The 72089-nt window shown below is 37.7% G+C and overlaps 2 protein-coding genes across 2 annotated transcripts; one reads left to right on the top strand and one right to left on the bottom strand.

The window, feature by feature from the left end:
* Positions 1-11718: 11718 nt before the first annotated feature.
* Positions 11719-30110, bottom strand: plppr4a (phospholipid phosphatase related 4a). The gene is made up of 7 exons (XM_057334819.1): positions 29660-30110; positions 23044-23229; positions 19974-20103; positions 19309-19504; positions 17580-17637; positions 17271-17444; positions 11719-16771 (listed from the first exon to the last, which is right to left on the bottom strand). Exons 1-7 carry the CDS (start codon positions 29735-29737, stop codon positions 15254-15256), a joined length of 2340 nt encoding a protein of 779 aa, XP_057190802.1. The 5' UTR covers positions 29738-30110; the 3' UTR covers positions 11719-15253.
* Positions 30111-32044: 1934 nt separating this feature from the next.
* On the top strand, positions 32045-50344 carry plppr5a (phospholipid phosphatase related 5a). The gene is made up of 6 exons (XM_057333899.1): positions 32045-32414; positions 36344-36476; positions 38001-38251; positions 42913-43089; positions 44809-44943; positions 48316-50344. Exons 1-6 carry the CDS (start codon positions 32211-32213, stop codon positions 48343-48345), a joined length of 930 nt encoding a protein of 309 aa, XP_057189882.1. The 5' UTR covers positions 32045-32210; the 3' UTR covers positions 48346-50344.
* Positions 50345-72089: the final 21745 nt, after the last annotated feature.

Raw genomic sequence — 72089 nt, forward strand, 5'->3', positions numbered from 1 at the left:
CATACATTGCAAAATGTTTAAAAAATATATGATGATGACATAATATATAGGCTAAAGAAGTATACTTATAATACTTGTTAATGTCGTTTACAGTAACACATTACACGCTTACATAATAACGTGAGTCGCGAGGTGCTTGTTACACAAATAAAGTTTAACAAATGGACAAATTATTCTTGTAGTATAATCGTTGACAAAGACTGCCCGTTTAGTCTTTGAAAAAATGAAGATGGAAATATTTTAGAATTGCATTTAAGAATATTTTTAAGAACTTTCTTTAATTTATCTGAAGAAAGTTCTTATATTTTCTCTTAAGAACAGTTTTGTGAATCCAGCGTGTTTGTGTTGAATTATGGAAGAATCTGATAGAACTGAATTAAAAGGTTGAGGTGTGGTAGTGTGTGCTCGAATATGCCAGTGAGTTACAGTATGCAGGGAAAGGTCTTAATATTGTTTTTGCTGGTCCAGGAAGGCCTTGTTGCAATCATGTGGTGTAAATCCTGTATGATGGAGGATGTGTACAGGTGTTGATATTGTCCTTCAGGTTGTGATCATAGTTTGTAATTTGTCAATGTAATCCTGTAATCCTGAAACATAGAGGTGTTTCATACACATAGTACCCTAGGCTAATTTAAAACTTTATTGTGCGCATGTGTGTGTATGGGGGGGTCCATAAGACACTTGTGCCCAGGGGCCTCTGAGTTATTAATCCGGGCCTGCCGCTGAGTTTCGGGTTGAGTTTCCCTCCCCGCATTGCTCTGTTACCTCAGTGGATTATCCCCTCTCCTCGGAGTGTCGGGTTGAGTTTCCCTCCCCATGGACTGCTTCCCTGGACTTCGTATTGTGCTACCTTGTGTGTGTGCGTGTATTTAATAAAGCCTTGTTTTCTGCATTTGAGCCTCCGTCCCTCCGTCCGCCCTGAGAGAGTATAATTCAGAGCACATTCATATAATTATTATATGAGTTGATAATTCATATTTATTAATTAAAATTAAACATAGTATTTAAATTAATATAACTATATTCATATAAAAACAAACTTAAATATATAAAGCATTTTAAAGTAATGAAGTATACATATTATCCTTTGATCTTATTGTAAACCTTTATAAATAATTTAAATTCCGTTTATTCTGCACTGGTATAGTCAGTAGCTGCCTTCTCAAACTTTCACTGCAGCAGATTTTATTCCTGCCTTGTAAATGTTTCAATTCAAGACATTTTTTCATAATGATCTCTTCATCTTAAACAGAAAAGTAAATTACGCTGATACTCGCGAGAAGTCAATCAAACTGATGATGCTTTGTTCCTTGTGATTGGCTTTTTGCCTCACGTGTCACACTTTCAGGTGCACGCGCCTCATGAACACTTAATCAAACTGGAGTTGACAGAGAAGGTTTATACCAAGCCTTGTGCTACAGTTGAACCTGATCTAAACCAGGTTGGGTTTGTCTGGTTTTGTGAACTCAAAACTTCCTCTGCAACACAGTGTTTGTTCAACTTGCTTCGTGAGATAGGCCACAGAGCTTAGAAAAAGCAACCAATGAGCAAAACATTTTTCCTTTGGTTGATTTTAACAGTACTTGAGTATTTTACTTGTACTGAATGTAGGTTCAAAGCAGCACTAGTCCTCAACACTTTATAAGAAACAAAAAAGAAACAGTTGATTCGACAGGAGAGCAATCGCAAGAAACAGTTGATTTGTGAGGAGAGCAATCGCATCAAACTGAACACCTCAAAACTGCAACAAATCAAGGTCGACACCATAGCCTACGTCTATTACAAACACTTAAGCTCAAGTGCTCATGAGGAAACCAATATATTCCAAAAGGTCTCTTCAGTAAAATAGATAAATAAAATAATAATGTTAAGTAGAAAATTACAAAAGTCAAAGCCTTTTGCACTGGACACTTTTGTTTTGACTTTTGCTTTTGAAAGCCTTATTACCGGCTGCAGTCATGTCCTCTTCCCACATAAAACACTAGCGATGTCAACTACCAGATAATGCACCCGCATTCGCATAAAGAAGCCATTGACAAGTTACAGTAAGTAAGGGGGAAATGCACAAGATATAGTACCTAAATGGTGATATTGCTTCTTCTGTCGCACAAATAAACTGCTGCAGATAAAGTTAGGTGCCATGCAAAATGTAATGTGTAATTGCATTAGTCATTACAAATGTAGTGGAGTAAAAAGTACATATTCAAAAATGTAGTAGTAAAAGTTGCTAATATCTTTAATACTCAGTACAACTACAAAGCAGCCAAAAAGATACTTTCTGTAAGTACAGTAACTAATTACATTTACGCATTTGGTAGACGCTTTTATCCAAAGCGACTTGCATTGCGTTATACTACACATTTGTTTCTAAGTATGTGAAATCCCTGGGATCGTACCCATGACCTTGGCGTTGCTATGCCATGCTCTAACCCAGCACCGGCGCTATGGTGGGGCATTCGAGGGCCGTGCCCCACCTGAGCGGTCATTGATGCACCTCCTTCCACAGGCCATGGGGTGGCCCAAAAAATATCTCTTTTTTACAGTGGCATCTTGCCACTATCACAGTCATTCTTAAGTCTATTAATGACATAAAATCGATTCTGACCGATGCTGACACTGTGCTGAACTATGGCGTAGAGACGAGAATGGAAGCTACAGGCCTGTTGCGCGAGGTATCTGAACCAAGTTTCATGTTCCTTGCCAACTTAACCCACAGAGTCCTTTCTCTATTGGACCCACCGAACAAGCTTCTCCACAGAGAGGACACTGACTTGTTGACAGGTTTAAGTGTTGTGGCGAGTGCAACAGCATGTGTTAAAAAACTCTGTTGTGATGAAGAGTTTAAGCTGATGCTGGATACTGCCACGCCCACCAGCGAGTCACTGAGACCCGGGCCCAAACGGAGATGCATAGAGAGCACACGGATGGATGGTTACATCGTTACAGGGCCTACAGGAGGACACAGAGGTGATGATGACTTGGAAACTGAACTTCAGAGATTGTACAACACTATTGATTCGGTGGTTGGGGAACTGAAGCGTAGATTCAGCGAGCGCAGCTCACAACTGGCAAGTGCACTTGCAGCACTAAATCCAGAGGCCGATAACTTCCTTGATGTGAAAGCTGTGAAGCATATTCTTGACCTGTCACAATCGATTATGATTGACGTTGAGTTTGAAGTTGCTAAAGAGTTTTTAATGTCACAAAAGCAAGCAATGGAGGGAGACTGGACCATACAGCACATCATCTCAACGTACCACAACCATCTGCTTGCCATGCCCAGTGTGCTGACTGCTTTCAAACATGCATTAACATTTGGCGCATCCACAGCAAATGTGTGAGAATTCATTCTCCACTCTGAAAAATGTTCTTTTTGTAACACAGACGCACAATGCTACACGAGAGAAAGGCCAGGTTGGTGCAGCTTGCATTCGAGAAAGACTTGACACGCAAATGCACAAGCGAATGGAAGGACAAAGTACTTAGATGCTTCAGCAGCAACACTCGTCGCCTGCAACTATTCTGAGGGTAAGTCGTTTGTTCATTTCACTTATTTGAAGCCAGCCCTGGCTTTCATGATAAGGCCTACTAAGCAGGTGAATTGTTGATGAATGTTTGCTGGGTCTATCTGCATTTGTGTTTTATACTTGGCTGCATGTAAGATATATGGGCTTATGTCATTTCTGCCTGGTGCGTGGCTTGTCCAATAGGCTACTTGCTGCCCGAATGCGTGCCTCAGTTATGTCAGCAGTCCTGTCTTGTTACTTATATGTTGTCCAGGGGTGTTTTTGATGATGGTGGAAGCTGGTGTTGTCTAATGTTTATTACCAGTGGTAGGCCTACTTAATGGTTTTCTGGAAGTGCATAAACTGTTGAGAGGTGGATAAACTATTTCTGACATGTGTTGCGGGAATATGGGCATTGTCCCTTTAAGAAGCATGGGGTTTGTAGTCCTGGCCGTACTGAATGATGGGAAAAGTAGTGTGGGTGCGGGGTATTCACGTATGTGAGAGAAAAGTAGCAGACGGAGAAAAGGAGAGTAAGCTGCTTTAGAGGTTTTGTTGTTTTCTTTATAAGTTCGTGAAACCACCCGGGAGTTCAAGTGATTGTCAAATGGTATAGTGATGGANCTCTCCAGTGTCTTGTCATTGGCCCCATTCCTCTCGTTTCCTTGTCATCTTCCCCTGAGTGTTTAATTACCCACACCTGCCCCGTGTCATTATCCCTTGTTTGTCTTACCTATATATACCCTCATGTTTCTTTGTCCTGTGTTCGGTCATTGTATCTGTATGCGTGTGCTATGTGCTGTCTAAGTTGTCTTGTTCTCGTCCTGCGTTAGCTGTTATTGCCTGTTCCTGTTGTTGCTGTGTCATCGTCTTAGTAAGTGTTTAGTTTAGTTTAGTTTGTCAAGTGTTTATTCAGTCTTGTGTTTAGTCAGTCTTCGTTCTGTGCTTGTTTATTATTTTCTTGTTGCTGTTTTACCCCATCGCGGGTCCTTGTTTTGTGTTTTGTTTATTATTTATAATTAAAGTCTCGTGTTAACCCCTTCACCGCCTGCCTGCATCTGGGTTCTTCCACACCACAATCCTGACAAAAGTAGTGTGGGTGCGGGGTATTCACGTATGTGAGAGAAAAGTAGCAGACGGAGAAAAGGAGAGTAAGCTGCTTTAGAGGTTTTGTTGTTTTCTTTATAAGTTCGTGAAACCACCCGGGAGTTCAAGTGATTGTCAAATGGTATAGTGATGGATGGAGCTTTCGCTGACGAGATTAAACAACGTGCTTCGTAATAACTTTGTCATCATTGTGAGAAATGGACCAGAGCAAACTGTTACAGCTAACATTATCCGCGATCGGAGAGGCAGATTAACAAAAAGGTAACATGTCAGAGATGGGTAAACTGCATTTATTTGCGTTTAGCCTCCACAACAGCCTGACTGTGCTGGAGTAGAGAGAGGGCATAACTTTACCCCACCCCTTTCTGCCTTTTATTATCGTCTTCGTGTGTGTGACTGAGTAAACTGTGTGCATAGGGCTACCACATAGCCTCGACTAAGTGACATGATATGGAAATTAACAACAACAAGAATAAACGAAATTAGCAAATAATAATTAATTAAAAAAAAACGTGTTTCGTTTTTTATAGCATTTCTGCTGTGTTGGACTTGACTATAATGTCGCCACTGCGTCAAAATATTTCTCAAACGGCAGTGCCCCCCGCCGATGACCCAATGCCCCTCCAGTAGATTTGCTCTGGCGCCGACTCTGCTCTAACCACTGAGCTACACTAATAGCACTAATTACATTTACTCCAATACTTTATGAATGTAACTAGGCTATGCAACTTATGAATGTAACTGCACGTTGGACAGGAATTTTAATTACAAAACTTCCATAAATTCTTGGTCCATAAAATCCTATGGTTTTACAACTAAAACCGAAAAAACATTTTCATAACCAATGGACGTCTTTTCTGACTTATAAACTGTGATTTATTAAACAAACCAGTAGATGGCACTGTTCCTCTCAGATGCCGGTCATGATAGGCGGTTACACTCTGCGTTACTGTAGCCTGCAGTAGCTTGAAAAAAAAATACTGTATGACAACTCAATTGTGCAAAAACATAATAAATAGAAATAAATAATGTCCTTCATAATAAAAACCCTTGAAAAACTTGATGGGAGAGCTTGTTCTGCAGCTGCTTCACTCCAATAATGCTTTCAGATTGTTTAAAACATGACTAAAAAATAACTTTAAAATCACAGATAATAATAATGGATTTGCTAAGGAGACTTCTTTAATATGATAATGTCTTTAATGAAGCCACAATCACACATTTCAGTTCACATTGACATAGAGTTTGGTCCAGCGCCAAACAACAAGTGGTTTTTGAAAGAGATTGCAACTACATACCTATCCCTGTCTGCCTACCTTCACATATGCAAAGACACGCACACTCACAATAACATCTGCTGACATCAGCACAATTACATGCAGAAACAGACATGCCAATTGTATTTGTATTAATAATTCTGAGGGTAACACGGTACATATTGAACGATTAATCTGTGTGTCAAGCGGAGTCGTCTATTGCAGTGAATGACGCTCCAGTTGCTTCAGAGGCATGGTTGCTATGGTGAATTTTCACATGGGCAACGGTGGATTGCATGTTCTCTAGTGCCCTCCACGGTGTGTCAGCTAACTAGGAAAATGCTTTGAAAAACAAAGGATGGAAAAAATTGTATTCCTCAGTCTGTAAACATAATTTTAGAGCTCTCCCTCTCCTGAATCGCATTCATCACATACAACATAGGTTATATGGACATTATTCATAATCAAAAGAGATTAGAGAAATGTAATCGCCAACGGGAGTATAATTGATTTATTTCCATGAAATAATGGATGTAACGGATGGCATATGCAATATGTCACATTTATTTCCATGAAATAATGGATGTAACGGATGGCATATGCAATATGTCACATTTATTTCCATGAAATAATGGATGTAACGGATGGCATATGCAGTATGTTACATTTATTTCCATGAAATAATGGATATAACGGATGGCATATGCAGTATGTCACACTCATATGCACACTACTCCTTGCACTAAATATTGATTGAACAGGTAGGCAGCCACCCATAAAATGTCACATCTGGAAAATCATAACACATGAGACTTCAGATCATTTTGATGTGAATCATAGATCATCACAGATGTGTCTGTTCATATTTCCTTAATCATCAGCTGTCATTCTTAATCAAGTCCAGAGGCAATAGAGATCCATTTGAGACGGATGAGATGAAACGCAAACACAGCTACTGTACTATACAAACACTTCAATATTATCTTCAATACGTCAAACACACATGATGGCATGCAGATGTGCAGACTTCCATTTAGATTCACATGCTAAGTTCTCAAAAGCTTTGGTTACTGTCATGGCTATGCCTAATAAGTGTCATTCATGGATGAGCTGTAGACGATTGAGTGTGTCTGCAGGCTGTATTCTGTCTCATCGGTCCCCCACAGTCTCAGAGGATCAGTGCCACCTCATTCACTTCCTGTCCATCATACCATTGCAGTAACTAGATTGCATAAGTAACTAGTAACTCACATTGCATAAGAAGTGAGAATTGTATGTCCCAAGTGTATTCATAATAGTGGTGGTACATGTAACAATTCGTATATCATGTATTGATTGTAGCCTATTAGATAAAATTGAGATATGAAACTAAATTGATTAAATAAAAATTAGACAATTATATAAAATGAGACTGTTCATTTAGGTAATTCCTTCAACAATTAGTTGAAGAAAAAGTGTTAATTATTCCAAAGATATTGCAGCTCCTGTGGGTTTTTGTGGGCATCTGTAGAAAAAAGTTATTTAACCACTAAATGCAAGCTTTGCCAAGACCAAGGTGTAACTTCCTACATTCCAGCTGGGCTTTTGCCAGTGTTGCTTTTGAACGGTTACGTGCATTCCCATTAGGGGGTAGGCTGTGTTTTTCAGCTGCTGCAAGGTCTTTGCAAGCAACAAAACCAGATCACTTCAACCCACCAGCATCCATGATATATATTTTTCTTCAACATAGAAAGCCAGTGCAGAAACAAACATGAAGATATATGAAGTGTCACAAATTTCCTCCTTTTTTTGTGTCAGTCGGCACGACTTTCAATATACATACCACGTGTGTATACGTGTGTATAAACATATATGAAGAGTTTGGCTCCAAAACGCGATAAACGCCAAATAAATAAAAATGAGTTTGCGCCTAAATCAGTATTGTATCAGGTCGGTATTGAAAAGTTACTTTTTAATTTTACGCAAAATGCGATATCCGCCGTGTTATTCTGTAATGTTTTTTCCTTTTCTTTCCAAACCGCAAAATACGCTCACTTCTCTGCAGAATGCGATATATCCGCTCAACCAATCACAGCACACCATTCCATGCATTCAGTAATGGCGGCGCTCTGAATACGGTCGGCATCCTACTTTTCCTGATCTACTTTGTACTTTGTGTTCAACAAAAACAAACAAAAAAATGAATAATTTTGCGGCATTGATGAACCTGTGCTGGTTTCTGCGGTGGGGAAGAAACGTAAGCCATCGAAATCTAATCATTTACGTGAGGAGATTAAGAAGATGAGGCACTAATTTATAGCATTAAAAAGATGACCCTTTGAATTAATTTTAGGAGCGATGACTGATTGAATGTATTTTTAGTCCAGTGCCTGTATATAAGATTAGTATTGTATTGAGTTCAGAGGCTGTCATATGTGGATCAACTCACTTTGTTGTGTATTTTCAACAGTTTCAATATGAAAAATAACTTTTATTTTGATTCAATGGATTTATTGCATTTTGAAAAAAACATTGTCATTGTCAAAAACATTGGGGAAAAAACTATCCGTTTTTATAATAAATTTTATAAATAAAATCTGGATTTGAATTTTTTATGTTACTAGAACCTAAAGATGCTATGTGAAATTTTGAAACAGAAAATAGTGGTTTACTTTTCATCTTGCCATTTTCTTTGTAAAGAAAACACATTTTTACTCAAATTAATCTAAATGGATTTATAGTGTTTTGGAACCAAACTCTTCATATGTACTTATAACTTGATATCAAGGAAAGTCAAATACATTTTACAAGGCGGCTAAGCTAACCCCTACCCCACACCAAATGCTAATATCACAGGCGCAAAGGCACAATTGAGCTAAAACGCACACATTTTCTGAGGTGGCAAAGCAATGATAAAGGCCCTAATGTCACAGGAGCACAAATCATAATAAAACGTACGAACTAGAGCGTACAAATTCACGTGAATGAGCTACCTTATAAAAAAGGTATGGATTCCCATTGGATTATTTTGTATACGTATAAAAGATGCTTCATATTCAAATACATTAGATTGAAAGTCGTGTCGAGTGACATGAAAAAGGGGAAATTTGTGTCCATAAACACGAATAAATAGATTACATTTCGTGACTTCAGTATGTCGTGAATGCTTTGTTGGTTTGTCGGTCTGTCTCGCATCTTTCTGAGGTGAACTTGCCACCACACTACACTTGAGGAAGGTTTTAGTATTTTCAATGGTAAACCTGTGTCATTAAACACTAAAATGTTAGGAGGAGGAAAATAGGAAAAGGCATGCAAGCATTCATTTCTGAATTTTTTAGTGTACCCGACTAGCCAAGGTCCCATCATCATACTGTCACGGTTCATGGGTCTGTGGGTTCATTTCTGTGTCTCTGCCTAGTGTGTGTGTGTGTGTGTGTGTGTGTGTGTGTGTGTGTGTGTTCATTGCTCGGCAACCTGCCGCCAGCTCATTAGCCTTGTACTGCAGCACGAATTAGCACTGCCCTTTATATAGCGGGCGTTTATGTTGTGTGGTTGTCGAGTTGTTACCTTGTTTCTCTCTGTCAGCTCTTGCTGTTTCAGGTTCTCTTGGATCAGGCTGTTCTTCTGCATGCTTGTTGGATTACCCACATTTACTGGATTACTGGATTCGGTCAAGTGAGCAGTTGCCGAGTGAGCTGAGTGTACCCGCTGGAGAATTCTCTTGTTATTTCCTATTGTCTCGTTTGTGACTACTTAATAAACTTTTTGCACTCGCACTTGAATCCAGAGACTCATTGTGACACATACAGTATTCTGCACACAAGAAATACAATCATCATTAGCAAAACAGCTCATTCGCTCATGCTGTGAGGGATCATAAAGATGAAAAATAAATATGAACGATAAATTAGTGCAGCATTCCAGGGAGAGAAATCTAAACTAAGTGCTAAATTTTGCTACATTTTACATTATAGTGTGCAGTCTCTGTCCTAGCTTCACATGGTAGTCAATGATACTAAAAGACTTAATTTACATTCTAAGTTGTGTTCTTCTTCGCACAAATACAGCTTTACATCTTTGATATTCCCAAGTAGCTCTTTGTGTCTCCCATTAAATTAAGGACATCTCTGCGGGAAAAAGAAATACAATTTCCTCATTGAGTTACAGAGGGGGTTATATTTTGTGGTTAAACCCCAGGCTCACATAACGGTCTGGCCATTAAAAGATCAGGTTAATGCGCCTGCCTCTGTTTTTGCATCGCACCATAATCTGGTGTTTGGAACAAAACTACAGACACACACATTTTCAGCTCCAATGTGCGAAAGGATGAGGATGAACGTAGGTGTTCTGTCCTTCTGCTAACCTCAAGATGTCTGAATGAGGTTCAAACACGAACGCAGGAATGGTGTCTAAACCCCATGTTATTTTTTATATTCAGAGGCAGCACCGCCAAGGCCACTGGCTACACAATGTGCTCACACTCATCTTAGGGGGAAAAAAGCATTGATTGGAAACACTTTTCGTCCTGAGTCTGCTGCGGAGTTGCCATGGCAACCTCTCAGAGATGGCAAACTTGCTGTTCTTTCCTCACATATTCAGCGTCTGTGCTGGTTAAATAGGACAGAGTGCGTGCATTGTTTTCTGGTATAACGTTCACAATCATTTCCTGTGTTTTGCAGCATGTGTAGGATGGACTTAGGTAATGGTACGTGTGTTAAAGTATTAAAGCTACATTGTGATTATGGCTGTGGCCGAAACCTGAAAAATGCTGCCATCTCAGGGAACATATGCAGATATGAAGGCATTAAGACACCTGAATCCAATGTTTACGTTACCTCCTGTTCATTAATATCAAGCTGTTTTTTTTTTTCAAAGCAACATAGATGTCATTCGCTGCCTATATGTGATTTTATATAGTCCTGTGCTTTTGGTCCAATGGTTTGTGTGAAAGAACAGTTTCTAAAGTGGTTGAAAGATAAATCTGTGAAGCTTACCTGAATTCATTTTGGATCATTAGCCACGAAGTGATAGTTCATTGAAGTCTGGAACCAGTTTCCTTCATGCTGGAACGCTGCCTGGTGAATCATTGACCGACTTGGCAATGATGACAGCTGCCTTGCCTTATGTCAAGGACAGCCTATTCTGTACTGTATGGCATGCTGGGAAACAGGTGATCTGTGCGAATGTCAAAGACTTTGCACATATAGAATATAGACTATAGAGTATTTACATGAAATGCAACATGACATATTGGCAAGAAAATGCAAAGTGTATTAGTACAGCTCGGGAGTTATTCTTAGTTAGAGAAGAGCAGCTAATGTTTTTCACCTTGACATCACCTTGACAGGTCATGCCTGACAGCCATGAAATGAACTTGGACGGTCTCTCCCCCCCGCAGCTGATTTGTGTATGCGTAATCTTTGCCAGATGACCCCTCCATCTGTCTTCAGTTGGTCCTTAAATGAACCAGCACTGAGGAGACCTTATGACTTTTCCATAGAAACATTGCTTGGAGCATTCATTTTAAGTAGGATTTGGGTTACAACATTAACAAAAAGAGGAACTGAAAAAGCCATATGTTTACTGCAAGATCTTTGATGTAATGTGCAAATTAGGAATCAAGCTTAAAAACAAAGGCATGATGTTTACCCATAAAAAACAAGCAGTTCAAGAGCTTTAATTCATGTAGGTTTATATTTCTAGACAATTACTGTAATTGACTGATAGATTGAATGCTACTTCAGACCTTTTTTGTAAAATGATCATGTCTTCAATTCTGTTAACTACTGACAACATTTCTCCCAAATTTGAAATACAAATGCTTTTTTTTTGCATTTATTTCTAAAAACTGAAAGGGTCAAAATAACAAAAAAGACGAAACGTTTGTAGATATGAATAATGCAAAGAAAACAAGTTCATATTCATGTTTAAACAACACAATACTAATGTTTTACATGTAGGCTATTTTAGGATCAGTTCAAAAATAAGTATATAATGAAGAAAAGCCTGATTTTTTTCACAACTTTCTTTGCATTCTCTCAGTCTTTCACATTGCTGTTGGATGACTTTGTCACTCCAGGTTTGTTTCTGTTGAAATTCAACAGACACTGGACTTGAAGGTAATACCATATCCAAATGTCTTATCATTTCTACTACCAAAAAAAGCCCATCCATAGTCTTTGAAATGCAAGACAGTCAAAAAGATAACAGGAAATAGTGGGCCATATCAAAATCCTATAAACATTTACTGGAGCAATAAAAAGCTGTCTGAGAACTATAGACTGTCTGTTGTAAATGTGACAAAACTAGGTTCCTCACCCACTTTGTCAAATAATGTGTGTGGATGCATGCTTTGTATGATATGTTATTCTCTGCCAACTTACTTGCTGATCACACAAGCATAATAAACACAATGTGTGGTTCACTTTGTCAGATAAGTTTGAAGTGACAGATTCATGGAAGAAAGGACATCAAGAAATGACATGACTTACTTTGTTGAACAAATGCTCTGTATTTTTTTGTATTAGCCAGATAAGATATTTAAATGCTAATGTTACAGTTCCTACTGAGAAATGGCTCTTGCCTTTATGGTGGAGTCAATAACATAATGTACACAAGACCATGCTTGAAAGCAATTGATGCCTCCATATAGAGGTGTCTAGTTGCAGCACTGTCAATCAGTATTTTATCTGCTTTGGTTTCTTCGTTACTATTGTCTCTGTACATTACAAGCCTATTCATTCACTACTGGCCTCTTAGTCTCCACTTTCAACACACTGCCTTTGCTCTTCAGGGGAGGCTGTGAGATGAAGGAACATAAGAATCTCTTCCTCGATTTAGGTCAGCTTTCTGACCTACTTAAATCCCACTGATTGGATTCAGCAATGTTAACCAGACCCATTTTCCCTGCTTTTGACTTGATTTCCTGGAGGTTTGTATTTTATCCAAAACGTTATGTACCCAGTGTAAAACTGTGCCAAGGGGCATAACGCAAGGTAATAGTAAATGCAAGGTATCACAGTGGATCGCAGTTTTTAACATTGTGTGGAATTATTTGTAAAAGCAAAACAGTGCATTTTTGATCTTCTAAGACACCATGTAAGAAGACAGTGTGGAATGCTTGTTTTGGCTCTCATACCAAACATTTATTTCAATATATATTAAGACATTTCATCCTCAGTCAAAATACACTGCTAATTAAAACCCCACAAAGGCGCAACTTCCAAATATCTGTCAATATGTTTGAAATGTTCAATCAAAAAGCCATTTCTCTGAACAAAAGCACTAACAAAGCGAGTATCTTTGTGACACTCACATATCTAAACAGTATACTTCTTCCTTGAATGAAACTATCACACAAGTTTGCTGGCAAAGTTACAAACACCTATTTACAGGGTACAAAGTTTTCATGATAATTCAGTTGATTCAACAGAATGATTCTGAGTATAAACCAAGGTACTGTACCACCCATCACTATTAAAGATATCATTTACAAAAGAAAAGAAAAACAAATTTCTTAGTTACAGTAGTAAATCACCATGCATATGTAAGGACTGTAAAGCCATAACGTGTGGTACAATTATACTGTACAAGCATATATAAAACTGTTGGTTCTGATTCACACATCAAATATATAATCAACAAAAAACGGTTTAATTCAAAAGAAAAGCGTCATATAAATGGTACTGTACATGAATAAGCTAAACGTACCCATTACTTTGTTAAATATACATTCATATTTGGCAATCTTTATGGTAATATTACAAGATGATCCTAGCAAGGATGTAAACAATGTGCTAGAAATACAAATACAGTTTAAAACTGTTTGGAAATACATTTCACACGACAAATCCTAACATTGTTTATTCTGGGTATTTTATTTAAACATCTTAGTTTATGCAGCGCTTGTCATGCAGAGGCACTGCCAGAGTCAGTCGATGCTTATTTAAAGTGATTTTCAAAAAAGAAAATTCTGTCATCATTTACTCACCCTCTTGTCATTTTAATGAATGGTACCCATTCACTTATGGTCACAAAACTAATGCAAGTCAATAGATACGTTGTTCGGTTACTAACATTCTCCAAAATATCTTTTGTTCTGCTGAAGAAAATAAGTTAAATGATAACAGATTTTTCTTTTTTGGGTGTACTATCCCTTTAAAATAAGTACACCCTCCAAGACAACTATCAATTCTGCACCATAATACAGCAACAACTGTATTATTTGTTTTGCACAGTTTCTGCAAAATACATGTAATTAATCACTATCTAAAGCTATATTATAATTTTTTTAGGCACTCTATGAATATGAATACTATCTTTTAGACGTTTAAAAAAATAAGCAATGAATTCCCAATAGTACTTTGGGGGGCTCATATTGCTCTTATATTGTGAAATTCTCTGCAAAGTGCAGTGGTTTGGAGTATAAGTCATTTGTTTATGCCTACACGCTTACAAATGAAGAGGAGGACGTACCTCAGTGGTTGCGTAACCCTATCCTGTCAGGCTAAATGGGGGGAAAAGATTCACAATACATTGCTGTATATATACAGCAATAAGCCATAAAACACAATCATAACTGTGCTCAATAAAACGTACAGGGGCTTGCAAATCAATAGCTATAAGTAAAACACTACTCATCGGATAATACAAAAAGGCATTACGACATTAATGTCTTAACAATGTATTGTTCTCTGCATTATAATGTTGAAAGCATTTAAGAGTCTACAGAAATGTATTGTCTCTATGCCAGCAAAGAGCGCTTTCAGCTGTCTGAAGGGAAATAGCTCATTCATGGTCACCAAAACACACAGTGCAAATGGTAAAACAAGCCCCCGCCTCCACCCCACCAAACAAAACATCTCTGTAAACATCCATCACAATAGCATTCTCCTATTCGACTAAGGGCTGATCGAACCCCAGGCTAAATATTTCCATTGCAAGCGAATGAAAACAATTATCAGCCATAAGAAATGAAAAGATGTGAGCGGTTTAGTGCGTATACAAATAGTTATGCTGAGAAAATATATATATATAAATTTACAAAGTTGTGGTATGAAAATGTTTTCGTAAGCACCCACGTTGCCATGAGACAACAGACATATTCAAATAAAACGAGGGACGGGATAACAAAGCTAATGCAAGTACTGTTTAAAATGATACACAATCACCTTCAGCCTAGAATTACATATTTTGTGCTTATTAAATGCAGTAGTAACAAGAGACCATGAGAGTGCTCTGCAAATGCACAGCATTGGTGTTTGGCGAGTATAAGTGTGTCAAATTCAGGGAATGTAGATATTCAGAATGACTGGCTCTACTCAATGTCCTACAAAGCTTTAAAGAAAGTCTTCAAAGTTCAGAGAGCAAGGCAACTCTTGGGAACGGTCGGGAAAGAGATTTTCTTCACTCTTTGAAAGTCAAAATGGGAGGAGGTGTAGGAGAAGGTTTGAAAAAGTGAGGCAGGTTCCTGGTGTTGTCAGGACTTGGTCCTCTGTCGGGCAGCAGGATGATGTTGCCTTTCCTGCGTAGAGTGGAGTCTCGACTGGAGGTGGTGGAGAGCGTCTCAGAGGTGGCTTCGCTGCTTCCTTCCACTGGTGTGACACGGATGGTGGTGATACTCTGTTGGTGGTAGTGATGGTGGAAATGCGGGTGATGCGGGTTGGTCATGTCAGGTAGGCTCCGATTGCCATCGATGGAGCTGTAGCCATCTTTCAATGACTCACAACTCTCAGAGTCACGGTTGAGGTCATTGAGCTCGAGGGACTGTCGGATGCTTCCGCGCTCCTGCGGCTTCCACCTCCAGGAGCCGCTGCCATCTGTGGAGGGCGGTTTAACCACAGGCCTGTTCTCAGGGTGGGCTTCTACTCGAACGATGCCCGCATTAGGCTCCTGATCCATCAAGGCTTTGTAGCGGATGGAGCCAGTACAGCTGACCGTACTGGCCTCGCTTTTAGGACTACCGTGCAGCATACCCTGCTGCTTGGACATAGCGATGACCTGCATGATACGTGGCTGGCTGTTACTCCTGCAAGCGGAACTTTTCTCTGCCACCTTTAGCCATTTAGCGCGGGCATTCCCACCCATACAATCATTCACCTCCCCACCATCCTCCTGAGGGGAGAAGCACACGTTCTCTTGAGTCTCCTCAGGGATGTGCACCAGTTGAGAGGAGCCGGGCCGTGATTGGATAGATACCCTGGCTCCACCCGGTAGGCCACCTGTATTGTTATGATTGGCTAACGGCACAGAGCTGGCGGCAAGTTTCATGTACTGCGTGGGAGGCCCACAGCGGAACTCGCCATCCAAGCCCACGGCGGAGGGCTCTGAACTGCAACGGAGTTCCATGTTGCGTTGAGGCGAGTGCCTGGCTTCCCCCTCCATCACTTGCAGTGACATCTTGCGGCTCTCGTTCTTGGTTTTCCACTGCGAGAGCAACTGCTTGGAACGCGTGGAGTCCATGGAAGTGTGGATGGCAGCGTGTCGGCGAGGTACGGGTTCTTCGACCCCTGTCGAGTGCACGCGAGGCAGTGTGTTGCTAAACGTCACAAAGCTTTCTTTGCAGAGCGGGCTGGGTGGCGTGATGCACTCCACCTCTGTGCTTGACCTCTTCAAGGACATGGAGCTGTCTCGGGATGGTCCGCGAAGCAGGATGCTCTCTGAGCGTGCAGAGGTGGGACGTTCCCTCATGCTAAGGCTCTTAGGTGGTAGTAAGCGTGGTGGATCTGTATTCAGGTTGGGTAGGGGTCTCAGAGGCTCCCGCATGGCAGGCAGAGGCACAACCGGCTGGGGCTGTGGTGGAGGTTGTGGTTGTTGCGGTTGACGCTGATGCTGATGTTGGTTCTGGTGTTGATTTGGACGTGGATGCTGCGGTTTTAGAGATGTGTCTTCACTGGTTTTGAAGTTCCCGACTGCATACAGACCCTGAGGTAGAATGATAAGTCAGAAATTTACCTCAACGTGAATGAACAGATGTCATTATTACAAACCCTGAGAAAGTCAGATTAATATACATTATGCGAATCAAACAATGAAAAAATGACCTGATGTACTGATTTAACTCCGCTGCATTAATTTAGAATTTAGGAGTTTTGGCATTGTTTCCAGTGTTAAGAATGGCTGTTTAAAGGAGGATTTAAAGGAGGCTTTCAACAGGAGTGTTTCAAGCCATCAGAGCACATCGAGCAGGGAGGAAAGAGAGAAGAAGAAACAGTGGGAGGGATTTGAGGGTGTGTGTGGGTGGAGAGTAGAACAGAAGCCAGGAGGGATTTGAATGTGTGAGCTATTTTTACCTATTAAAACGGCATTGTCTTTGCTCCTCACTGACTTCACATGATTCTTCTGTCAAGTTTGATAGAACAATCTGACGCTTTCACTGGATTGTGAAGTTAATTTGTACAATATCTGTGACAGCAGGACTCACCAGGTAGACAGCTATGCCCCCACCAATGAGAAAGCCACAGTAAACATCCACCGCATGGTTCTTGAACTGAATGATGCGAGTCAGGCCGCAGATAATGCCACAGATGATAAAGGAGAAAACCAAGAGCGGCTTCAGGAGCTTAGAGGAGTCAGTCAGGGTGGCATTAAAATACATCTGTAAGAAAAGTACTTTCATTAAAGGAGATCACATTTTAACTGAAGTTTTAGTAACCACGCTAAGGACAGTTGGGTTATTTGGCATGCACAGTATCATGGGTCAAAAGTGCCACAAGTAGATCGGATTACTTACGGAGATGTACACAGCCGAGAAGGCAGCCAGAGTGGCATGCTGAGACGGGAAGGACTTCCTGCAACGAGAGACAGACAGATTTGTCAGATCATTAGATATTGTTGTGACCCTGAATATTTACTCTCAGATGATGTCCACAGTATACATCAGTTTATTTAGTGTGTCTATCAGGATCTGGGCCAAAACCCCCTTAGTTTGCAAAAACACCTACAGCCAGGGTCCAAAATTCACCTGTTGCCACTCCTGCTCCGGGCCAAGATTACACCAGCTATACACAATACATATATAGTTACACAGCACATATTTGTACCAGACATAAAACCATAATGTGCATTATTTTGATTAAACATTATTGCTGTAAGGTGCAAACCTTGTATCAGCAGCTACTTTTCAGGAAAAACTTTGACAACAAAGTTGCAATTATTTTAAGAATACACAGATGACAAGTTGTTTTAAATTATTTTCATTTTGTTAAATATCTGCAAAACCCACAGACAAACAAGGGTGACCAATAAGAATACAAGGTTTGCACCTGACAGCGACAGGTCATTGTGTCCATTGCAGCACCATATTCTAAAGGAGCCTGTCTCCAGCGAAATGTGGCAAATGTTGACAAAAGTTTTCTTTACTAGATAGTTGTATGTCTTCAGTCACGCCCCTTATATTAGCAATCAGACTATGACTCTTTCACTATTGTGTTGCAGTTGGTGAGTAATCCATAGACTCAAGCTTTTACATTTAATGCTTGACAACTGTTATTTTTGGACCCTGACTACAGACAGTCTGCCAGAAACGTTATGGATGACAAAACCAAATATTAAAATTTCAACATATTTTAACATACGTCAAAGAGACATTAGTCCTCAGGTACACATGTACCATAACTACCCCTCTACGTATAATTTTACGCCATTCAAAATGCCGTACAAAAAGTAGCTATAATTGGGGCCGTTGACAGCATATGAAATGTTTGGATGATTGAAAGGCAGAGCTGAACAAATGGTTACGTGTGGGTGTGCAGGAATGGGCAGCCGGGTTGTGAGCACAGCACCAGGATTGAACTCTGTGTGGGTTTTACAGGAACACCATGTGCCAGAGAACTAATGCCATGTTCATTCGGCTGCATGCACATTTATGTAAATTATATATGAATCGCATCAGACCTATACTGTATGTAAAGCTGGTTGAAAATGATTGACAGCACAGCATTAATACATTACAGTTGCATTCTGTAAGGCATGAACATGGCATTTACATTTGGGAAGTTGACAAATAAACCGCACGTGTGTCCTATGGTTTGACAGGAAAAATTTAGAAAAAACTTACAGTGAAGATAAATCTCTCTCATGCTATTTTATATTATAAATATAGATATTAATAAAATAAAATCATATTTTATTAATAGTTCGTTTTCTACAATTTTTGCAGTCACACAATAGGACACATGCACGGTAAATTTGTCAAACATTTACTCATTTGGCAAAGTGACCTACAAAAGAGAAAACATTTAACAAAAGTAATCTAACAAAAATAAGCACAGTCTGCAAGCCAGCCATGTAGGGATGTCATGAAAGGTAACATTAAAATTCTGTTGTTGTCATATGAGATAACGCTGTCATTGGTTAATTGTCCTGTCAATCACATTAATCACACAATCTAAAACTCGGATAGACTACGTACATCACAAACAAAAATGGTTAGTTGAATAACAAAACGCAGGGTCTCTAACCTGCCAGTGTTGATGGCGGCTGGATCAGGCCCAGAGCAGATGTCTTCCACAATGAAAGAGTTCTCATCACAGGAAGTGTTGAGGATGGTGTAATTGGGCTTGCACACAGTGAGGAAGTAAGGGGCGTGGTATCCTGTGGACAACTGGATAATGTCTGTGATGAGTGCTGTGATGCACAGGCCAAACACATGAACCCCTGATAACAAGAAACACACATGCACACATTGGTATTCGTTGCATTACCAGGAATTGACATTTACATAGATCGTTTTCATACTGTTATTATCCACTAAACCTAACCCTTATACAAACCGCTTTGCTTTTTTAGACTTTCATTAAAATATTATTAAGTTGCGGTTTATTAAGCTGGTTTCCTGCTGGGGGCCATTGCAGGTAATCTCCCCCGACACACACATACACAAACACACAGCATTTTCTCACTCACTGAACAAATGCAAATAATAGATTCCATAAGTAGCGAGAAGACTTCATAAGCCCGTGATAAAATAGACTGAGCTTTCATTATTAATATCAGACCTCATATACAAGAGAGCATTTTAAACTACTACAAAACAGAAAAAATGAGTCAGGTTCAGGAGTATATTTTAAACACACTATTTCTCCAGGATATATGGCTTTTTATATAGGGTAGAATATACACCCACCAACAAATCTCACAGCCCGCCGGATGTACGAGTTGAAATTGCAGCCGGCGGCATTTATGTTTGCCTCTGTTTTGATAGCAAGATTTCTTCTGGCCAGACAGCAGTATAGGATTCCTTCCCCAATCATAATCTGTGGGAAGATGGTCAGCTGTGTTTACACAAACATACAGCAAACACATACACATCATCACCAACCTCCCTTCTAGTGGCCTCCGGGGGTCAATCTAATAAAATCACTGACACATCAACTCCATTACTGTAATTATAATAATCTGTCCTATCCATCCAGTCATTCAAAGCCATATGGGAAGGATTTCATCCAAAGCTCTCAAAAAGAATGCAGGGAGGAAGATGTTTTGAAAGTTACCCTGACTTTAATTACTGCAAGGGACAAACTATTAATGCTATGTAAATAAAAAACAGACACCCATGCTTGTGCTGCATCTGCTGAGGATGATGGGAGAGAAAGACAGTGAGAAATAGAGAAAAAAAAGAGTATGTGATTATATCCCTCTGAGATCACACTTGCTATCCACCTACAGTCAAGTGCAACATGGGCGCTACCATAACAGCTGGAGCTACCAGCAGGACACACATTCACACAGCACCTGCTAACACAGGCTTTGTGATAATGCTCATATTTATGCTCGAAAACGTGATTTGGGTGAAACATTCTTTGGCAATCGAGGCAGTTGTGTTGTCAAATAAATGGATGCGAGTCAAAAGTCAATTTCGTGACTCACGTGTTTGGGTTGAGGTGGACATTTGTATTTATGTTTTTCTGCAAAACTAAGGTATCAGTATTCCCTGTAAATGAAACCCATGACCTAGATGTTGCTCTTCCAGTTGATGTATAAGAAGGCTATAGAAATAGTTTCTAAATGAGCACAGCCATCTTGCAAATGCACACATACATGTCATTAAACATGAATTGAATCTGTTCTCTGGTAAGTAAAAAGAGGCATTATAGCATATGAGACCAACACAATTTTGAAAGCCATTGTGAATATACAGTATACTGTAGTGTACTGTTAAGTATCAGCAGCTGTGACCCAGTGACCCATTTCTTACATGACTAAAAAGTACAAATTCAAACTTCAGGTGAAAATAAGGCCTTGGTAAAATTTCTACTATCTGTGCAGACAGCATAGGCGTAATTTGCGGGTGTGACAGGTGGGACATGTCCCCACCACTTTTGGGAAGAAATTAAGAAATGCTTGCGGAAGGTGTGTATTGTTTAGGGGAAATTAACATCTAAAACTAAAAGTTTTCTCACCATCTCCCGTTCCTCACACTCGTAAGTTATATTTGCGGAAGGAGAGCCCTGCGACTTCAGAAACACGGTCAGTATTTAAAAAGTTGCTTGCTTGTGCATTCAGTGTCCAAACACAAAAACGCGTAAACCAATGAACAAGTGACATTTTTAGTCATAGGAATAAACAGTTTTTACGTGTAATGCACCGCAACAGCCAAGTGATCAAGTGATTTTGGTTGCACCAGCAACTAAAGTAAAGTCTGAGGTGAGGAAAAGTTTTGACCATGTGCATAATGAGAATAATGAGCCAGTGGGATATGTGATATGTTACAATGTTACAGAGGACTTATTTTATTTCTTTGTTCCAACTTCCAAGTGGCCTATAGCCTACGTTAGTCATTAATAAATTATGTTAAAACATGTATAAATGACGCATTCTTGACAAAAGCTGTGTGCGTGCGCACATTTGAATAGCCTAATGTCGGGCTGTAAACGGGTTCGGGCTTTTAAAAAGCTGTCAATCAAAATGTACTTGTCGGGCTCGGGCACTGCCGGGCCTAACTTTTAAGGCTCGATTACAGCTCTAGTCTAATGCCCTGTTCACATTAGAAGCGCTACTGTAGGTCCAACTACCAGTGATGCTCACTGCAGGAGCTGTGAGGAGAAGAATCACGTTAGCTCTCATCTTCTCTCCTATTGGCTGTCGCTCCCAAAAGACACAACTCATTTGCATAAAGTTAAACATTTCTCAACTTTGTCGCATCGCTAGACATCTGGTCTGCAATGGTTGCTGTTGTTCGTGTCACCGGAAGTCGCCAGTTCTCCATTAAAATGAATGGGATCATGTCGCTTATAGTGTGAACAGGGCATTATGCTCAAAAACAAGATACTGTGATACATTAATATACACAAAACATTCAACAATCTCCTAGTATACTTTGATAAAGCTTTAATATGGTAAAAAGGCATCTCAAGAGAATACCTCATGATGTCAGTTGAGAGAATATCCAGAGTACTAAATGCAGCGCTACAAGCATGTGGTTACTTTGAAGAAGTTATAATATTAAGACAGTATTGATTTGCTGTAAAAAGGATTTTTATAGTTCCTACATAAATCCCATACTTTCAATTTTCTTACATTGATTATTTTTCCTATTACTTGTGTAAACATATGTATTATGTGTAAAATATCATTGCTAAAGAATGATTAGGTTCATCCATTCTTTTGACTGGTTGTGTATATAGACTAGAGATATCACAGTAACTGTGATATTAAAAAACGATTAGCGATACGGTGTTAGTACACATATGATAATATCGTGAATAATTTAGCAACCATTTAAATTTTTGCCTTGATAGTCACAGTGGTAACAAACTCTCGCTCTCTTTGCCTCCCTACACTTGTATTTTGAGTGTGATTCATTAGCCTAAAAGATAAAAAACTGAATATTGTGAATTCTTTTGGCCAAGACAACAGTTTAGTGAAATGATTACATTTTTAAGTTCATCACCTATAACACTCATAACATGACCAGAGTGCCTTGTCACCTACTGCAAAGAGCATTGCACACAAAAAAAACAAGAAAAAGAAAGGGAAAGATAGAGACTATGAATTGCAACTGCGAAACCCAAACTTAACATTAATTTCCAAAAAACAAAGTGGATTTGCCACAATAATGCTGTTTTTAAACAGGATTTCTGGACACTTGTAGATTTATTCTGGCACAGTGTTTGATGTTTGACACAACATCTGAGTATAGGTCAGCTGTGCCCTCCAGACTAAATAAAAGTTAAGAGTGGCCCTCAGGTGCTCACCGTTGCTGCCGGCCCTGCAAAAGCCAGACTGAAGAGCATCAGAAAGGGAACGGCCTCTTTAGTGGGCTCAATGTAAGGCATGCTGAGACTGCGGTCATTGCAGCTGTAGCCTGTTCGCACAGGCTTAAAAATGTCCGTCAACTCCAGGAAATACAAACTGACCACTGAGGACATCAGAATTGGGAGCTGTGGAGAGAAAGCAGAGGTGATACGACACATTAGATGGGACAAGTACTAAAACCTGTTGAGAACAACAACAAAATGATCTTGATCAAATGGTACATGATGGACTTATGGACAATCTCTAGGCTTTGGGTTTTTCTATCTAAGATATTTATGTATGAAACGCGCTATACAATGAAACTAAATCACACCAAAGTGGATGTTTATGTCATTTGATGTTTTAAAAGTAACTACAATAATACACTAAAACACATTGTGTAAATGTATCTGTTACTATAACAGCTGCTCAGTTATTACAGTGTATAATAGTCACCTTTTCAGACCATTAGTCATAAAATCCTCAGTAACACCACAGGTGTCATAGAGAAGCTGCTTTGATTTACTGAGCTACGAGTATGTGGATGCTAAAAAAGGAATGTTGTGCCTTGCTCACAAAATGCTGCTTTTCTCAGAATGTTGTGTTCAGGTTGCAAAAGCGATGTTGATTCAATGCAATTAACACTGACAAGTCAACAAGCTGAGAGTGGGAACATTTTCCATTGGCAGCCCTACACTACAATAAAAAGACAGAAAATCTGAAGTTCTGCTTTATGTGACTTTGGTGAAATTTCTTTACCTAAAGTGAATAAAATGACCTAATTTGATCCTTTTTTCTGTCTCTGTCTTGACCGTCTCATTTGGACTCGGTCTTGACTTGGACTCGAACCTCTTTAGACTCGGTCTTGACTCGGTCTCGACTAGTCCTGGTCTTGGACTCGACAAAGGTGGACTTGACAACCCTGATGTGAATATTATATGTACAGTCAGAATTATTTCTGTAACAGTGAGAGCAAGATTAAATGTGATTTCTCCCCAAGCTATCAAAATTGTATTGGTATAAAAACATATTCCATACATTTCTCCTATTAAAGAGAGAGCCAGGAGGAGATGTGATGAGTCTGCTTTTCAATCATAGCAGTTTTTAGTTTAATTCAATCATTGCAATAATGGTCTTTTTAATTATATTAATGACACTGGTAAAGGTTTGGTAGTGTTGAAGGGATATTCACTGAGCTGTGGGTTGATTAGACAAAAATAAGTGAAGCAAAACCAGGCCTAGGCTGGCTGGTCTTTTTTGTAGTATGCACGCAGGCACGTTGTATGTTCCAGTTTGTAGTATTTCGAAATGAGTTAAAGTACCCAGATGGTCCACCATTTCTGTTGGAAATTAAAAGTGCAGATCAATAAACACTCTTTACAGCTGATATTACCTACAACTCATAGTAAGAGAGAGAAGTTTGGCGATGATGCACTGAATTAATAAATTAAATTTAAAAGTAAACATCACTGGCGATATAATGAAGAAAAGCTGAAATGAGAGGAGGGGTTATGACAGTGTGCCTAGGCAGCAGTTCACTTTTGGCACATGTTAATATCTCCAAGCACTGAAAAGTTTAAACTTTCCTGTAAAAAAGCAATACATAGTGTTAGGTATAGTAATAATGCCAGTCTAGTATGTTCACAGTAGGTCTGCGGATTTGTCTGAATGAGTCAAACTTTAGTATATTTCTTTTGCCACGTCGCAATTAATGTTGAAAAAATGTAGACGTTTCAACAAACCATCATTATTGTGATCAGTATTTGCTTTAGTTGGGTTCTTGATTCTTGTGTTTTAACGTTAGGTTCTCATTGTCTGTTATAACAGTGTGCTAAAATACAATTGTTGAGGCAATGAAAACTAAGATCCATTGGGATCAGGTGATAATGATTTTAGTCTTTGTGCAGTTACCTAAATAATTGCTCATGGGTGCATTGTGTTATTGATTTATGAGTTTTGTGTGATACTACAGTGTGAGATTAAAGCAGTGGTATGGCTTATTATATTATACTGCTTTGAATTGACAGAGAATACACACAAACACAAAAACTTTAAATTGGTGAATCAATCAGACATCAAGAATCAGTGTATGAAACTCAACAATAGTGACAATCAACAAAAGAAAGCTTCATGCTGCAAGGCATACTGGGTAATATCATAGTACAAAACTCATTGATGACTCCCAGCATACATTGCAGTTCATCTGTTTATCTGAATTAGTTTGATGATTGTCACCATTGTTGAGGTTTGAATGATGAGTGTTGATGTCAGGAAAACTTTTGGTTTAATTTGGCACAGTGTCTTAGTATCACAGTATCTTATCTTTATCTTAGTCACAAAAAGTAACTTACACCAAGAGGAAAGAGAATTAACTTAATGAAACTCAAAAGTCCAACTAAAACAAACATATACATATGCTTCATCAATGGTTTTGTTTGGAAGGAGAAAAAAATCATCGGACTCGGTTGAGACCATCTAGAACATTTGGCGAGTCCAATGACCAAGTCCGAGTGCAGAAACCAACAAGTCCAAGACAAGTCCGAGACCGAGACTACAGAAAAACGTCTCGAGTCCGGACTCAAGTCCAAGTCCGGACTCAAGTACTACAGCACTGATTCGCATATTGTAACAAAGAGGCTCAGGTGAGTTGGAGAAGAGTAGACAAACAGATACAGAAAAAAACAACATAACTGATTATGTGCCAAATCACAAACACACCATTTAAAACTTTAAAAAAAAGAATACAAAATGGACAACACAAGTGCTGAGAAAATGCAGAATGAACAAATTTGAAACGACTGTACACAATTAGGTAAAAACACAAGAGGTAAGACAAGATTAATCACTCAACCAGAACTTTAAAATAAAAGACATACTGTGCCAGAACAAGTCTAAAAAACATTTTACATGCTACAAGTGTAATTATAACCAACCCCCCAAAAAACTCATGTCAACAATTTAAAAAAGTTAACCGCAAAAAAAACCTGATTCACATTTCACGTCTTTTCCGCACGCATATTCGTTATTTTAAATGCCGCATCGAGATGAAAAAATCTCAATTTTTCAGAAAGCTGCAAGCGCACCGCAGGTCATGTGACAAGAACCAACCAGCCAATATAGACAAGCTCAATGAAAATGGAGACACAGATGATCACAGCATAACTAAATCTAGTAGCAGAGTTATTGCAAGGTATTTTCAGTGCATATAATCCATATATCTTTTGTTTATACCTCCTCGTCTCAACGGCTATCGTGGCCCATGGCTGCTTAGCGACGACAGACGCCAGGAGAGCGCAAAGTCCAGGCGCTTTGCAAAAAAAGGAGAACGCAGTGCAGCTCGCGTTTTCTGCGCAGTTTTAGACGCGAAATGTGAATCGGGCCTTATACTGCATGTATAAAATGAATCCAAATCTTTCCCAGTAGCATTTGGGTATTTGTATACAGTACCTGCTTTGGAATCAATGCTTTAGACAAAGTGTGCTGTAAAGGCAATTTGACTTCATTTTTCATTTTATTTTTTACATTTTTCGGAAGGCACAACCTTACTTCCTCATTGGAGAAAATGCCCCCGTGTTTTGTCATAGGTAGAGAGCACTAAGAGATGTGTACTTGCTTCTTAAAACCTTTTAGAGCCTCAAGCCTTGCACAATAAATGTGCTAGCTGCTTCATTATGTTATGATCAGTGTGTTATGGTCTATGAGCTCCATATACTGATATAATGAGGGTTTGGATCAAACTATGCTGGAGTCACAGCCTTGAGCTTTTCTTGCTTTCCAAGGTAGTGGGGTCATACTAAGGTTGACCTGAAGATGTGTCATTACGAGAGAATGAAAGTTTTTCTCAGGTGAATATACATAGAACTGCTTAAATTTTCTAAAATCGGTGTAGTGATTCACTACCATTTAGCATGGTAGGCTAACTCCCAGGACGAAATATACCCTGAGCTGTGCAAAGTGGAAATGTGCTATAGTAGTGAATAGTAATAAAACTTGGACAGTCAGCAGGCAGATCAAATGGGGGTAGGGGTTTTAATTACTGTAATTAACCTCTTATAAAACGGGGAGAGCGTTTTCAGAATGAAAGCCATTGCTGTCTAAACTGCTTCCCTTGATAGTGCATTCAACAGTATGCATAATACTCCTAACACAAACAAAATTGACGGCAGTTTCAAAATCTAATGGTCAGATGGTCAACAGTAACTTTCTGTGGAAGGTGTCTTAAAACTTTTTCATGTTTATATATCCAAATAACTTAAAGGCAACCTATGTGCAAACTACCCTTTAATCCCAAAACACCATAACAACATGTATCCTATCTTTTTTCTTATATAAAAACAATATATTGTATACAGTAAATGTCTCACAATTATTTCAACAACTATTACCAAAAGAAAACATTGCATTCGCAAATGTCTAAAAGGATACATTTAAAGCCCAAAAGATTTGTCCCTGACCCTGACTGAGCAACAGTTGTGGTTCACGTCATTAATTGTGGAAACTCTGTGTATTTTAAAAACCAGACACCACTTTGAAAATAAAAGACCTGTCAGCAACATATTGTAAATTAGCCATTAAGTTTGCCATTAAAATGGCATGGCTTTTTTGGTGGGAGGACATGTTATTACTCCCCCTGCCATTCTATTAGCTAAATTGTTTAAGCGAACCACTGAAGTTAATTGAAGTGAAACTAGTGAAGTGAAATAGATTAAATTACTCCATTTTAATTCATTCTCAGTTCAGGAACGAAAGGTCTTTGGAGGCAACTCAGGCAATCAGGTCATACTTGAGAACATATGAATTTTAGTTTTGCACAGCTAGTTTTATTTTTAGTATACTGTCTGATCTGACAAAAAAAGCAACTATTTCCTTCTGTTGACAGAAACATATAATTACTTTTAAAGCTGTTTACAGAAAAGGATGAAAACAATTGTCTTGCAATATCCGTATTCTTCATCAATGCCATAAGACAAACAACACGTAAAACTGAATTAATACATTGTTTAGCCCTTTTTCAAAAAACATATTTGATCAAAGTCTTGTGTCAATCATTACATTTTCACATTCAAGCAGACCTGGAACAGACTCACAAATTTTGCTACAAGAAGTGTGCTAGATACAGCTTTCAGTAATTCATTACAGTATATCTTTGTTTCTCGATGATCTTACATAGTGTTAGAAAATAAATATCTATAGTTCATGGCCATGCTACACAAACATGCTTATATTCTTTCAAATTCATGAAAAAAATCAGATTTGTTGCTTTAAAATGAATCCAGACACATGACAGATTAAGGCCTGCCAGCATCTCCATTACACCAGTGACCAGTGCTATAGGAATGTAACAATACTATCAATATTATGGTGTGTATTCTGTTTGTGTTAGGAGTATTATGCATACTGTGGTAAAATCTGTTGAATGCACTATCAAGGGAAGCAGTTTAGACAGCAATGGCTTTCATTCTGAAAACGCTCTCCCCATTTTAGAAGAGGTTAATTACAGTAATTAAAACCCCTACCCCCATTTGATCTGCCTGCTGACTGTCCAAGTTTTATTATTACATTTTATTGAGACAATAGCAAAAATGTTTCAATGTTATCGTGGTCACATGACTGTAAGAAATGATAGGTCTTCCGGGCCTTTAACATAGAGAATGTTAAACAATATAATAGATATGACCTCTGTCAAGGTCCAGCTGGTGCAGTTTTTTATTCTATAAGAGGGAGTTTTAAGTAATTTGACATATTTCATACTATACCTCATACCTCAAAGCAACAGTTATGATTAGAGGATATAGAAAAGAGGACAGGATATGGCATGGTTAATTTGTACATCATTGCAATGTACAATAATTGTTTATTAAACACTTATGGCACGTTTTTCCAAGTCTTCATTTGTCTTTATAAATATCGCAAATATTGTATCGCAGTTATTACACCAACGTATTACCGTACCGTGAGATTCTGATATCATTACATCACTACTAAATACTGTCTAATATCTTGACCACCTTAGATAGGCTATCATCTATTAACTAATAATTCTAAATTCCCACCACGTTAAATTTAATGATGCCATGTTAATTCTGAGACAGCATGTCCTTCATATATTATCATCAGAACCCATTTTATAAGCATGTGCATGATTCGCTTCACCTTGACCTAAATGTAATACTCCATTTAAAAACAGAAATAAGGGAAGGCCATATTGTCTTCACCATTTAATAGTCAAAGAACCTGTCAGAAAAAGTGTTATTCGCCGAAGCCAAGACCAGACAACACGACGCACACGAGCCAACACGTATTTAACGCATGATATATTTCGCAGTATTTTACACTAGGTATAGTACACATACAGTGCCCTTCTCATAGCCAAAAGTACATAGGTACGGTATTTAAAGTTAGCGTGTAGTCATGCAGAAGGATTACCCATTTACAGCTTTAAACCTGTGGGTGGTTGCGAACGTGACCATTTCGTGAATAACGATCATACTCTCTAGTACTGATTTGAGACATAACAACAGTATATATTTCGATATGATTCGAATGTATGCCAATGCATTCATTAGACTGACTTACCTCCACGAAATAAAAGCAGGGCAGCAAGGTAACGCTGTCTTTGGTCATCTTGCCTTTGAGTCTCTCCTTGGCAGACATGATAAACGGTAAGTCCTTTATAACGGTGTATGTAAAGACAGGAACAAGTACAACCGGTGTAAAAATAAGAAGTAATCGCGCGCCTTCAGGCAGTCGCTTTCTCCATCCCCAAGTGCGCTTTTACTGCGGATACAGACGCACGGATAGATGGTGTATCAAACCAGGCTACATTCCTTCATAGCTAATACCATCATGCCTTAGAAACCATGACAACACAATCACCGTGCCCAGAGGACGTCGTAATGAAGATTTTAGCGATGTCTTCCACCTATTAATGTTTTAAAATCAGCCTTCAAGCATACGATTAGAGGCAAAATGCTGACCGAATGACGTCAGAGGTGTGCTAAAAACCCATTTTCACTCAAAGCGCGCGCACGTGTGTATGGTGGGGGGTTTCTAATATATCTAACTGTTCGAAATATACCATATGGTTTTGATAAATGATTCGCTTTTATAAAATTGTTATTTGACATACAGATAGCTAATTCATAATAATGTGTGCTAGCCTATATGAATTTACAAGTATTTTTAATAATAATACATTAAGAATAAATACAGCATTGTGCATGAATTAATCAGTCTGTATCTGAAATTGACGAGATGTCTTTGCTCGTTCATCTGCTTTTTTCAGCATAACTAGGAGATTGTCCTAAAAATCCCAAATCCTTCCAAACTGACAATTAATGAACTGGTAGTGATAATAACCCGTTATAAACTCTGTTCTGTTCCCAGAGCCTACTGTTTCGGTGGACGCATACACCATCTAGTGGATATTTCATAACTAAGTGGGTTTATTTAAACTGATTACAAAAATCTTAGTTAAAAACAGCACACAAACTCCACATAAAGTCTTTGACTTTCTGTCATATATGACGGGATGAATTAAAGACTGCCACTTTTCTTTCAGTTCTGTGCTGAGTAAATCATATTTTCTCCCTGAACACTTCTCTCCTGAAATCCATTAACTTAATAATTAATAATATTGCGCCTTAAAGAAACAGCTCACCAAAAAAATGAAAATTCTGTCATCCTTTACTTGGTTTCATCCAATCAGCAGTAGCTAACCCATTTCAACAAAATACCTACCTTTTTCGGTTTGACTGATTTGTCATTGTGTTTTCTGACTTGTCGTTTTGCTTTCTGACTTGTCGATGTGGTTTCTGACTTGTTATTTTGTTTCTCGAATTGTTGTTGTGTTTTAAGATTTGCTATTCTGTTTTTAGATTTGATATTGCGTTTTCAGATTTGTCATTTTGATTTTGGATTTTTTTATTTTGCTTTTAGATTTGTTTTTAGTTTTGCGATTTTAGTTTTGTTTTGCACTTCCCGGCCACCGTAACCTAGTACTCATTGAGTATGGGATTTTCGGATTCAGCCATCTTTTTGAAGTTCATGTAGCACGAGGAACTCAGGCTGTGTCCGAAATCGCGGTGTACATCGGTAGGACACTCGTTATTATGATGCATCATGGGATTGAATGAGTGCACTCAATAATGTCCACTATGAATTCGGACACCACTAAAAATTGATGTCCCCTCAATTAGTGCACTATATTAGGGCATGGGGGCTATTTCGGACACAGCCTCGGTTAAGTGCATATGCGTACGGTATTGGACTGATACTGACCCCTTGCGGCCTTATCGCAAAAGCGCAAGTTTTGACATCAAACAGATGTTTTTACTTTTTACGTTACCGGAACACAGCAAAATATATATTTTTTATAATTTAGGAATTAACTCATCATTAGTCCAAAATTATAATAGTTGAAAAGTTGAAACGATGGGTAGAGTGTAGTAAATTTTGTTTTAGAGTTGTTTAAGAGTAACATGAGATGTCTGTTTTAAGAATTATAATCTGTTTTAACCTGCTCTGTGACCACTTGGCTTTACATTGACGTCCTATTTTCACAAGAGGGCACCAGCACACAGTTTCTGTCTCATCCACCTTTGCGCGTCATTAAATACATTAGTCATTTACTTATGCCTTTCTAAGTCTGGACTGTATAGTGGCAAATTACCTTTTCATTATGTTTGTTTAGAGGTAAATAAAATCTCGACAATTGCTTTAACTGATTTCGTAGTATTGGACGTTTAAAACAAACGACTTGTTGGACAGTCATTTATTTACCTTTGAGTCATCAAAGCGCCAGGTAGCCTATTTGATCGCCTAAACGGCTCAAAAATAACAATAAAAATGTAGGTCTTTGCAGGTGTCCCATCATCACTTATTAAAGTGAGGCACGCCTACAGCGCGTGCGGCATCCCAGACTGCGCGTGCCCTTGCCCATTTCATTTTCATGGACTACAGCGAGCTCAGTGCCCGAGACTATGTGCTGCTTTAATTGACACATTTTATAAGGGTGGTCGTGAAAAGAAGGAAAATTATGCAGCGGCTATCGTAACAGCCGTCCGAAGACTTTATATGATATCACAGGATTTTTTTCAGCCTCTTATTTATTTGACCCTCAACGACAATGCTTTACTTTCAGTTGGTGATCATGGCAGGAACTGTCATGCTGGCATATTACTTTGAGTATACCGATACTTTTAACGTGCACGTGCAGGGCTTTTTTTGTCATGACAACGCCTATACAAAGCCCTATCTCGGATCAGAGGAATCCAGTGCGATCCCTCCTGCTATCCTGTACGCGGTGGTCGCAGGGGTCCCCGCACTTGTGGTGAGTGTGTGCGTACGATTTAAGACCCCTTATTAGCTGAATGTGTTGATTAAACAGTCTGTGTTTTAAAAGTGTGTAATGGACTATTAGTGCACAGTGATTGCCTTCAAAATTTAAGTATAGGCAAATAAATGGTAAATAAATAATAATGATACACATATAATTATAATGTATACAAATATTTGTGAAACTTTGATCTATCAATATATAAGTCATTACAATATCTAACACTTGACTCACTAATACATAATTTCTCATTGTGCTCCTTTAATCTATCACAGAATCATGAAATTGCTTGCAGATAATTTATCCACTGTGGAATTGTGACCTTGCTGTGGTTTTCTCCCCTGCTTCTTTTTTTTTAGAATCAACCAAGGCTTGTTCCAATTTTCTTTTTGAACTTGTGTTTTTCTTCCAAGTTGAAAAGCTTGCATCCCCAGGGTGCCATGGGTTTAATGCTTGCCGGGCTAGCCACACCGAATGCTGGAGTCTGACTTTGAAAAGTCACTTGTTGGCTCTAGACTTGCCTTCTGCCCCTACAGTATATTGAGAGAGAATTTATGATGAGCGAGATATTGGCAGCTCCGAGGATCAATTAAAGAGCACCAGGATCACCGCAGAGCCTCCCTGGTCTCATCTCTCATAAGAATTTGTATGGATTTTCTAAATCGATCTGAAAGACTCTGCCTGGTCTTATATTAAGGCCACACAAGTTCACTCTACAGATGACTATGATCATCACACATTTGCTAAAAGCGGCACTTTTGAGCCAAGTGTGTGTGTGTGGACTTCGATCTGAAGCGGAAGCGTGCAGGTGGCTATAAGACCAGAAACATATTTCATGCAAGTATGTAGATGAAAGTGCATGGTCAGCACATTGCTGCCGTGCTGTTAAGTTGTACAAACCTAATATGATCTTTAAAATATCTTAATCATGATAACGATTTATGCTTCCCACAATTCATTGAACATAATCGTTGTGATAATAATGTTTAAAAGCAAACACAGAACTCCCGTTAAGGTCAGAAAATCATCACTGTCGGGCTAGATGATTGTTTAGATGATTGCGTGCTTTGAAATACAGTGTTGAATTTAAACTCAACAGTTGGGTTTGCCTATATCTTACCCAACCGTGGTTTGAAACAACCCAGCACTTTTTAGATATTGTTTTAGTAGTAGTGCTTTATGAGGCTTACCAATGGGATGAAATTGAAGGTTTTATGTGTTTAGTAAGTAGTTTTTAAGAGCATGATTCAAAGCGCAAATAGTTTACTGTGTCATCAAATTGTATCTTAGCAATACTGTAGGTGTAAGTTGCATATTAAGCAATTAGCTTTCATCAAAAACATGCCCTTTCCAATTTCTTCTAATTGATGCCAATTTTACAGTGGTAGTATTGGCCCAAATTGAAAACATAGTGTTCCTTAACAACACAGAAGCATTCATTGGTTGAAGGAAATGATTCAGATAAACAATTTGTTGCCACTAGCTTTAACCTTTTTAGTCGGCTCCTTCCGGATCATTGAGGAGTGAATGAAGCGTCCAGTGTTCCACATTAAAAAAAATTGAGTTTAACAAGTAAATTATTTTCTTCAATGTCAACACACTACTTAAATAAGTTCTGTTAGTAAATGGAGCATTGTATAGTGTAGAATTTTTATGATACGGATTTTAACTGTCAGCGTAGCTCAGTGTTACTGTAGTTACACTGACTGACCTTTGACAATTGTGTTAGACAGCTGTGAAAACTGTCACAGAGAGTTTTAACCGTTTGTACGGTGTCTAATCCACAACTACTGTCGCTGCGAATCACTCACGTCTCAGAGTAAGCTTGAATGATAAGAAAGATAATTTGATGGTATTTGGTTGAAAATGCTCTTTGCATTACATTATTCATAAAGGTTTGCCTTGAACTGGCTTAATTACTGCTTTATACATAAACATCAAATCTGTTCTGCACAAGTGTGTTGTACAAGTTAAAATTTGATGTGTTTTTATGCGTTTGACCATTTGATAAAGAAGGCACGAGAGTCACTTGACTTTGGACCATCTGGAGTTGGAAGCAAAAGGCAGACGTGCAGACGTTTCGCTTTAGGCTCTCTCTCTCGTGTTCTTAATATGAAATATGAATTTGTAAACAGATAAAAAATTTCACTCCTCATGCTTAAGCCGTTTGACATTTATGGGCCAGGACGCTTGATTTCTATTAGAAGTGAACGCTGACTCATGTCAGTTAACATTCGCTGTTCTGAAATGCATTTGTGAGGAAATATGAATCCCTTCAGTATCCACTGTGGGAGGGTTGTCGTCTCTTGTTCGTTCTAATGAGGATCTAAAAAACACCTGTGCATGTGAAGGTAACAAAATTGACAAATGGTCGTACAGTATGTCATTGTGTGATACATCATTCAGGCACATGCAAGATTGAATTAAGCTTCTAACTTTCGAATTGCAATGTTTCCACATTTAATGAATACAGTTTGTCATTAGCATATACAGATATTAATCAATACAGAGATGTATGCTGCAGTACTGTACAGTACAAGTGATGCCAAAGTGTTACAGTATATTTGTAAGTTCTTGGTGGAGAGTTCTACCCCTGCAGCATTAAACATAAGAGTTCACAAGTTCACCTGTATGTCTCTGTGTTGTTTATTTATTGGAAAAAGTATTGAAATAAGTGTGCCAAAATCTGCTTCCCCCAGGTCTGGCTGCTCTGCTTTTGAGAACCTGGCTCTCTTGTAGCTTAACTCTTTACATGATGTAAACCAATTAGTTTGTTGTTTCTTGTATGTAACACACACTTTTTATGTGATTGTTTAGTTGCAGGAGTGTGGTTTCTGGAGGTCAACAGGGAAATAGCAATAAAATAGTTTTACTGTGCAAATGACACAACAACAGGGAGTTGACTATTAAAAAAATAGCCACAGTCGGTTGTTTTGTTATCTGGCACCCCTGTGCAAGGTTAAAAGTTGTTGACAAGTTAAAATGTGGAATGTGAGTGTTTGTGAATTATGAAATTATAAATATGATCAAAATATATTATTTATAATAATAATAAAAAGTTATTTTGTTGTGATTTACTGTTTTCCACATAAACCCATTCTGCATAAAATGCAATCTTGATATCTTTAATACAGATCATCATATCAAAGATTGAAAATAGTGTTTGCAAAGCCACTACTTTCTGTTTTATATGCAAAAAAAGATAAAAATGTAAAATTTGTCTAAATCCTTAATTTCAGCATTTAAAATAACTCATTTCAGTATTATAAATGAAAATTTGAACCTACCATTGACAGATAAACACACATTACCTAATTTTGTCATTTTATGGCTATGACTACATGATGCTCCTAATCTCAGTATTAGAGTTTGAGATTTGAACATGGATTTCACAGATCACAAATATGTAAAGTATAGTATAATTTATTCCAAAGATTGTCATCTCTTACATACACATACATATTCCAAAATAATATAAATGCCATGCATGATGGGCAGTGTTTTTTAAAATGCATTACCACAGTGAGTTTGACGAAAGTCTTTTACAGCTTGAGTCTTTCAAACACGTCCAGCTCTAATTACCAGTGTGTTTTTCATACATCCTTTAACCCTGGTGCCCCCTGCCAGTTTGGCATTATCCTCCAAAATCAAGTTGAGGACCTTGCTGGGAGCTGGCATCTGACCTGCACAAAATCAGACCTCTAATCATTTCCATTGTGTTCATGAATTGGTCTTTATTCTTGTTCCCTTGCTGTAAATACCCGAAACACAACCTGTTTCCTGATTTCATTGCCAAGCCTAGAAAATTAGATTTGAGTCACACATAGTAAAGATCAAGAAGAAAGAAAGAGACATTAACGTCTATAAACTAAACATAACATTAAAAGTTTTTTGTTTGACATTTGGTGCTGTTTTGTGTTCAGATTACAGTGACAGAGTCGGTGCTCTTCTTGCTGCAGTATGTCTCTGAGGATCTAGACAACAGAGAGAAGATTATTGTGATGGGGGACTGTTGTTACCTCAACCCTCTGGTCCGAAGGACATTTCGCTTTCTCGGTATGTCTTCACAGACCGGATCACACTAATTAAGAAAGACTCTTCTTTCTTTTTTTGTGTGCCTGTAGCAGAAGAAAGGCAACTCAACATCATAGTAGTATGCATATACTTAGTTGCATACACTTGCTAGTTTTATGCTGTATGTGTGTGTGGGGCAGATGATCCACTCTTGGTGCATTTCAAAGCTTTCTCTTGATTTATTTATAATATTTCGTCTGCAGGGAGAAGCTGAAGGAGAAAAGTTATGGGGTGTTCCTTGGCTCAAGATCAGACTAAACCAAAGTCCCTAGGGTTGTAACTCCAGTACACTTTGAGAGGGACATTCCCCCTTCCAGTATTTGCAAAGAGCTCTACCAATGTTTTTGTCCTTAAATTCTTAAATTGTGTCATTTTTATATGAGAAAATACATTCCACTGCCAAGGCTTAATATGTAGAGCTTTTAATTACAAATTAAAGGTCCAGTGTATGAATTTTGCAGCATCTAGTGTTGAGGTTATGAATTGCAACCAGTGGCTCACTCCACCCCCCCCCCCCTTTTGAAGGCTGACACAGAACTAAGATGTCATCGCGTTTTCACTTCTTTGCCGAAGGAGATAACGTATTTATGAAATGCGCTCTGTGGAGCAGTTTGTCCGTTTAGGGCTACTGCAGAAACAACATGGTGAATTCCATGTAAGGGGACCCACGGTGTATATAGATAGAAATAGCTTACTCTAATGTAATAAAAACATAACGTTTCATTATGTAAGGTCTTTGTAGATACAGATCCTGTTCTGAGCATAAACCATCAGAAATTTGACCAGCACAGTAAAATCACTGGGATGCTATTGGACTCCTCTTGTTTTCCATTTAAGTGCAGTGGCTTTTTCAGACCATATGAAAGCAAAGTTTGCGGCGACAACACTCTTCTATTGGTTAACATATCAACATGTCTGGTTAAAAACGGAGTATTCTGGAGCATAATGAATTAGCGCTGTAACGCGGGAGCTGACGGGGAAGCTGTGCGAGCACAGTGACAGCGGCAGCGCTTATTGTAAACTAGTTTCAGTCTGCTGCTTCTCCGCTCTCTGCTCATAGAGAACATTCAATGTGACAAAGCTGCCCACGCTTACATTAGGATCTTATCTTATTCCTGTTCTCTCTTGCCCAATATTCCAGTCGTAAGAGACATAGAATCACCCAGAGCTGAATGGGGTGCTGTTTTCTTTGGGGTGTGCGATGCAGTTAAATTTGGAATATTAAAATTTTTAGGATTTGACATACATTACACAGGCAAAACAACTAAAGTTATCTTTACGGTGCTGATTTTATAAGATATTAATACAGTGTTTTGAATTCTTGAACTTTACAGGATTGGCACTGCAGTCAATTACAAGTTATTAAACTAAATGTGATTTTACAGATAAATAGCAAACACACTGTCAAGTATTTAATTTGTTAATTCAGAGAAGAAGGGTGCACCAAAACTTCTTGGGGTACAGCTAATACACACTAAACTGTTTTATGTCTTTGTGTTCCTACAGGTGTGTACGCATTTGGCCTTTTTGCCACAGATATCTTTGTTAATTCCGGGCAGGTGGTAACAGGAAATTTGTCTCCGTACTTCCTGACGGTGTGTAAACCCAACTACACAGCACTGGGGTGCCAACAGGTGGTGCGTTTCATCAACCAACAGGAAGCCTGTACAGGCAATGAGGATGAGATCTTACATGCTCGAAAGTCCTTCCCATCCAAAGAGGCAGCCATCAGTGTCTACGCTGCTCTTTATGTTGCTGTGAGTAAACATTAAAGTTTATACATTCGAAAGACATAAAACCATCAATGTCTTCTGACTGGCGTGATTATGCCACTACAGTATGTTGTTCTGCCGCTTCGCCTTCAATGTGAAAAGCCCAATTGCTTATTTCTGGTGGTTTGAACACAGGTGTTAAAAGGAAAGCTTTGTGTTGAGAGTACAGCTTTGGGGTTGCTGAACTGTGCTATATTCAGTACATCTGGATAGAGGTGATGTAGGTGCTGTAGTATAGCTTCAATCCCTGGAGGGAAAAGAGAGTTATTGTTAGACGAATGTACATTAACACATGACAGCCTACATTCACACACCAACGCCGCTTTCTCAGTGTTCAGCAGCTGGGAGCAATTTGAGGTTTTTTATGTAAAAGTTGAATCAGCAAAAAAAACAGCTTTGGGTAAAATCTGCTGGCAGACTGTAACTGTAAATTGAATATTTTATTCAAACCGACATGCAGATATGTCGTAGAACTCCTGTCAGATTTAAGATGAATCCTGTGGTATGAAAGGGTGGATTATCCTATTTGCACAGAGCATGAAAGGATTTTCTCTAATACTCCTATAAATTCTGCAGCTCGACCTGATTTTGCCAAGTGGTTGATGTCCTCATGGCAACATATTTTGTTGACCTAAGGACAACATTTTTATAAATAAAACCTAAACCCACACCAAACCCCAACCCTAACCATAACTTACCCCTAAAATGAGAGGGAAATGATAAGTGAAAAACAATGGTCTAGAAGCACCTAATCCTGGTTGGAAGATTAAACTTAAAATAAACTGTAAACTTATTTCTGAAATCTGATTGGTTGATTTAAATGTTGTCCCACACTGTAAAAATTAAAGGTACTTTCAGGAACCATTTGGGGTTCTTCACATTGCCACGCCGGCGGAACCCTCAGGGGAAACTCAAGGCACCGCTTAATGAAGGGCGGTTCTCTGAGGAACCCTCAAGGCTTCTTGGGGATCCCTTTTATTAAAATGGTCTGGAACCATCTTGGGTGCTTCAAGGCACCATTTCAGTTTATATTTGCTATTCACAATATTTTAATAAGCAGAAATACTAAATCAAATACAACAGTTTATTGATAAACAACAATTTACATTGAATAAATATTTACAGAATGGTCAATATTGAACATTACCATTCTCAATTCATGAAATCACATGTATAATTAATATTTTGTTGGTGATATTGTTATAAATGAAAAGTCTTTATCTTAACAAAACTAACCAAATAATTTGCCTTAATTTTAAATATACTGTACATACAGAAATATTTCAGGTACTTTGTACAAATGTACAATTGTAAAAAAGTAGTCTCTCATAGCAAGGCCTACACCCATGGTAAAGTTGTAATTTGCCAAATAGCAAATCCTTGCAAGATAGAGAAAACAATGCTGTTCTCTCCAAATGGGTTTCCTGCTATTACCAGGTGGTGTGAGGATCCATGTAGTCAAAGTAAAAATTATTTCTATAGTACATTTCACAATTTTGCATTGCTAAAGTAGATATGTATTTATGGCAAAAAGAGAACAGGAGCTGCGCCTGTTGGCCTTAGGTGTCCCAGGCAGTGCAAGGATGAGCATCAGGGTGGGCTGGAGCTGGGTCTGTTGGCCTTGGGTGTCCTTGCGAATAAGACATGGAGACCAAAAAGAGGGATTTAGATAATGTCTCATAAAACATTAAATTTAATCATTTAGCACATCACAAATTGGTTTACAAATGTAACAATAAACAAAATATTACAATGCCTGGAAGTCACTGTTTTGGTCTATGGTTAAGGAGTACAATAGGCTATTTATAGCAACAACTGTAATAATCCACTTTATTCAGATTTTCCATTGTCAATGAGTATTTTTACATGTGCAAATATAACAAATAACATAATAATGAATATAATACTTACATTTTTTTGCTGCTCAACTGGAAAATACTGAAAATTCTGTGTTAAAAGGATAAAAACAGAACTGAATGACAAAAATATTTAATTACAGACAATTTATGTAACATGGGTGGGAAAACCATTCAACACAATCATCAATAAGTTAAAAAAAAGCTATACATTCACTAAAAGTGAACATAATAGCTAAAAGTGGCTAAAAGTCATTGTTTGTCATTTAACACTAACGTTACCCATTTAACGTTAGCCCCACAAGCTTCATCTTAACTTATATTCGTTAGCATCTCGGCTAAAACATGCGCTGCCTACACTGTGTAAATAAATGGTTTAAACAGCCAAAAGCGGCCATACAATTAGACGTGTCAGAGTATACATTTATATAAATAGTATATAGTTAGTATATTTAAGTTATTTATATATTTTGACTTTACTTACATCCAATGGGACAGTCGAGAGGTTGTTGCGATCCGTTATTTTGAATTCCCGCCTGTCGCGCGAGCGGAACAACACCGGTGAACACTCGTGCCACTCATGTTTGATCGCAGACGGATCGGCGACATCAAAGCACAGTGAGAGCTATTTGTGAACTGACTGCTCTGTATGCTTTAGAGATGTTATTCTAAGTCCGCATGCTTTTTGTCATAAGGTGATCGGTCTGCGCAGAGCTGGAAAAAGTTAAACACACATACTAACGAAAGCGCCACATGGCACATGCCTTGACGCTGCGACATTGGGCCAACAGCGCCACAGTACTGTGGAGGGCGAGACTGCACAATAAACACACAGAGCAGCTGCAGTTTGTTTGAATGGAAAACACAACAACGTTTACATTTTCAAAAGATTTCAGTGACTTAGGATCTACTTATAGAATAAAAATGTTTATTTATAATATATTAATATAATTAATGATATAATACAAATAAGAAATATAAAATAATCAAAAGGCTTGCTGAAATTTTTCAAAATAACATTTAGCCTTTTCTAATCATGTGCATGATTTTAAAATGTGTGTTCACTTAGCAGGGGCCAAAAACCAAACTTTGGACTATTCTTATTCTCATAAAACATCAAAATGATCAGACACTAAAAATCCCTATTTCATGCAGAATTTTGTGGGGTTCCTCTAGATACTGTCTTGTACAAGAGAGATTCTCCAGGAACCACTTACAAGTTTACAGATCTTACAAGAACCATTTTTTAGAATTTGAGTTCCTTCAATAACCCGCAAAGCACTTTGAGGTCCCAGTGTAGTGAAAAGGTGACTCCAGAACTTCACAACTGAATATGGGGTTATTCAAGAATCTTCTAGGTTCCTGGAAGAACCACAGAGACTATAGATGGTTCCACCATAACCCTTTTATTGAGAAAAAGAGCTTTGGAGCACTTATGATACAGTTTAAGGTTCTTTGAGTACACAACAGGATATTTGAGGCACTTTTTCTTTTTACTGTGCAGGGTCAACATGATGTTGCCCTAAGGACATCAACCACTTCGCAAAAACAGGAAAGCCAAATTGCGCATGAGAGCATATGGATTATATAGCAGTTCTGAAGAAAGCTTTTTATCCAGAGTTTGTTATTGTTTCAGGTATGAATAGGGTTTCATAACATGTTTTGCAAAATGGTACTATTACAAAGCATGAAGAAGCCATTTATTCTCAAAATCCCAAAACACCCGTCCAAGCTGCAGGGCACTTATTTTGACAAGAGCACATTGATTTTCATTTTCCATCAGTTCTTACAAGGTCTTTAACTCACTAGAAGCTCTCGTTTCTGCTCTTTCTGATTTTTGACCATGTTATGATCCAGCGTGACCTGTAAGAATTAATGTGCTCATGTAGAAATGTTCATAATGCATGTGCAATGCAGCCAGAGCCATTCAAGAGGGATAGTTCACCCAAAAATGAAAGTTCTGTCATCATTTACTCTCACCCTTTTGTTGTTTCCAACTTGTTTGACTTTCTTTCTTCTGTAGAACACAAAAGAAGATATTTCGAAGAATATTGGTAACTGAACAACGGCGGCACCCATTGACTTGTATTGATTTTGTGTCCATACAAAAGTAAAGTGAAGTTGTTCGGTTATTAATATTCTTCAAAATATTTTATTTCGTGTTCTGCGGAAGAACGAAAGTCATACAGGTTTGAAATGACAAGAAGGTGAGAATACTGCTTTTCGGCATCTGAGGTGTCGAGAGCTTAATCTGCTGCGGGCCAAGCTGTCCCCTTCTCTCCATGCTATGGCCATCCTGCAGGTCCATCAGGCCAATGCACGGAGAGAGCTCCACAAGGGTAAAACCGACCCAGCGCTTATGCAGGAACTCCGCGGCGTCACCGACCTCGCTCTACGGGCGACCAAGGTGATCACGGTGGGGAGCGATAGAACGACTTCTATCGTATGGATACAAAACCACTGAGACATTTCTCAAAATATCTTCTTTTGTGTTCCACCGAAGAAAGTGTCACAAATTTTGAATGACATGACATTTTCATTTTTTTGGTGAATTATACCTTTAATCTTTCTTGAAACAATTACCTACACGTACACACCGGTCACCTTACTAGTACCTCAGTTTACTGTATAGTGTGTTCTGTAATTTGCACAACACGCACACATATCCCTATTTATTTTAGCTGACACACATGCATTGAGACAAACCTGTGTGCAGGGAATGGATGAAGTACGAAAAGCGTTTACACAGGTTAAAATGAAGATGTATGACAGAGTGCTCTTGTGCTTTAGATGTACATCACATGCTCAGTGAAGGCCAAAGGGACACGGCTGGCCAAGCCAGTGCTCTCTCTGGGGCTCATGTGTCTGGCGTTTATAGCAGGGATTAATCGCGTCGTGGAGTACCGCAACCACTGGTCTGATGTCATCGCTGGCTTTATCATCGGAGGAGCCATTTCAGTCTTTATGGTAAGGTTACATCTGAGAATGCACACTGTACTGTACACACATATGTGAAAATCTAAATAAACCTAGTTCATTTTTAAATTCTTATGGATTTATAAAGTGTTGATCCAAATTCACATTACAATGTTCATGTCATTAGGTTTTGTTCAGACTTGTGGGGTCTGAGGATGTGTAAAATGACAATGAGTTTTTTTTGTGTGTTAAATAAATAGAAGGAGCAACACAAGGTTGAGTTAAATGTAACACAGAATGGTATGGAATCTGGCCATTTATGCTATAAAAGCTGTAGTATAATAAAGTATTTCTAATGTGGGCAAATATATTACTATTTAATTACAAATCGAAACTTCCAAAATTTGGAATAAAACTAAACAGATTTTGGGGCGCTAACCATGTCAGTTTGTAGAAGACATGCGTGTTTTCTTCTCGGTGGTGCTGTCCTTATGATTCAGAGATATTCAGTGACCTATTTCTGCAGTTTGGGTGAGTTGGGGGAGGGGTTGAAGGGTGGAAGGTGAACATAGACAAAACTCATAATGTTAAAGGAGTCATATTGCATGGCTAAAACAAATATTATTGTTTGTTTTAGATGTAACGCAATGTGTATACACCATTTAAAGATAAAAAAAGCTGTATTTTCAACATATTGTGCATGTTTGTATCTCTTTGCCCCGCCTCTCTGAAACGTGCTGATTTTTTACAAAGCTCAACGCTCTGAAAAGTGAGGTGTGCTATGATTGACCAGTTCACCAGTGCGTAGTGATTGGTCAAATACTGCAAGCATTTCACGGAAATGTAACGCCTCTTACCATATTCGGAACATCAGGTTCCAAAGCAATTGTACTGACAGACGATACAATGAGATTTACAATTACGCCCACCTTAACTACGTGTAGATTTGGGCGGTCTTAGTCAAATCATGTTACGAAGTTACGTAGATTCGCCGGGGTGTGGTTACACGAGACGTTTCAGGCAGGTCTGTGTGAGCATTCACTTTTAGATAGAATGCATCTTTTGTTCCCACACTTTCATTTGTGCAATTCTACATGTCTAATACATGCATGGGCAACTTATAACACACCAAAAACACAGAAAAACACGTACATCCGCCATATGACCCCTTTAAATTATACAGCCTCCTAAAACAGGGGCTCCCATTTCACAAATGTGAAAAATTAAACATAAAACATCACATCACCAGCACAGAGTCCACATGAAAACAGACAGGAGACATAAACAATACAGGTTATGCTTGTGTGAATATGGGTTGATATGTGGTGATCATACAAATGTCTTTTACCTTATAAATCCTTCTATACTGTTTAGGCAGCCTATTTACACAGCATAGAAAGAGAGGACTTCAGGGCTGCAGGGTGCCCTGAGATGCCCTCCTTATAAAATTCTCATTTGCGCTACCCTGTAGTGTAGCTGAGCTTTGGCCATAATGTCTCATTGAAAATACTCATTTCGGTCTGATAATGGATGAATCTCCTCCAGGACATGGACTCACATGCTTCCTCTCTCCTGAAAGAACACAGAACTTTTAACTGCGGGCAACAAGTCATGCGGGCATCTTTGCCCTTTCGAGATTTACGTAAATCATCATTTACAGTCTGAAAGGCCAAGCATTTCTATGTGTGGTACAGAAAGCATTAGAGGGGTGTGAAACTGACGTCTTTTCCTCTTTCTCCTTTGTTTTCCCTACGGGTGCTCTCGTGTTAGGTGGTGTGTGTGGTGAAAAATTTCAAAGGAAAGCCCTTACTAGATGAGATACCGCCGGAGGAGAGTGTGTCCAGTGGTCCTGTGCTCACTCAGCCTAGGATGGAAGACAGCATGGAGAAATACATAGCCTCCCAGGTATTCAACCACTAGCGTTCATGCATACAGACATTTCTGTAAAAATTATTTTTCTACAGAGAACCTCATACAATGCTGTCATGTGGACTACTTAATGCTTTTTGCCACTACATGATTGAAGTATTGTGGCCAAAAAAATCCCGATAACGATATCATTGCGTCATATATTGATTTGTTTTAAATAAATAAATAATGAATTTGTCCTTCATTTTTTGTGTTTTCTCTTTCTTTGGCCAATGAATCACACTCATGATATGAGTGTAGAGAGGCAAAGAGAGAGTTTATAACAATTGTGGCTCTTAAGGCAAAATGTTAAATGGCTATTGAATAATTTATGGTTTTATCATATGTGCAGTATTAATATCATGTTTTTTAAATCACAGTTTATTGTTACAGTACTATTATTACTGTATAGTACTGTATAGTATTACTATACAGTAGTATTGTTGTGACACCCCTAGTCCCCATTTACTCAACTCAACTTTATTTATATAGCGCTTTTTACAATTTCCATTGTTACAAAGCAGCTGTACATGCGACATATTGACTATAAGCAAAACAATTAAAGTTGTACCTGTAAAAACAAGAAAAAGGTGAAAACACAGAAGACAGACATACCCACATACAAAACACTCCACACACACAATATGCACACATACTAACACACATAGACATAGACACACACACACGGACGCGCAGACACACGGACGCGCACACGCACACACACGCACACACACGCACACACACACACACCACACACACACACACACACACACACGCACACACACACACACACACACACATACAGACAAGTACACGCACGCACAGTGAGAGCACACATTTAAGATAAAGGAGAGAGAAGCACAGGTCAAATATAACAGACTCTATATTCCTATATGCAATATTAATTAAGTAAAACTTTAAAATTCTAATTCTAAAGCAGCCCCCCCGGCCAGGCAAATAGTGCAAAAAACAGTATGCAAACGGTGGCGAGGAACCCAAAACTCTAATCGAGAAAAAAAAACTCATTTACCTTGATTGTATAGAAAAGGAGCATGAACATTGTCCAAAATTGAATTTGTGTGTGTTCCTTAGAAAAAAGACAATCATAAGGGAGAGACATGAGGCATAAAGGAGTAAATGATGACAGATTTTTCATATTGGGTAAAATTCCCTTTTAAGGAGTAGTTCACTTCAAAATTGCTCCCTCATTAACTTTCCATAGTAATTTTTATTCCTACTATGGAATGTCAATGGGGGCCCATTTTGAAGTGAACTACTCTTTTAAGGCATAATACTGTATGTGTTGGTAAAGGTGTTTAAAACTATATGCATAAAATTTCAAATAGATGCTGTATGCCTAGATATGGAACATAATGAAATGAAGCGCGTTTATGTTTCTTGTTTGAATAGAGAACTCAATTTCAGTTCACTTCAGTTATTTCCAGAATAACAGCGAATTTCCATGACAGCCATCACATCGAACAGCCTTCGGATACTATATATATTACATTCTGAAGAATGTTAAATGTCTTTTCCTAGTAAATCCCATTATTTCTTTTCAGTGTGTTCATTCGACTGTGTTGCCTCAGGCTAGTTTTCTTGTATCTGTGTCACAAGAGATCAGGGTTAGTGAGCCGATCTTCCAGTTTACAGAAAATAGATAGATGCAATCTGGATCTCATCTAAATCTTACTGTAGACATGCCTACCTGAAAAGCGAAGCAAATGTTTTGTGTGTGTTTTTTTCATAATACTTTGTTTAACACAACAGCATTGAGCTAAATATGTATACACTTGCTGTTATATGGATTGACGATACTATGTGTTATAAAAATATCAGGGTCTAAAAGTCTGAGACCATTAGTGAATGATTCTGTTAATCAGCACAATAGTTTAAAGAGTAAATAATTTGTGATTTTTAAGGTCCTACTTTGGTTTATGGAGTGTCCAACAACAAGTTAACGTACGGTATATACACAGTGTAAAACACTTTCATTTTCTAATAATAGGCAGTTTTACCTCACTTCTTGACTGACTCTCAAATGATTCGTTCGGTGATTCATCTGTCTAATCCCCTCCTTTCTGTCAGCCTATTCTGATATGATTGGTCACATGGTCTAGTCTGCTGTGATTGGTCTACCGCGTGCAGTGTCGCATAGGCGGGAATTACACGGAGTGATGCAAATCCGACCCGGAACTGAAATTAGAACGACAGACGACTCGTTCGCGTGAGTCAGAGTCGACTCCTTTTTTCCCAAGCCAATAACTTTGTCATTCGTTCTCAGCTTTACAACTTGGCAGACTGCTTACATTCACACATAGCAACATTACACACTGCATGAAATTGAATTTTAACAACATTGTAATATTTACTCTTTAATGTAACATTATTTATTTTATGATATGCCCCTTTTTGCTTTAAAGACAGCATGTGCTTGATCTGGTTTAGGCTTCTTGAAGAAATAGTTCATCGAAAAAGGATATTTTTTATCATTTTGTCTTAAAGCTCTCTGTTTATTTCTATGTGTAAATAGGATTTTAAATCCTAGATTTGCAATTTCATCTCAGCCTTCTGGGCCCTATCGTCTCAATATGTTATCCTCAACATTTGAATGGGACACATCAGAGACCTAATTATGAAAGGGCTGTTTTTGCCTGTGACCCACAGATTGTTTCAGTATTCAACAGCATTGTTCACCAGTTCTGCCATGCAATATTCAACAGGTAGTTAGTCCCATTGAGATTATGTACCACAGTCTGGTCTCACATATGATCACCTTTGAACTCACAATCAAGCGATGGCAGTTCAGTCCATCTTTGATTAATAGTTTGATATGACGTCCCAGGATTCATTTTAGATTCAGATACGGGTGAGCCCTGCTGGAACTCCGTTCAGGAAGACATACAGCTGCAATGCATGGCTAGCGCTTTCACCACGCTAGGTTATTTCAAGGCTTTATATTTAAGGTGGATATTAGTTATTTTCACAGCCTTAGAAAAGTGTCTTTTACTTTGCTGTGCTACAGTTAGGGGTGTGTGAAAATTGTATATGGTATTTGATTGGCTGTGAAAAATCTCAGTAGACCACAAGCTACAGGTCCTGCCTCTAATTCTCACCTGACCAGTGATGTTTTTTCTTATACACTTTGTCTAATCGGTATATACTACATGGCCAAAAATATGTGGACGTCACTGCACTTGTTGAATACATATAGGAAATTGTCAAACTAAAACAAATAGCCACTTGCGTTCATTTAAAAGGTGGTGTCCACATGCTTAGCCATGTAATATATTTGATAAGACTGGACTATGTCAGCTATGCATTTTTGATACAGTTGATGTTAAATTGTGGATTTGTTTCATTTTTCAGAATCCCATCACCTATGCTGAGATCACATGACAATTGAAAGACGTCCAGTCAAAAGTTGTGGATATTGTTGCTGCTCTTTGATGCAACACCTTACTTTGAGTGCAAGGTCGATACGTGCTATTTTTACATTTCTATTTTCAAGTGTGTGAAAAAATTGTCCTCCTTGTTAAACTTTTTTTAACAGTTATGCCAGGGCCGCATCTCTATTTTTATATGAATTTATCACTGTTGACATTTTTGTGGTTGAAAGTGAAGGAAATTTATACATGATGTCCACGGAAATGTGTTTAACATGTCCCGATGTACAACATCATCTTTGTGTCCTTTAGAGCTGAGCAATATACCCAAAATTTGATCTTGAAATCAAAACTTGATTTCTTTCCAAATTATTTCTGAAGCATGATATGAATCTTGATATTTTTGCTTTTGCTCTTGAATAAAGGTGATTTTCCTTTGCCGTAATCAATGAGGCATGAATATTCATAGAATATTCAAAGTGTTTACTGCAGATACACTAAAAATGCAGATCTAGTTATTATTAAATGACCACATGTAAATGCTGCTTAAGTAGATGAAAGAGACTGTGCTTTATGCTACATAGGAAGTCCAAAGGTGGAGTGAAATCGCCTATGAATCCTATTTTTAATCAACATGCGATATTCACAATATTCCATAATTTCATATTTTAGTACAAATATTTTAATAATATTTAGTTTCTTTTCTGATGTTCGGAGTAGTATACAATTATATATTTTTTTGCTCTCACTACAACATGTCATGTTAACATCTGCCAAATGTTTACTAAGCGAATGACTTTTTCCAGAACAGCAAATTATCAATCGGAATGTCTCTTTACCACCCGAGTTGAGGAATTGTTGAGATCTCTTGACTGTAACAGGACTGATGTGTGGTACAGTAGGTCAAGATTTTACAGAATTTTAAAAAGAGACATAAAATCAAGAACATTTTCTTTTCTGAGTTGACATTTCTTGCTGAAAAGTACGTTTGAGTTTTCTAAATATCCAATAGGCTGGTACATCACATACAGTACCTGGTATAGGGGAGCATTCTTATTTTAGAGCATTCGATTGGACACAAATCCAATATATTAAGCTTATAAACATGGACTAAAAGCCTCAAAATGTCAATTTTTAAGGTGGACATGATAAGCAGGAGTCATAATTGATTTTGATGTCATTAACGCAGAGAGCACCTTGGCAAGGCTGATGGATTTAATTGTGACTGGCAATTGATTACAATAGATTAGATGCTTAAGCTTTGCCCAAAGAGGCTGTGATGAGTCTTTCTTGGTTGTGTATAATGTTGCTTTGTGTGCTTTTTCCCCGGTGTGTATGTACATGTTTGTGCTTATTTGTGAGTCTGTCCTTGATGTCGCCTCTGTGAGAATGCAGTCTGTAGTGGGTAATAGAAGGTCATTTTTTTCTCCCTCTCTTTTCAAATAATCATCACTCAGAGCTGGAATAATACTTACCTGTCAGACAGAGAGAAACAGAGAGACACAGGGAGACAGTATGAAAAACAAACAAATGTATTATGTTTGTATCAGTCAGATCATGTAGAAATAGCAATATTACAAGTTTGTATAAAGTTTGTGGCGTCAAAGGTCTGAAGTATTTGTTGATTTACATTCTGTAGTTATTTTATTAAATTCATGTAGTATTATTGTTTGTCCTGAACCCCATGCACACTGATACTGTTTGAGATTTTGTTCTATTCATGAATGCACCTTTTTGAAGCTTGGTAAGTTATTTTATGTCATTTTATTGCATACGTGATTTCCATCTCATTTGGTTTGTAAATGTAATTGATGACTAAAACACAAAAGTTGTGAATTAAATTTTTGATCGTGTAAACAAAAGCCCTAAAGCATATTGTTTGTATGTTGGAAATATTTTTGAACAATTATGTGTTGATGGTCTACATCAGTGACCTGAAAGAATGGAAAACGGATCTTCCTCAAGCCTGAGGTATCAAACGCTAATAAAATATTTACCTTGTATCAATTGTACCATCGTCTGTTCTGTGATTTTATTTTTCCTTAACATGTTATTTGACCAACATTTATAATCACTTGACAGCACTAGTTTAGACTACAGAGGCAGAAAATGCAACTTTATTTGCTGTTTGTATCAAATTTGCATAGCGTTTGTATCCATTTTATGATCAAAGACTCTACCTATTGAGTTGGAACTCTCAACTCTGATTTGAGCTCTCCCTTGAAACACAAATCTGCAACTTGGTGGTCCGATACAGGATTTACTACAGTAATAGTACAATGCTATGCTTCCTAAAGTAATATGTGTTATGTTTGTTTTGCTGTTTTTTTGTTGTTGTTGTTGTTTAGGTTGTGATTCACTCATTCACAGAGTGAGGGACAGCTGTTGCTCTAAGCATCAGGATGCTGGATTGGTCACTGGTTTAGAGTTCAGGGGTCCTCCTGGACCTCCTGCTTTCATATTCTCCTTTAATGAAGCTCATCTGTGGTGGGCGAGTAGTGGATATGCCCTCCGCCCCATTTACAGTGAAAGTCTCATGAACAAAAAGTAAATAAAAAATGCATAAGATGTTTCGAATGACATTTCAAGAACTCGGTGCCCCAGAGGGAATCTATCTTGATTTCATTTCTTAAGATTTCATTCAGGCTTCGCATAAAACTCAATTCAAAGGAAGGGCGTCACAAGGACACAAGCCATTGTTCAGAAAAAGCAGACAGAACAGCATATAAGATATCATTTAACAGTAACATATTACAGTATGGTAAAATATGTGTAAACCTTTTTGCAAGAACAGTCATGTTGGCTCTTTTAAGTATTCCAAACATATAGCATAGTGGTTATAGTAGAGGTTATACCAGTGCTGTTTTCTTGAAGGGCTGAAGAAATAAACTTATATTTTTCTTGTCTACTGCCTTTGATGTCTCAGCTCATGCATCAGATATAGTCAGTACTGAAGGAGATTTAAAACTGACTTCCTATTAGCAAAGATGGAAGACAGACAGCGAGCATACATGGAGACAAATAGCTTTCAGGTACTATAGATCTTTTTAACCTTTTTTGTGGTTTCACTTTTGCTAGACCATTATTTTTTTGCTAGGATTTATTGCACTGAGCCAGCAGCGGGTCATTTAAAGTTAATGTAAAGATGGTGTTGAGCAGATCCCAGATCAGTTGTCATGACCAACTATGAATCTCTACACGAGTAACTCATGCTTTGACCTTGATGAAGGTTGCAGATGTGTCAGCAGACTACAGCGTCTTTCATCATCAAATGTTCGTCATTCATTTGCAAACCATACCATAGCCGTATGTTATTTATTTGTGTGTGAAGTGTGAAGAAGCTCCATCCATGTGACTGTATAAGCATGACTTTTGGGTTTGGTGTAGATCTGTGTTTAGGGGTTTTCAGCCACATTGTGTATTACATTTTTCTCCGATTTTGGTTATTACTAGGGTACGGATGTTGGTTCAAAACATTTCAAAAGCAATATTTACACTGCAAAGGTGGCACAGAGGCGTAGCAGGTGGATTTATACAGCGTGTTTAATGCTGCTCAGATGTGACATAAACGCAATACACAGCAATTACAATTGATGAATATTAAAATATAAATTAAAGATGAAATTGTACTGTAAAACGTAAAAATGGTAGCTGATAGCATAAACACTTCTGCTTCAGCAGTCGTATCTGATGTTTCATTGAGGCGCATTGATTTGATGTTTGCTGTGATACAAACTCGGCATCGTATTAAGCTGCATTTGATATGATATAAATCAGGACCCATTTTCTTGCTTTATGTTGCTGAGAATAGCGTTCTCAGTGCCGTTTGGTTTTACAAATGGTCAGTGTAATTGCATTGGGTCTAAAGAGATGGTTCCACTTGCAGTGTCTATTTAAAATAAAAACAGAGCGTATAAAGTCAAGGCTAGTCTAACAACAAGACGAGAATAAAAACACAAATAGACAGTTCATCTTTCAACATCATAGCCACAAGGTCATCGATTTGTTTTTTTATGATTCATACCAAAATGCCATATAGAATTTTAAAGTGAGACAAAAATAACAAAGAAAAAAGGTTAATATTACAGGCCACGATATATACTTTAAAAGTGAGCGCAGGTTAGGCAGAGAACAATATTGATGACATGAAATGATCATCATATGGATTTATTTTAACTTGATCTGACCCAAAAATATGTTTAAATTGTTAAGAAGCAATTCTTAACAAAACAGTAGAAAGTTAATAAGCCTTAAAGGACAAACAGTCTACATTTTTATTTATATGAAAAAAGATTATAGAGTAAAAAGAATCTCAATTTGCTGGAAGCCGAGTTGGAATGTAACAGAACTGGTGTGCCTGAAAGCACTTTTTTTTTAAAAATAAATCTTTATTTATTTATTATTTATTGTCATTAATTATTAAGTCATTTATCAGAGGATATATATCTAAAGAACTGAAATAAAAGTATACTCTGTCTAATGATTTCTGGCATCAGATTATGTTCTATTTGTAATTTTATTATTTTATACATAGTGGGTAAAGCAGCCATCTGTGCCTTTAACTGCAGAGAGATGAAGTAATTCTTCAGCCTTTTGTTTTTAGGTTCTTTGTAAGAGCCACGGGGAATGAAAGTGGAGTTTACATCTGAGATTAAAAAAAAAAAAAATGCCTCAGCAAGCAGATTGAATAAATGTGGTTTTGTTGGATCGTATGACACAGGGCTTGGGTTTTTCAGAATGATAAAGTAAAGAGAGAGAGAGAGAGAGAGAGAGAGAGAGAGAGAGAGAGAGAGAGAGAGAGAGAGAGAGAGAGAGAGAGAGAGAGGGACAGAAGAATGGTCTGGATATGGTCAAAGGAGAGGGTGCTTGTCTCTTTGAATCACCCGAGTGTCTCAGTGCTCCAAATGCATCTTCTCTTACAATGAAGAGTTTTCACTGTGGAGATAAAACAGAAAGCGCGGAGAGGTCCTGCCGCTGACTGTCACATACATGCATTACTGTCTGTATACTGGCCACTGGCCACGTGCTGGAGCCTGTAAGAGCGTAGGCATATGAAGAATTATACTGGTTTCAACAACCTGTTATAGGAGGAAGTTGGTATACAACGTAGATTAATAATATATATGAAAAGATTTAACCTATAAATTTATTCTTCTACCTATATAATATGCAAACACAAATAAATATGCATAAATAAATAAAAGGTTTTCATGCTGTCGTGGTTTTTGGTGTACAAATCATCTGTTCATCTGGCTGATGAATCCGGTTCATCCTGCAGGTCTTGATGGTTTAGTGACACTCAGCATTCAAAACATAAGGCAAGTGGGCACTTTATTGGACTGTTCATCAGGGAATGCAACATTTGGAAACGTAGTTTCCCTTTGTTACAGCTGAGGCAGTGTCGGAGGTGTCACTCAGCCCTGTGTTCCTACATCACAGATCTCCTGCTGATCTTCTCTGACAGGCTGAGCAACAGGCTCACATGAGCCTGCTTCTGCTCTCTTATCAGTGAGGATAAACTGTGGATGAACGACTGGCTGAGTGGAAAGACTCCTGCGAGGAGTCAAAGCTGAAGATCTTGAATGTGATCATAATTATAGGCTACCTGTACATTTGTGCTTACATTAAATTAAGCATTAAGTAATTATGTACTGCTGTTAAATTTACCCAACCCTTTCTGCAGAAGTCATATGGATGTGGAACAACATGGGTTGGAGTAAATAATAACTGCATTTTCTAGTGGGTTGAACTAATCTTTTAAAACCTAAGTTGGTACTACAGAAATACACGGTAAAATAAAAAAAGATTTGCACAGTGATGTCTGCACAGGTGAACCAGCCCCTGGTAAAATAAATGATCAAATTTACTTTAACATTGTTGATTTTTCTGCTCAATAAAATGTCTGTCTAAATAACATTTTCTTATAGTCAGTTTTTTTATTATCATTGGCTGTCAAATTTGATGCCTTTTACATCTTTGTATTTCAAAATTCAAAGTTAAGATTGTCAAATAAAGAAAGCAACAGATGGAGTAATTATTCTATCAGTGATAACAGTAATTTTCTTCTCACCTGACTGACCAACACAAATACAGATATACTGACATCTTAATGTCAACTGAACTCATGGTGTCCATGTTGTGACTGTATTAAGATTTTTGAGATCAAATTTAATCAGTGCTGAAAAGAAATTCTTCTGTGTTCGATGTCATGGTCTTCTGAACAAGGAAAAAATACATTTATATATTGTGAGCGCCCTTGTCTGAACCAGCATGCAAAACCAAGTGAAGCCCTTAGGACACGGTACCTCTCACATATGATTATACCCAACCTGACGCTGAGCCTTCTCCATTTTTACATACTTTACAGCACTCTCAATCCAGCTGAGATGAGAGTTCTCTTTATTATAACCAAGAACGGCCCACATGCACTAACATATACGGTAGTTAATATGTCTGTCTGTCTATCTATACAATAATAATGATATACAAAAAAAATGTTAAAATCATACAAAATAACTGTGCGTGCGTGTATGTGCATGCGTGCGTGCAACTTACACCTTTTTATTTTCCAACACTAGCATATCTCTGTATCATTGTATGAGTGCTGTGAACTATCACAGCAGAACATATTTGATGAGTGCCTGCATCCAGGCCCTGCCCTTTGTTCTGGCATTAGTATGGTGGCCCTTGACTGGTGTCTAAACAGCCACTATAGAGGACAATAAGAACAGCCAGCTCCATCAGAGGGTTCTCATCCAGATGGCAAGCCCCAGCATACAGGATTCTGCCTTCATCTAACCTTTAATGATCTGCCTCTGAGACTGTTGTGACGGTGCTGAACAAAGCATTAAAACAGTCTATGATAGGAACCATAACATTTCCAAAGGTTTATAGATTCCCTTGGGGCAGCAAACACATCTAATACTTCATAACGGTTAATTGGAATGGACATTTGTTATTTTTGGCATTGTTCAGGTTGCCATGGTATCACCATAGCAATAACATCAGATGACATCAAAGTATACAAGAAAACTGATGATAATGTAATCTTCAGAGCTACAGTTTGAAAAATAATGTGTATCTGAAGCTTTTAGGTAAATGTAACACTGGCCATAAGTAATACTTACAAGAGAAAATGATGTAATCATATGATAAGATGTCAATAGTAAGATAACATAAGCCCTAAAATACTGAGTATCCAATTAACAAAACTTTTTTATGCATCTAACAAGTGCACCCGTGCACACATACACAGCCACAAACTGCTTGTCGTATACTATTTAGGACAGACAGACGTCTCTTTCTCATTCATGTCTCCTCATTCATATCTTCTGATGTTTCAGCAGCAATATATAAACGTTACGTGGCCGAATATATGTTACATATATATAATATTAAGATTACATATTTTATATAGCCTAATATAATAATAATCCTTAAAATAATAAGATTCCAAAAAAAGTTTTTAAACTAAATCAGTTCAATGACTGCTAGACCTATTTGGTTGATGCAAATATTTTTAGTATTAAAAGGTCAGGCACTGTAAAACATTAGGTAGGTATACACAGACATAGTTAAATACATAGATTGGCAGACTGTATTGATGTCTAGGAGGAAATTCAGGACACCAATCAAGTGTAGTCAATCACTTGAGGATGACTAATTTAACACCTGCACCGAGGGCTCTCTTTCTCTCTCTTTCTCTCTCTCTCTCTCACACACACACACACACACACGACGCGCACACACTCACAGACGCACACGCTCTGTGCAACTGCTGTGTGCAAGACCCCAGAATCAGTGCTAATTACCACATATTAGTGGTAATTCACACAGCTGTCGTGAGGCTGCTGGGACATACATATTGTTAATACTCCTTCTGAATCCAGACAAGGGCAGAAATTCTAAAAGTGTCAACACTGTTAGTTTTATATTGAAAGCAAAGTCAAAAAACCACGGGAAAGTATGGGGCAGAAACTGTAACTTTATATGCTAGATTTAAAGGGCAAACTAAATGTCATTCTACGATGTATGATGAAAACCCATAATGCATTTGGATGTGTGGGTAAGACATCTGACGTGTTAGCCCATGTGTTCAAGAAGATGCAGAGGTTATGCAATATTTACATATCTTCCATATCTTTTATTCAGTCATAATCAAGTATCAGTGAGTGTCTGTTAGATTGCACTACATTTCCATATTCTTGGCTTTAGATTTTCTCGATCCTTACAGTATATGCAAATAATCATTTGGTGCAAATTTAATGCATCTTCTAAAACAATCTAAATATATGCCAATTATACGCAATCAAAAAAAGCTACATTTATTTTGCTTTAAAGAAATATGTAAACACAGACCATAATCAGAGTGTTGGATGTTGCCCCATCTCTTCACAAGTCAGTTAGCTATTCATTTTTTTTTTGAGAAATCTAAAGTGTCTTGAGATGCAGCTTCATGAAGCATCATCTTTGTTGTTTGGCTATATGAAGTGCTCTATGAAGTGTTTTTCTAAATCTTACCATCAGATTCTCTTCAGTGAGTTGGGACACATCTGTTGATGTGGCCACTTGTTCCTCAACTCTATAGGGTAAAATAAAACCCTCAATAAAAATGTAACTATATCTTTAAATGCCAGGCATGTCTAAAAAGGCATCTGAAACAATATATCTAGTGTGAGGAAAAATTTCTTAAAGAGCTTTTTTCACTGCTTCATTTAGATATTTGATTTCATTTTTATCAAGAGTAATTGTATCAGGCCAATGTATAAAACTATTCAAGATATGGAGATGGATGGATGACAAAAAGTGAATTATAGGCTGTTTCAACCAAAATGTAGAAATAAGAATAGATTTTTCCATATACTGAGGTAATCCAATGCTTTACATGGATTATTTTATATGGATTATCTTTATTGGATTGGGTAAAACTGGATTTACCCACATCTCAAAATGGCTCACATTACTATCTGAAATCACCTTATGGAGAATAAGCAACTACATTGCTTTAAAAACTTGGGCCTGATTTCACACAGAAGGCTTAAAGGGTTCACCTAAAAAGTGTACCTAAAAATGGTGGCCAAGAACTGTTTGGTTACAAGCATTCTTCCAAATATATTTCTCTGTTCAACAGAAAAAATGACTCTTATACAGATTAGGAACAATTTGAGGGTGAGTAAATGCAGACAGAATTTTCACATTTGGATGAACTGTTCCTTTAAGTCTACTCTAAAATGTATTTAAGACAGCTCTTAAAATATATCAACAGCTTGCACTGACAGATATCAGTGCCATTATTTTTTCTTAAGGCATGTTTATAAAAGCTTCTTTAATATCCTATAATGTAACTTACTCATGGTTTAATCTAAGCACTGCTCATAGTGTATACAGTTTTAATGCCCCAAAACGTTTAAGAGACCTTAAACAAAATGTGGAATAAAAATTTGCCTATGAAAGTGAATGTAGTCTGTTAGTCTCTAACATTCTGCCATTTGTGTTTCACATAAAAAATAATGTTAGGGTGAGTGAACTATGACAACATTTTCATTTTGGATGAGCTATTCCTGTAATGAAATTTTAAAAATGTAAAAAGAATTTAGGGTTGCCTTTAACGGGGTGTTAAATGGGAGTTGAAAGTAAATGAAAGAAAATTTAGTGTTATCTCCATAATAAAAACAGACGTGTGCGTGTGTTTAAGCCTACTAAACTACATAACATGAGTACATGAGTATGGTCTGTTGACTCCACAGGCTGAACTTCATCACTCCACTGAGCTGAGACGATGACGTCAGCATAGTCTCAGGAGGGGGAAGCAGGATTTTAGGTCCATAACACAGTCTATCATTTCCCATTGGCTAGCATGCAGAGCAAGAAGGCGGGGCTTTATGGATGACTGGCTGGGCATATTGATTGATTAGACACCGTTAAGCTTTTGTTTTCAATTGAGACTCTGGTCAACTCATCATCTACAGTCACGGAGTCTGCTGTCAGAATCACTGCTAAACGATGACAGTAATGACACCTTCCTATATGACCAATTACATACAGTTATCTTATCACTACAGCTTTTAGATACATACGTGAGAAGTTTGTTTGATTTTGATTGTGCTGATGTGCTTTGACATGTCACAGATGTAATAAGAACTGAAAATGATCACAGCCCTCTCTGAAATTAAATTGTTCAAACAACAATATAAAATGCTAAAAGATGTTTGTTTAAACATTATGTAATATTCTTGAAAATACTCTAACTAGATATTATTTTACAAGAATCATATTAAAACATACATTTCACTACATGAAAAGGATTTATGCCTCAAATATGCCTTTAGAGGCTTTAGATATAAGGATCCATATTTTACATATACATTTGCCTCCCTCTGTTGGAAAGAAAGTGTATTACAAAGGACAGACAATAACACGTTATTTTTATTAATTTACCTAAATAAAGAAATAATCGACCACCCCTTTTATCTATATAAACACAGGAAATTAAGGACATTTGTATCTGTGGAAAAGAGTATGGATAAATATATATCATAATGTTGTTAACTACATACTGCCTATACAATTTAGCCTATTTTGATCGTCGAAAATGTGTTGTTATGAATTGTATCTACCTGTTACTTAAGTAATTTATTCATCTTAATCCTAACATATCTAAATAAAATAATTCTGTTCCCAGGTTACTGTCTTTTAAATTACAGTATCTCTTTGTGATATCCATAATGTAGACAAATAGGATAAAAACTAAAGCATTCATCGGACGCGCGCACGCCTGCCTCCCAGATAACTTCTGGTTTGTGTTTGGCTAGTGTCTAATAATATAACTATTTACATTTTATTTAATTTATGTTCATATTAATTTGTATTATTATTTTACTGTATAATAATTGGGTCACACTTTATTTTAAAGGGGTGCTGCAACGGTGTGTCATGCATTCTGCCTTCTTAACAATGTTAAACGTGCTGTCTTCTCATGCTTAACATGGTCAACTTGTTTTGGGCGTATTACGTAGTATTTCTGTGCTCGATACACTCCGCCAGCGATCGTACAGGTTTCGGAAAGTTTTTTCGAACATATAAAACTGTTTCGTAACAATTTTTCTTAGTGCCTTATTGGACATTTCTCCCGTAAAAGCACGCCGCAGCAAGGAGAGCAGGAGAATGAGCATGCGCAGACGTCACTTTCACTTGTGTACGACAGAGAGAGAGAGAGAGAGAGAGAGAGAGAGAGAGAGCATACGTTCGCGAAGTTAATGTGTTTGTTTGTTCACTGCATTGTGATGAATGTTATATAAACGGTGGATATAATGCTGGATTTGGAGATCGTTTGAAACTGATATATAGAGCTGTCCCAGCGCTAAAAGATGCCGGACATGAACCGCATGCGGTGAGTGAAACTGATGTCTGTGTTTTGTTGGAAATGGGCGCGCACGTGCTTTAGTTCAGCCTGTTCAGCGCATGCGCACTTGTGAAGTATCGTTTGTTTATGTTAAGATGAAACCGTCTATAAGAAAACACTGTAACTGTGAAAAATAGCCTCAAAGGCCTAAACTGTGGCTGTGAGGTCAGTTTATGTTAACTGTTACACTCAAAACACAAAAGTTCGGCTTCGTGAGTAAAACACTTTATTTTGCAGAAATGTTGTCCCTCACGGTTTATGACACCCAATAAGTAGTGATGGGCAGAGCGAGGCTTTGTGAAACAATGAAACGGTTGAATCAAATGTGCCGTATAGTGTCCAGGCTTCGAAACATTCCGACACCCGTCTCCACGCTAACACCTAGTGGTCATTTGCTATGGGATGAATTTAATATCAAAATGATTAACAAATGCTTGCACAGTCATCCGTGAACGTGATACAAGTTACACTTGTATTTTAGTATTCGCAAACAAATGCCGTATGATTTGAATCGGTGAAATTTAGATTGTAATAAACATGAGGCGATTTGTACAAATAGAGACAGATTTGTGAATACAATGTTTTATTTTGTGATCATGTATAATCATTTTGCGCATACCAATGAGAAGTTGTGCAGTTGTGTATCCTGCAACGCGCGTCCATTCATCCTGTTCTGTGCATTCGGATTTGAGACGTTCTTTACGCGGTTTTGCATTGGACAATCCACACACAAACAACTTAAGATCCACGCACAACCGTGCATAAACTACGGCCTACCACTAGATGGCAGTCTCACGGAGCGATGCAGAGGTTTGCGGCAGAGGTTGCGCTAGACATTTTCATTTTCAGTCATTATGAACAACGTTATCGCTGTGTTATTATAAAAAGTGTAAAAATATTTGCAGTTCGTTTTGAAACGATGGCGAAACAGATTAGACGGTGGTGAGACGGCATATAGTCTAATGACTTGTTTATACACGAGTCTCCAATGATCCCGTTTTCCTGAATGGGCGAGAGTCATTTTGACGGATTACAATGAGAGCAAATTTGTATTTCTCCTTTATGTCAAATTGGTAGCATCCAATCATTTCCTTTCATCAGAACGTCATCGTAAGTGACCGGAGGAAAGGGCGCATGTTTCCCCATTCATTACTCATAAACGTGTCGCCCATTCAGTAAAACGGGATCAGTGAGACTCGTGTATAAACAAGTCATTAGACTATGCCGTCTCACCACCGTCTAATCTATTTTGCAATAGATTCAAAACGAACTGAAAATATTTATACACTTTTCATAATAACACAAAGATAACATTGTTTGAGGATCTGATTCTGCAATGCATGCATCTGTCACTTAATCAGACCCCCGCGTCGCGTGCTCACATACACACAGGCGCGAACAGTGGTGCGAACAAGAAAAAGAAAACGAAAACGAACAAGAAAAAGAAAACGAAAACGAAAAAGAAAATGAAACAAAAGAGAGGAGAAAATGAAATGAAAATCAAACTTTACATTTTAATTTGAATTGTGTCAGTATTATTGCGTGAACATTAATAAAAACCTTTGTAAAAATGTTTTTGCAATTTCTTTTTCACATTTGCCTTTTCATTTTCATATTGGCAGTCTTGTCTCGAGATTTTAGTGAAAATTAAATGTCAAATCACCAATTGCATTTTCTTTTTCAATTTGACAGGGACAACGCATTGTCAGTGTAAAAATGAAAATGAAAATAAAATCATTTCATTTTATTTTTCATCTTGGCACATATTGTGCGCGCAGTTGTGTATAATGAAATCGCTAATCTGGTTTTCATTTTCATCGTTTAATTTATTTATTTAAATTTGGCAGGATTTGCTTCCCATACTTCTCAGCTGCCATAGTTCAACTCTTGCGTCATCACAACAGGGTGTTCAACCACACCACCGTGTATGGATTGCGGGATAGAAAAAGATAAAGCATATATCATTCAATTAATAGTTTTAATGGGAAAGTGTCATATACATAAAATGAAATGGTCAGGTAGTAAGCCGAATTTCTTTCATTTCATCAACGAATTTAAACAATATTGTGACATGTTGCATGGGTGTAAAAGTGGAAAGGCTTGCAGGACTATGGAAGTATTTCAATGCCATTAGTCTTTGAAGCAAAAAAGCATGTTGAATTACCACTAATCAAAAATAAAGCTGTTGCATTACCAGTGCTTGCATTTTTAGAGTCTGCAATTCAATATGGTTGTATATTTAAGCTGTGAATATTTCAAATTGAAACATTTCACGCACAATTTCACCGTTAAAAAGTTCAATAATCAAAATTCGCCTTTTAAATTTCACTTATACAATTCAACTTGTTATAAAATACAACCTTAAATTTTCGACAGACAATTTTCAGTCCATATTATTTCGGTTTAAAAATTCGCTTCCACAAATTCAGTGGTTCAAATTCGACTTGAAATTCAAAGTTTCACATCCGGGAACCCCAGGAGAAGCAATAGAGCGCCGATTCCGCCAATGCATGATCTCTACCTGCTGCCTGACCGCTTCACCAGCAGGTGGTGCAAGTCGCTTCTGACGAAGACCAAAGCAAGACATGCAGATACTTTTTATATGTTTGCAGCACAGTCCACTCATCTGCTCGATTAAGTGAATTTATTTGATCTCATAGATCTCTTATGCATCATCAAGAAAAAAATAATTGTTTCTTGTACTGGCAGCTTAGCTCACCACTATCAGCCCTGGAACGGACATGGAGCACGGGGACAATTCCAGGTGGCCTGGAATCAGTGGACTATTCATACATTTATAATATTAATTTAATTATTTAAATATCCTACCCGATCTACTAGTACTGCCTATCTATAGTAAGAGTTTATGTTTGTATTTGGCTTGCTATTTATACGCATTCATTACTTTTTACGTGCATATGATTACCCCTTGGTATGGTGTGGGTTAAGTCGGTATGTACATAAAAAGTGCACGCAAAACACATGCGTATCATATGCACGCAAAATATAATTTCTGTAGCTCGCCAAATGCAAACATAAAATCGTGCTTTTGATAAGCACGATCTTAAGTCATCAAATAATGGTTTGAGTTTCGAGGATGAGAAAATTGTATGTTACAGTCAATTACTGAATCATACTGTGTTTGAATAAAATAAGCTAATTGCATGAAGCTATTTGAATGACACATGCAATGGTATCTGATTAAATGTGCCAGAAAACAAGACAACAAGTTTTTAAATCATTACATTAGTTACATAACACCATCACAATAAACTTAACATTTAAATTCAAATAAAACATTTTATTTCGGTTTAAAACTAAATAGGAAAAATAGCAATAATTATACATTTTAAACAGACAATAGTAGTAGGCTAACTGAAATAGTAATGAAAACAGATGTAAGAACAAGCCATGAACAATTTTTCATCAGAACGTAAAATAATCTACAATATAAATAACAGTCTTTTCTTAAAAACGTAATTGTAAAATATTTAGTAAATGTAGGATATAAATGTAACTTAAACAAAGGAATAACTACACCACTTAAAAGAGAAATATCAATGGAAATAATTATGCCTATACTTTTCATCTGAAATCTGAGAACGCAAACAAAATAAAGCCAATTATAACCTATTGTATGAACGAATGAATAAAAAACAAACTGAAATACTGCAACAATAAAGACACCTATACCTATTAGTTCTGGTATTATGTGAGAAATACGGCGGGACATGCTAAAATTCTTATTGTGTCATTTTGTGCTTTTTGCATTCATATTTAGGGCTCTTCCGCATTTCTGTAGCCTACGGTTATTAAAAAGGTGTAGGCTATACTAATCATCTGGTCTGAAGATTAAGCAACATTAAGCGTTTTAGCACGGTACACCGGCCGTGATGGCGTGGTCCATGGACGCTAAAGGGACAGAGTAGGCTAAAGGCACTTAGCAAATCTTATAAAAGCTTATAAAGCTTATAACGTTTTTGTTCCACCATGCCACCATACATGTTGTGGATATTCAGCTAAATGTTTAGCGTAAGTTTAAAGAGGGTAAATTTGATCATTTAACTGAACTGTACACATACATTTTAGACACATACATTACGTGTTTCTCCAACGTGGTTTCAGTGTATTTCTGTCATTTAAAATGCATAAATTTAACAATATGTTGACTTATTATGTGAGCATATAGATTAAAAATTATTATACCAAATCGTAATTTCGTTTTGATATGTTATAGTATTGGGTAAGCTAATTAAAAAGAAAGGCTATAGCCTAATATAAAAGTATACGAAATACAATGTGCCAAACAGCAACATCTACAGATAGTTGTGTATATTGCCATGGAGCACTCATATTGTTTTCTGACCAGTAATTAAATATATTTTTCACTGCTCGGCCATGCAAACTGACTTGCGTTGAGGTGTATGTTAGAGAGGTCCTCGTGTGTCCCAGCGGCTTCGGGTCTAAAACATTGACAAAATATGCCTTGGGCACAGGTCGTGTCCGATATGGCATCGGGTCTCTGGTAATTTATAATGAATGTGCTTTTACCAATCGCCCCGAAAGACACAAATTAATTACATTTTATGGTTAGGTAAACAACAAATATGTGTTACGCCAAACTTTACAAGACATAATTAGGTTAATATACCGTGAGTGATTGACATTTTAGCATTTAATGAACAGACAGCAACTCAAGCAATTAGCGTGTAGTCATACTCGCATGTTCGTGTGTGGCACATTATTGGGAAACGCACACAGCATGCAACAAAAGTTTTTATCTTTGCGCGTATAGATCCATAACGCCGTGAGGTATCTTGCTTGGCTGCAGGCTGCACAAGACGTTTCGGGTCTAGTCGGGTTCTAAAGAAAGTGCTGACTATTTTTATCTGGTCTATTTTATCTGGCCTGCTCAAGAAGTTCGCTTGGCTAAAATATCAGTTTTTCTGTCTCGTATTAACAAACGAACGTTTCCACAATTCCACAACATCCAGCATGTTCTGAGAGTCTCAAATTAAAACAAGATCACGCAAGGAAAATAAAAAGAATGTTTATTGAGATTGCAGCTACTTCATATAAACAGAAGCACATGGGAGAGTACGGGTCAATAAGCTCCTAGTTGAGATCTCAGTTATTTGACCGCTTCAAACACAATACATGTCCTGTAAATGCTGATGATGCATAGTATTTATGTGAACACGATGTGCTGAAGTAAAAAATAACTTAATTCCTTCGAGCCAGAGCAGGAAACCTAAAATTTCTGATGTTGATGATGCATAAGAAGAGATCTATGAGATCAAATAAATTCACTTAATCGAGCAGATGAGTGGACTGTGCTGCAAACATATAAAAAGTATCTGCATTTCTTGCTTTGGTCTTCGTCAGAAGCGACTTGCACCACCTGCTGGTGAAGCGGTCAGGCAGCAGGTAGAGATCATGCATTGGCGGAATCGGCGCTCTATTGCTTCTCCTGGGGTTCCCGGATGTGAAACTTTGAATTTCAAGTCGAATTTGAACCACTGAATTTGTGGAAGCGAATTTTTAAACCGAAATAATATGGACTGAAAATTGTCTGTCGAAAATTTAAGGTTGTATTTTATAACAAGTTGAATTGTATAAGTGAAATTTAAAAGGCGAATTTTGATTATTGAACTTTTTAACGGTGAAATTGTGCGTGAAATGTTTCAATTTGAAATATTCACAGCTTAAATATACAACCATATTGAATTGCAGACTCTAAAAATGCAAGCACTGGTAATGCAACAGCTTTATTTTTGATTAGTGGTAATTCAACATGCTTTTTTGCTTCAAAGACTAATGGCATTGAAATACTTCCATACAGGACTTCCAATATTGTTCACAAATTTGAGCTGGATAGTTGAATTGCACCATGTTTTATTTATTTTTGTCTTCTTTATTTTTTCTTATCCCTGTTTGTATTTATGTTGTTTCATTTTATTTTTAATTTTTTCTTGTATGCATTACTCAATAATTTGTATACTGAAGACATTGTAATACTATAATTCTCTTATGTTGTTAATATGTGTTTATAGCAATAATAATAATAATAATAATAAAAAAACATGTGCACAAAAAAACGCCACCGTTTCCATTTAAAAAACGTTTTGCAACGTTTTGTTGGGGCTGAACGCAGCCCTGTACTGTACAATATTTTCATAAAGTTTTTTTTTCACGTAACAGTGTAATATTGGTGCTTGGGCTCTAATTATAGTATAAATAAAAAGAGCAAAAAAGAAGCATTTTTGCGTTTTGCTTCAGATAATTCTAAATATGTAAGGTAACATTAAATCTTAATTAATTCGTTAAAAACTTGTTTTTTTTTCTTACAAGACCATAGCCCATGTACATTCAACTGAAACACCACTTTAAAGTCAAGTGAAATTAAGAAGGACAATGCCTAGTTTTCATGAAATATTGCAGCGTATATTGTAAATAGTTTATCAATGTGGGTCATTCTCTTTTTAAAATTTGCGTGCCCTCATAATCTTTAGTTAAAATCTGAAAATGCACTTCCTTCCTGTAATGACTATCCACATGACAAATGAGACAAATTACGTACGTTAGACGCTTTGGCGGAGCATCCGTTAACTCCTCCCTGTCAGTTTGCTGCCACAGTCTGGCTGTTTTTATACATCCAATCAAATCGCAGAGAAAGATGAAAGCCACGCCCACTATGTTTCGCATTAGAAACCCCCTTTCACTCAGAAATGCGTCAAAATACGGAAGTAAAAACGATCGCAACTTCCGGTTCATGGGGAATAAAGCCTAATCACTGCTTGTTTTGCAAAATAGAAGAGGAATCTCTTAATTGTCTAAATGTCATTTTGTGGTTGAAATCCATTGTTGTGTGTAAAGGTTTAGTTATGGTGGTACCATTCATTGTATTTTATATCAGTATTGTAGTCAACCCTCCACCCTCTCTGTTGTATTAATAAAAGTGACTTAACACTTATTGCAGGAGCAGTTGCCCTGGAGCAGCCTGCGATTAAGTGCCTCATCTATACCATAGTGACAAAGAAAGGGTGAGAACTCATTTGTTATACCTTCCTTGAGATCAAATCTGTAACCTTTCAGTTACTAGTACGAATCCTTTACCAATAAACTACCGTATACCACCCAAGAAACAAGGTCAAGCCGGGGACATTTATCTGGCCCTCGTGACAAATGACCTCACAATCTCAAATACAGTCTAATGCATTATAGATGTTACACTCTCCCAGGAGTCAGTGACTACAGTGCTAGTTAAAATGGCAGATGGATACTGCAAAAGAGTAGTTTTTTAGTAGGTCGGGACAGTGCAGAATATTACCATTAATTCTCGCCAATATACCAGACACCAATTTTAGGAAAAAAAACAAATTTGAACCAGTTCAAACCAAATTAAGTTCTGATGACTTGATAATTATTTGAAGCTGAATTTTAAAAATGAGTCATCACATATTAAAAGGCAGAGATGGTGCAAGGGTTCTCAAATTTCTAAGAAAGAGAGCAACCGTTTTAAAGAAACCTATTTTCACAATGGCTGACTGTAATGAGGCTGAAATTGGAAAGGTTTTTGTTGGATGGCTGCTTTTAAAATGGTCTAGCTGTCTGTAATTCTCTTTGATCCAAAAGTAGCTCTTTTGCATAGACTCAGATGGGACTGCACTGCTATTTAGGTTGAAATTTAGAAAGAAAACTGAAATCAATGATGTAGATGTGATACCTAAAACTCACAGTGTAAAAGCAAATATTCAAATGGGCATTTATCAATATCTCATCAATATTATGTATATAACTATGGCTAAGGCAGTTTATAAAGACTAATTGTGAGTCTATATTAGGCTTAAGCACATTCTGTTATATTTAACACAATACACTTCTTATCTGAATACATCACTATGAATTGCAAAATTCAATAAAAAATTTCAGTTGTACTTTATTTCATTTAGCAAAGAACAGTCTGTGCCACAAGTAATAATTTGTAATTGCAAATTTTTAATGCAGTCGCTATACAATTTTGAGTTCAGGCCAGATTTTTTTTACAGTGATTGACATATACAGCCACGGAAAACAATTAAAAGACCATTTCAAAATCATTTTTCTGATTTTTAAAATGTACTATTTATAGGTATGTGTTTAGGTAAAATTATCATTTTTGTTTAACTCTGTGAACTACTAACAATATTTCTACCAATTTTCAGAGAAAAATATAGTTTATTTGCATTCATTTGCAGAAAATGAAAACTGGAGAAACAGGTCAAAATAACAGAAAAGTTATTTCAGACCTCAAATACTGCAAAGAAAACAAGTTCATATTCACTTAAGCAATACAAATACAACAGTAATATTTGTACATGTATTTAGGAAAAGTTCAAAATTTATTTTTTATGTGATAACCTCGAATTTTATCACAGTTTTTATGTGTGTCGTTATGCTGTCAGTCTTCCACATTGCTGTTGGATGTCTTTATGTCACTCCTGAGGTTTGATTTTGTTGAAATTCTAGAGACACTGGACTGGAATGGCCACAAAATCTAGAAATGCTGATTAAAAGAAATGATGATGTTTAATGATATGTGTTACAATGCGTTTGTACTGTTTGTTATGTGCCATTACATTTAAAAGAGTACAGTTTTGATTGAATGAGTAATGCTTCACCAACAGGTGGCACTGTTGTCTGCTCAGATATAATCATGTGGGTTTTTCTGAAAGAGCGCTGAGGCAACCTTACATCATTCTGAGAGCATTCTGCCCGAATCTCTGCTGTGTTCGAACTGCAACAGTTTGTCACATCTCCTCATCTCGTGTGCATTTAGCTTCATATTCAAAGGGCATTAAACCCAGCAGTACTCATGTATCGGATGCATCTCATATCTCATTCTTGTACTTTGAATAACCTTTTGTTGATCTGTAATTGGCCACAGGGAAAGATCCACACAGAAGGTTATTCTTTTGTTTAGACCACATAGAGCATCTCGTTGTTGATTCCTCCATTCTACTGTTCTACAGAGATCCAGCACGTAACCTTCTGTTTCATATGCATTTATAAAGGCTAATTCTGGGTAACGTCCTCAAAGGTCACATCTTAAACTGACTAGATTACAGTCCTGTACGAAAAAGAGCACTAGAAAGGTCATCACAGCCCAACCATAACTCTTAACACACTTTCAATAGATTTTTTTTCTTTGATTAATTTAACCATTATCTTCTCGCCAGCAACGGCCGCTATGCATAAATATGCATTAACCCTGATAAATGCATAGGAGGAGGAATGAATGAAGGCTCTGACAGAAATAAATTCACGTCTCTGTCACGACCTCTCATCACATTGATCCAAACCGTTATCTCGACATAAATTGTCGGCCTGGAGAAAAGAAGTCAAACCCTGAGGGGGTCTAATGCGTTTAGAATGGATGGAAGTCGTCTTGGTGTACGACTCAGGGACAAGATGATACAAATGCACAGGAGAGAAAATATTAAGATGAATGTTTCTTGGGACGCCACCTAGCACATGCCAATAGCGAGGAGGAGAACCATGCATCCTGATCCCAATTGAACCTGGTGGCACTGTCCCGTCCCTGGAGTGAGTCAGGCTCCGTACTCGGTCCTGCTTCATCACTGCCAGTCTTTAATCAGATCAACACTAACCTCCCCCTCAACAACAGCCTCCATACATCAGTTCCTTTCACGTGGCATTTCCGTCCATTTGCTTCATTAGTGTGGCCAGTGCAGACAGTCTGTTCGGAGCATTTCTTGCTGCCTGAAGCACACTGAGGTGAATGGGTGCATTATGCCTATAGGGACGGTCCACAGCGGTCAACTAGCGGTCCAAAAACATATTTGTGCATTGTTGAGTCGAGTTTGGGAAAGGTGTTGCATATCAAGCTTGGCTGATTTAAAAACATGGAGATGTGTACTATTATGTACTTTATCACTCATAATTATGACAGGATGGATTTTTTAAATGATTTTTGTGATACATTAGATTAAATACATACATAAGATTTTTTTGCAGTAAAATATCCAAAAACCATAGGCCGCAGTGTTATACATTTTGTTCAGTTGAGTACTTACAATATCTCAAATGTTTCCAAGTATTTGTAAATCATGAGAAAATTGTAATTGTAACACGGGCCGTGTCTGGCAGTCGACTGTCAATGGAGTCATATACGCGCTACCAAATCCTAACCTTCAGCGGAATGCAGGAAAGGAGACTAGAGGCTGTTATATGATTGGCTGAGGTGCCTCACATGATTCGTGTAAGCCGTTACGCTTTCTCCAAACCTTGCATCTCCCTAATAACACAGTCTCTGGCATTACCCTCGGTTTCCGCTTTTACTGCCTTAGAAACCATAACAACACAGTCTCGTGGACACATGTGAAAGTACTAGTTTGTAGCATCTATCAAGCAACTATCTTGTTTTGCGCAGTCGTTATGGAGCACGATTATTCTTTACTGTTTGCAGCTGGTTCTGTCAACAAAGACATTTTTACTAGACAGAGACGCAGACAGGATTGTTTAGATTCCTTTACTGACAGAAAACGTATACAGCAAAATCGGCAGTGTTAAAAAAGGTCAAATTAACGCTCACAGTGTTTTGAGAGTGTGGATTATATACACACTGTGCGTGTTAATTTGACCTTTTCTAACACTGGCGATTTTACTGTGTATGCACCTTTAAATGGAGAGCAAATGGTAACATTTGCTTAAAGGTCCAGTGTATCAAATTTAGCGGCATCTAGCGGTGAGGTTGCGAATTGCAAAACATATTCAATTTTTAAAGATTTCAACATTTTTCATCAAATTTAACCAAAGATTACATTATTTTACATATACAGTCTACATTCATTTAACAGCTTAAAACTCTTAAAGGGATAGTTTACCCCCCAAAAAATTTAATTATTTTATAATTTATTCACCCTTATGTAATTCCAAACCTGTTTGACTTTCTTTTGTAGAACACAAAATAAGATATTTTAAAGAATGTTGGCAGCCATACAACTTTGGTCCCCAAAAGAAAAAAAGAGTTGTGTATATACAGTAAGTGTTGAATGACATGAGGGTAAATAAATGATGACAGATTTGAGGTGAATTATCTCTTCAGTGTATTTAAACATTTAAAATTTGTATGTTTCCTGAACAATTTTAGGAGTAACATCTAAGATTATGCTGATACCAAAATGGTTGTTTAGATTATGGTGGTTTAGAATTCACAAACAGGATTTGTGATTGAGTTGTCCATGTAAAGTATGGGACGTGTATGCTATGAGTAAACACTTTCATTTGTTGCAAAAATAACTATATATAAATCTTTAAACGTGGACGGCTGTGAATTTGACAGAGAGTACACGTCGTGCCTCGTGCTCTTGACATCAATGCTACAGATAAGAGACAAAAGATGAATTGTCACAATCAATCGGGGGGATGGGGGGGGGGGTATTCTCTCCAGAATCCTCTTCTCATCTCCTTCCCCCTGCCTATTTCCACCAGCCATCTTTTCTTTTTCTTTTTTCCTCTCGTCTTCTCTCACATATCTCTCAGTTCATTTCCTGTGAACACATTCTCCTAATCCTCTGTGTGCTAGCTCTCGGCTCCTGCATGCTATCAGACAGTTCACGGGAGTCACATTCGCTCCAACACGCACCGGCCGGGCCGCCTCTCCTCTGCCTGCCGTTACTATAGCAACCGGGCAAGAGCTGCGTTACAGTGGCTGCAGTGCCTCTGCCAGCGCGCTAAATGACTCCAATGTACAATTTGAAATTGATCGAGTTCCCTGGCACTTTGATTTGCCAGGTCTAAATTACAGGCCATCTTTGGCTGTAGCGCCTCGCGGGTTAAAGAGCCCAAGCCTCAGAGTGCACGCGGTGATTCACCGTGAATTTTGTCCGTGTGGTGGATCCAGTATAGATCAACAGATAGGCTAGGCTGGAAACGCTTACATCTATCAAGGGCATATTAAGTGGGAGAAAAGCAGATTTTTAATATTCATGTACAACAAGTCCCTCAGGACGTTGGCCCATTGGATATAAAGCAGTTTTCCATTAATAGCTCAAACAGATAATGCCTGAATTATTTTGATAACAATAAAAAAAGTTTTTTCTGGTGTCTCTGGAAATTCTTGTCAGTGTTAATTAGGCTGCTGCTTAATTAAGGGTCATATGGAATTGTGGTCAATTCTATTCTTATATAGAGATACTGTCATAACAATAATAAGTTATTATCCCTGATTTACCTTACAAATAAATGAGTTCCAGCTGAACAGAGTGGGTGTTTTACATACCAATAATACTCGCATCAAATTAGCCCTGACAGCAGAATCAAACAACTTCTGTTTTTCTTTTCTCAGCATAATG

This window comes from Triplophysa rosa, linkage group LG5 (genome assembly GCF_024868665.1).
Source record: "Triplophysa rosa linkage group LG5, Trosa_1v2, whole genome shotgun sequence".
In the NCBI taxonomy this organism is placed as follows: domain Eukaryota; kingdom Metazoa; phylum Chordata; class Actinopteri; order Cypriniformes; family Nemacheilidae; genus Triplophysa; species Triplophysa rosa.

Coding starts and splice junctions, on each gene's coding strand:
- plppr4a (XM_057334819.1), bottom strand. CDS start 29,737: ATGTCTGCCAAGGAGAGACTCAAAGGCAAGATGACCAAAGACAGCGTT. Junction 17,638..19,308: donor GCCGCCATCAACACTGGCAG/GTTAGAGACCCT, acceptor CTCTCGTTGCAG/GAAGTCCTTCCCGTCTCAGC. Junction 17,445..17,579: donor TCTCGGCTGTGTACATCTCC/GTAAGTAATCCG, acceptor CTTTTCTTACAG/ATGTATTTTAATGCCACCCT.
- plppr5a (XM_057333899.1), top strand. CDS start 32,211: ATGCTTTACTTTCAGTTGGTGATCATGGCAGGAACTGTCATGCTGGCA. Junction 38,252..42,912: donor ACGCTGCTCTTTATGTTGCT/GTGAGTAAACAT, acceptor CTTGTGCTTTAG/ATGTACATCACATGCTCAGT. Junction 44,944..48,315: donor AGAAATACATAGCCTCCCAG/GTATTCAACCAC, acceptor TTCATTTTTCAG/AATCCCATCACCTATGCTGA.